At 50.0% G+C, this 66,861-nt stretch overlaps 1 protein-coding gene across 1 annotated transcript; it reads right to left on the bottom strand.

Annotated features, from left to right (window-relative positions):
* Positions 1-33,669: 33,669 nt before the first annotated feature.
* LOC144146749 (uncharacterized) lies at positions 33,670-59,186 on the bottom strand. Its single transcript, XM_077678673.1, has 3 exons — positions 58,273-59,186; positions 36,221-36,291; positions 33,670-36,155 (listed from the first exon to the last, which is right to left on the bottom strand). Exons 1-3 carry the CDS (start codon positions 59,184-59,186, stop codon positions 33,670-33,672), a joined length of 3,471 nt encoding a protein of 1,156 aa, XP_077534799.1.
* Between the last annotated feature and the right edge of the window lie 7,675 nt (positions 59,187-66,861).

Below are 66,861 nucleotides of genomic sequence, written 5' to 3' on the forward strand. Positions count from 1 at the left end.
TCTAGCAAAAATTCTCGAATGGTGCACAGCATGGTCGATGCCCGTGAATTCCGAGAAAACTGTGCTGCTTCGCATAACCAATAAACCACAAGCATTCTTATTTACATATAAAATTATTAACGAGAGCGTAACAGACGACACAGAATACAAGTATTTGGGATTGACAATCACGAACAACTTACGTAGTCCTCGCACATGGAAAATATTTCTATATTTGTACAGCAGCAACCCAGAGACTCAGCTTACTTAGACACAAATTAAAAAAAAAACAAACGTGCCATCCGATCCAGTTTCTCGGTTAAAAAACATTTGTTCTGCGTAAAATTGAATATGCAAGCGTAGTTTGGGATCCGTACTATCAAAAAGATAAGCATAGGCTCGAGATGGTACAGAGGCGGGCAGTTCGTTTCACATTTAACAAACCTAACAGGAAAGATTCGCCGTAATCCATAATACTCGTAAAAAGATTACAACGCTGGAGCAGTGCAGAAAACTAGTGAGACTCACATTTTTATTGTTGCTGTATCAAAACAAACTAAAGGTAAATGTGCGCGCATATATACAACCATTTTGGTCACTCTCATTAAGAAATCGGCATGCATTTAATCTGCTTCCTTACCTAACGCGTTTTAATCTTTTCAAGAACTCAGTTTTTCCGCAAAGCATTACTGATTGGAATTCACTGTCTGAAAAAGTTGTTTCATCGCCATCTGCCAGCGATATTGCAAATGCCCTGCTCATTGATTTGGGAATGCTCCACCAGCTCTTGCCGCATTTTTTGTTTGTTCGTATTGACATTTCGACTTCATTTTCCAAATTAAAAGCCATTGATTTGTGCACCTGGGGCATTTTGCGAGTAGAGTTACTTTCCGTTTGTCTACTACATCTGCCTGCTTTTTATGTAATTGAAATTTATTATATGTTTTGCTTTATGTACTGCTGCATCCGACCTGCACGGTCCTTTGTCACCGCAGTATACTGTACACAAATAAATAAATAAATGAATTGGTACATCAATCACTCAATCAATCAATCAATCAATCCTTTGAGCATTCGTAATTTGTCGAGCAGCGTCGACATCGCGGCCGCCATTGGGACAACTGAGCCAAGAAGGGGCACAGCGGTCGGTGAAAGAAAGTGAACTGGGAGCGTGACTGAGAACCAATCAAGGTGATTCCGAAGAGTGCGCAGCAAGAAACGGGGAAGGTACCGCATACGTATGCCAAAAAAGAAAGGAGAGTATGGTGAATGAGTGAGGGAGAAAGAGTACTGGCGCACGAGGCTGCGCTATGCTAAAAATATTCGCAGGGTGGAGCGGCGTAGTCCGCACGCCGATAACTTCATTGGTGAGGAATTCGGGAAGGCTTCCACCGTTACCATGTTGTAAGCATGGCTACCTCAGCAGAAGTCTCTGCAACAGCTCACAAATGCTCTCTTAGCGCGGTGACGCCGTCCGCTCGACGAGAGATTTATCGGTAAGGTACAGTGGCAGATCGTGGGACCATACCATAATTATGAAGAAAGTGCTTAAAGAATGGATCCCTGTGCCGAAAACCACTATGAAGTGCGCACAAGCACCACACACCACACACACGCTCAATTCCCTGATCTTCCGGTTAGCAAGGTATACGCAGCCCTATTCTACCCCACGGCATATATTCCATGGCAGTGTCGATATTAACAGCGTGCTCTCAGTCCGATTCATAAAGCATGAAGAGCTGCTCTCAAATTTCGCTTTCCTGAGTATCGTAATTGTTGCCAATTTAATTACTTAAAACCAGCTGTGGCTTTCTAGAGCCTCGGTCGCATTGGGCCGCTTAAGTTGTGTCAATGCGTGGTATATCTGCGCTAAAGCGATCAATCATATTCAAACATTTTTTGCAATATGTTTTGCTGCAACGTCGGTATGCCTTTCACCTCATCAGGAACTAAAATGTATACGTTTGACTTTCGCTCTTCGTCGTTCATTCGCCGTCCGCACATACGCACGCGTCATGCCATTCATGTACCCAGGACGCGGAATGTCAATGGCGGGCAGGGTCATAACAGTCTTTATATTTGTGTATTTTATACATCAAAATATTTGAGAATTGGTGAGTGAAGAAAAACGTTTGTCACGTTTTTTTTTTTTTTTTTGCGAACAGCTTTCGCCATTCCAATGAGCGGTGATAGTAAAGAGCTCCAACATTTTGCGACCGCTGGTTTATTCTTGCAACTCCTCCCAGTTTTTGAACGGGAAATTGGTGCACATCGAGTTATTTCCAGTGGATGCAGGTTTTTGGGTATATAACCCGGCTCATCAGGAGTCCGCGGGAAAAGGTAACCCCCAACCCGAAACGACGCTACAGCAGCCAGCAAACGTCGGCCTGAATGTGGAATCGGGCATCGGGCGCAGCGACTGTGAAGAGTGGGAAGGAGGAGGCCCGTCGGTGAGCTCGCCACAGTGTTAACGCGACAAAAACACGAAAGGATGCGTGATGGCCTTGGCTGCATGCTGACGTTTGCTCTCTCTCGCGGGTCCTCAAACATGGCGCGACCGAAACGGTCGCCAGCCGTGGCCGGGAAAAACTCCGTTATATCAAAGTGCTTCTCCGACAAAAGTGATACTGGCATGAGCACTGAATTGCGTATATAAAAAAAGTGGCAACATAAAAACTAGTGGCAGGTCTATATTATGAACAGAAAAGAATAAAATGTGTCTCAATTAGAAAGTATACCCGGTAATAGTGTTAACCCTTTCATCCGTGATTTATCATTTAAAAAGAACATTTTTTCGCGTGTTTAGTTAAAATGTAGGTCCTCATAAGCCCCCAAACAAGAAATATTACTGGTGGTGCAAGCTCATTATAAAGCAATCTGCAAGCTGATTTATAGAGGCCATTATTTAGAACATCTGGCAATTAAAAGCTTTATATTGAGCAAGAACGCTTCGGTTGCGGGTTTTCGTAAATGTTACGACCACATGCGCCTACAAACAGAAACGGAGCTCCTTAATGCACATTATTTTAGATTTACAAGCTTAGGAATAAAACTAGGACCTTCGTTTATTCGAGTGTGAACGGCGGAATTTCGTCTTCACCGGTGCTGCTGCTTCTTTGTAGCGTCCTGCTCCGCCAAAACGCAACAACGGTGACATAAATCGCAATAAGCATCATTGAATAACAATTCCCCAGTAAACCAGCAGCTTTAGTTTCGTTACGTTTGCGCTATAGAAACTTTTAAGGGATGGCGTCAATTGGCACCACCAGGGCCGAAAGTGTTAATGTCACGGACTCGGCTACCCAACGCAGCCTGCATGCTCTCGCAACTTCATCTTCATCCACACAAGCGTAGTAGCTTTCCTCTCTTCTTTTCCTATTTACTCAGATGGCACCTACTCCTGTGCCCAGACGTCGAACTCCCTTATATAATTGGCGTCGTCCTGCTGGGTTACCGATTGGACGAGAACTTAGTCACAGGTCTAACCATCACGTAAACGAAAAGCAAGGTGCTTTAAATATAAGAAGCATACCAGCCCCACTCCGTTCACGGTGTTTCGTTTCCTGGGCGAAAGTGTAAAACCGGAGAGAGCAATGAGCCGGGTAGCGCAGAAAGCGGAACGAAAAGAACGGACGTTACACGAGAGACCAAGGCGGGGCTCCAGCAATTCACGCAAGGCACTGTACAAAAACAGCGAACACTGGTGCGTAAAGGATTATTCGTCCAGGATTTCTCTGGAACATCAACGGGGAAGCAGATATTGGGGCAATTTCTCGAAATAAGGGCCGCCATTGTGTTCCCTTTCTTGCTGCCTTTTAAAGGTGAAAGTCTTAAAGGTGGCGTCGCCCTAAAATCTGGTGTTGTTGGCGTTGGTTTTGATTTCGCGTGCTCAATGGCTGCCGCTGGAAATACTAAATATAAACGGATTTGAATTCACATGAGAACTGAACCAAGATATCTCGAGTAGCAGTCCAGTGCCTTTCCACGGCGCCATCTCAGCACGTAAAGAGCGGCTGAAGAGCAGTTACCACCCTATTACGCATATAACTAACACCATATCTTTTGGTAAGCGTCGCAAAACGACATGAATAACAGCAGGCCAGCGCAAGTTTCACGAACCGTTTTTATGCCGACCTTATAAAATACACCATTTTCAGAGCAAGTTAGGCACCTGGAAACGGGGCAGTTGACCAACGCGCACCCTTGCAACAATAGGGAAAGGCATTCGTGTGGAAGCGGTTTTAGAGCGCAGAGATCATCCAGTTTCGTTGAAGACCGGTCCTTATAAAAAATAAGGCTTAACATCGCAGTCGATGCTTCACAGATGGAGATCCCTGGCCCAACTATTTTTCCGCTCCGACACGTCTTTTCTCGCATTTGAAGCTTTCTTTCGCGCAGTTAGTTGCATTCTGCAGAGTGGCACCAAACTGTCGCTGCACATGGCAGCGTTGATTCCGCCGCCTCCGCTCTGTGCCTTGCGCCGCTTGGGCTGGTGGGCGGTTCCGTTACCGCTGCGAGCCCGGTAATACAGCAAACGTCCAAGTAGTTGCTGCAGGCATAAGAATCAGCATTTGGCAAAGTTAAAACTGGTTGAATACCTTGGGATGCTGTGCAAGTGAAGAGTATGCAAGGACGTTGACATTGGGGCGCTGAACACTTTTTTCAATACTGTGACCAGCATCAACGCCATCTCGCGCCGACGCGTCATACTTAACGTGAATTATCATCAGTATCATGCAGGTATTTGTCACGAGCGACCGCCAAAGAGGAGGCCTCGGTGCCACAGAAGAAGAATCCATAGAAGCAGTAAGGACCAGTTCCAAAGAATTGGTATGTGAAGGCTCGTGGGAAGGAGAAGAAGACAAGGAGAAAAAGTGGGACAAGGCTACGGTCCTGGAACGGCGCCAGCTTCATCGGCAGCTGGGCGGAGTCTCACCACGTCTCCGGCATCAAGACATGAGTTCTAGGCTACGATCCTTGAGTGAGGCTACGATCCATGCCAGCGCACCGGCGGGCAGACTTTGAAAGAAACTAAAAGCCAAAAATTTAGGGCCCTCACTAGAGGCTTGGTTTAGCTGATGTACTTCTCTCCGGTGCGCATGGCCTTCGTGCTACAGCCTGCGCGGAGGAATACTTGCCGCTTCTCTGTCTCCGTATATCTCGGTTTAGAAGTTACCATTTCTTTCTATCTATCGTTATTTATTGTGTTTGCCGATTGCTTGCTTTTTTTTTCTATCGCTATTCTTGTCGGGATTGCTGTACATTTGTCTTTTTCTATGGACGTGGGAGCTCCCGCCTGAGGTTTTTGCTTTGCGAGCTACAACAGCTTTCTGTCCCGGCCGTGTCTGGAGTGCCGTCCGACGGTATTATAGGCACTCCACTATATCGATGTCCACCGGCATTTTGTAACAAACTTACCGCGTCTAGCACTACATGGCTCCAGATAACGTAAAGCTAGGCAACCTAACCTAAACATAACATAACATAACCTAACGCACACAAAGAAATCACTTAAAGCCCCAAAATTAACCTGAGCCATAAAAATTATAGTTCAATTAGAAAATAAAAAAATGCGAAGCGTTCGTGTGTGCGTGCCTCGCGGCGACCCCCCAGCATCATCGCTGCACGTTTCCTAGTCAGGCATACCCACTTGGGAAACTGGCCAAGATTAGCTAAAAAAAAAAAAAAAAAACTCATGTGTTCGCCATTATCGTAGAAACACTTCTTCGGAAAATTAAGTCATGTTATATCGTACGCCTCCCAAAGGAGATGTCTGATAACTATCACTTCCAAATAAAAGAAGCAAGCTTACACTCAGCAATGGCAACAATGATGGAGGAAGGGTCGTTGCGGCAGCAGCGAAGAAGCAAAACGGCTGCAAGCGTGAACTTATACCGTTCTGATGGTTGCGAAGGTTGCGTACAGATTCGTTACCTTCAGGTTTTACGCGTTAGCGAGAGTTTCCTTCATTGTATACCGTCACATCACCATTGTCCCCGAGGACTGTTAACCCGTACAGTACAGTTAAACGTCGATATAACGAAGGTGACTAAAATTCGCAAGTTTTTGTTACATGCAGGTTTTCGTCAAATGCAGGTTTCGAGTTAAGGGTCGCAGAAATAAAGCAGAAAAGAAACCTAAGTGCTAGGCATCAGTGACGGTGAACTCCCACTTTAATGATTTGTTTCACACTAATTAAAAACTTCGTGATATGCGTCTGCTGCTTTGCCGCGGGATTCTTCACTACACGGCACTCCAAAGAAGCAAGGTCACTTACCACCTTATTCACAAACGTAAATTAGGTATGAATTTTGCCTTTGGGCGCTTTTTCGCTGCTTAACGCTTTTTAAGAAAAACTTATGCTGAATCGGCGGCTTTCCGCGAAATGAATGCGATTTTCCCCACTCAAAATTGTTGATTGGTTGATCGTGGGGATATTGTACCGGGAGGAGCAATTCTTCTCTCTCGCCGGTGGAGACGGAATTTAACATTGGGAGCGAGAACGTTTCGCTTTCTTGCTACAGCACTCATCATGGACCAACTAAAACTTACAAATAGCAGTGACGGGGTGCGGCTACATGCCGACATGCAGAGCTAGCACCTAATTGATACCTGACTCACGCGTGGAAATGCACGCTAGTTTGTGGTGCGGGTGAAATTCGATGGCTCTATGCATTTCTCCAGCCTAAGTTTTAAAAAAGTGCAAAAGCAATGACTTATCAGCGTAAAATATTCGTTACACCAAGGTTAGCCGCCGCAACGCCTTCCTTACTTAGAGGTCGCAAACACAAGGCCTTCAGAAGGGGCGGTATTGGGGAATTGAAAAACCTCGTTAAATGCCGGAATTTGTCATACACAGGTTCGTTATATCCAGGTTCAACTGTATTACTAGATAAGCGCGCTACACCGGCTGCGACTGAACTCTGCCTACACCCGAGAGAGAGAGAGAAAAACACTTTATTGGTGAGACACCGGGTTCAGGTTGCGGCGGTGGCCTCAGCCCAGATGACCGAAGCGACCTGCAGCGCCCGTTGCGTCAGGGTCCGTTGATCCACGAGGCAAGAGCTACCCAAGGCCTGCTCCCAGTGGGTGGGGGTGGGGAAGGGGGGGGTAAGGGTCCGCGGGGCACTCGCACAAAGAGTGGTATAGCGTGTCGAGGCTGCGGCATCTCGGACACTCTGCGGAGAGGAAGAGGTGTGGGTGGGAGTGCTGTAACTGCGTGCGATGTGGGAAGGAATGGGTTTGTAGAGTGCGCCACATCTGTGCTTCCTCTATCGTAAGTTTGGCGTTGGGCGGGGGTAGTGTTCGGCGGCTGAGGCGGTAGTGCTGTGTGATGTCTCGGTATGTGGTGAGGGCGTACGCAGTGAACTCGAGTGCGGATCCATGCGTAGAACCAAGAGAAGTGCTCGCCCGGGGTATTATTGCTCGGGCCTGTTCGTTAGCTACCTCGTTGGTTTCCACGCCAGTGTGAGCCGGGGTCCACAGCAGTATCACGGGCTGGTCGGGAGGTCTTTTTACGAGAATTTTTAGGGCTCAGGATGAGATGTTGCCCTTCTCCTAATTGCGTAGCGCCTGCTGTGAGTCTGACAGGACGACGGTCGGTGTTGGCGTCTTGGTTATGGCGAGAGCCAGGGCCGTTTCTTCTGCAGTGGTGGGGTTTGCCGTACAGATGGAGGCTTTGATTGTTGGTTGCGTTTCTGTGGCGGAGGCGATGCCTGCGATTGCGAAGGCTGCTCTGCCGGGGTACCGTGCCGCATCCACATACACGGTGTGTTTGTCTGGTGGGTAGTGCTGCGAATGGTACTGCGCGCGTGCCTCTCTTCTTCCCGCGTGGAAGGTCGGGTGCATGTTTCTGGGGATAGGTTTGACTTTGATTAGGGCTCGGATGTTTCTTGGTATCCTGGCAGGAGTGGAGTCGGTGTTGGGCGGTTGAATTTGGATCCGCTGCAGTATGGACCTGCCCGTCGTGGTCTGCGCCAGCCTGTGTATCTGTGCTGTCCGATGGGCATCGATTATCTCTCCTACGGTATTGTGAATGCCCAGGTTCGCAAGTCTGGTTGTTGAAGCAGAGTGGGGAATGTGCAGGGCCATGCGGTAGGCTCTCCGAAGTAGAGCGTCGAGCGAATCTTTGTTCGATTGGGTTAAGTTCACATAAGGCAGGTGATAACTGAATCTGCTGACTACGAAGCCTTGTACGATCCTTAGTCTCTCTTCCTCTGTGAGGCCACGTTGCCTTGAGGTTATTCCTCTTAGCATGGAAATTGTTTGTATCGTGTGTGATCGTAGGACGCGTACTGTCTCGGTTGTCCCTCTGTTGGCCTGTATCCGTAGTCCTAGTATTTTTATGCTTGAGACCGTGGATATGTTTTGTCCTCCGATGTCGACTTTGATGGGCGGTTGGGTGGCCGGTTTCGTCCTGGGGGGATGAAGGATCATCAGTTCGGATTTTGTCGTTGAGTAAGTGAGGCCCGCCTTGGTTGCGAGTTTCGTGATTATTTCGGCGCCTGTCCTTAGTGTCGGTTCGATGCCGGCGTCGCTGCCCCGGTTAACCCAAAGGGTGATATAATCTGCGTATATAGTTGATCTTAGTCCTGGGATGCTGTATAATGCTTTGGCCATCGGTCGGATTGCGAGGTTGAAGAGCAAAGGCGAAATTACGGCTCCCTGGGGGGTTCCCTTGTCTGGCATCTTGAAGATCTGTGTTTGGGACGTTCCTAGCTTCATCCTGGCCGTCCGGCCTGTGAGGAAGGATTTGACATAAGCGAATGTTCTTTCTCCTAGCCCGGGTGTGGAGATTTCTGTGATTATTGCCTTGTTCGAGACGTTATCAAAGGCTTTGTGGAGGTCAATGGCTAAAATGTCCGCGTTGTCTTTTTTCGGTGGGTGGTCCAATAAGTCGTGTTGAATCTGTAGAAGTGCGTCCTGAGTGGAGAGCCTTGGTCTGAAACCGAGTTGGTTGTGTGGTAGCATGTCGTTCGTCTCGAGGTAATCTACTATGCGAGAGTTCACGACCTGTTCCATGAGTTTCCCCACGCACGACGTAAGCGATATTGGTCTGAGATTTTCTATTTTTATTGGCTTGCTTGGCTTTGGAATGAGTGTTATGTTAGCGTGCTTCCAGTCAGGGGGCACTTCCCCCTCCCGCCACACCTTGTTAAGTAGTCTGTTAGAGTCTGAATCGCTGTCTCCTCTAGATGTCGTAGTATCTTGTTGGATATCTTGTCTTCTCCAGGTGAGGTCGCTCTTCTGAGTTCTCTAATGGCGGCGTGCACCTCTTCGAATGTGAATTCGGCGTCTAGCATTTCGTTGCTCGCGCCCATATAATGCAGAGGGGGAGAGCGCGCACTATCATTTTGCGTTGCGTATAGTTTAATAAGCTCCCCATGCATTTGTAATTCCGAGCCCTGGTAATCTTGTATAAGTTTCGTGATCTTCTTGGCCGATTCTGTCTTGTTGTTACTGGGGTCGATTAGTTTCCGTAGGATCGCCCACGTGCGCTTCATCGATAGTGTGCCGCGAATTTCGTCGCACGCTTAAAGCCACTGCATTCGCGTCAGGTAGTCTGCGTGTTTGGCTATTGCTATCTTAAGGTTCTGTAGCTTTCTTCTCAGTGCTTTCCTGTGCCGATGTTTTTTCCATCTCGCTTCGATGCTGCGATACGCGTCCCACATGTGCTGTAGCTTAGAATCGACGTACAGGGCCGGGATCATGGGGTCTATTGGTGCGTCGCTGCCTTCTTTGCATTTTAAAATGTTCTGCGTCCATTCTCTGATGTTGCTTTCTGTAAGTTCTTTGGGTGGTTCCACTTGCGCACATTTCTGTCTGAATAGATCCCAGTTGGTGAGGGGTTTCCTTGGTGGCTCATGTGCCAGCCGCGTCGTGTAGTTGACTTTTAATTTTATTATGTGGTGGTCGCACCCCAAGTTTTGAGAGGTGACCCTCCATTTTCCCGCTACTATTTTGTGCGTTAGGGTTAGGTCCGGTGTTGTGTCCCTTTGTACGCTGTTGCCGATGCGGGTTGGGGTTCCTGGCGTATTGTGTATAGTGAGGCCCAAAGTCTGCATTAATTCCTCTAGTTTCCTGCCCTTGATTGTTGTCTAATGGTATCCCCATGCCTCGTGTGGAGCATTAAAGTCTCCTACTATTATCAGGGGTTGCTGTCCGGCTATTCTCAGGGCTTCGAGCAGGAGGGGCTTGAAGTTGTGGGTCGTCTGTTTTGGAGGGCTGTAAACGTTGAGCACGTGGAGCGGCTGTTGTCCTTTCTTGACTGGCAATAGAGTGGTGAATATGTGCGGTATATTTGTGTTGGTGATTTCGCTAGTGGACGTGCATATGTTTCTGTTTACGAGTGTAGCTAGTTGCGGGTGATCGGGGTGTGTGTGTGCTGTGTAGTTGAGAAGTTTGGTGTTGGGTCCTGTCTCCTGTAATGCTATGACGTCGGGTTGTTCATTTAGCGTGCACAAGTGGGCTTGCAGCTGGCTTCTCTTAGCTCTGTAGCCCCTGCAGTTCCACTGCCATATGGTGATTTGTCTAGAAGTCGGCATCTTGCTCGATATCTATTGGTAGATGGGTCATGCTTGCCTGGTCGGTTGGGTTTCTTGCCGGTGCCTCCGCGCTTGCCAGACCAAGTAGTTCCGCGCGCAGGGCCGTTATGGATTCTTTTAGGGTGGCGTTAAGTGATCGAAGCATTTCTTGTTTGAGTTCTTCCATGTCTACTCTGACCTTGTTGTCGTCGGATTTCGGGATAGTCGCCGGCTGTCTCATGTTTTTGCGCTTAAGTGGTGGCGGGGTGGGTTCTGTCTCCGCGGCGTTGCTGGTTGTCAGCTTCGCTATCTGCGCTTTAAGGTTACTGTTCTCTGCCCTCAGTTGGGCGTTCTCGCTTCTAAGTAGGGCTATGTCGGCTCGCATATTTTGCATCTCTTTTAGAATAAGATCAAGTTTGCTATCCTGAGCTGTGGGGGGTATATATGTAGGGGAGGAGGGGTGAAGTTGGGAGCGAAAAGGCCCTGGGTACTCGCCTGTGCTGGTGTAACCATTGTTGCGGTGCTGGTCGCTCCTTTGAGAACTTGTATGTAACTCCGCTTTTGCCCCAGTGGTGGCAGTTGTTTCACCTGCGTCGTCTTCTCGGGGGGTTTGGTAGTCTTGTGGTTGCGGTTCCCCTCTGTCTGGACACGGCCGCTGGATGAGAGCGCACGCAAGGTGCGGCCTGCCGCGTCGCCCGGATTTCAACGGGCGAGGGCGTGAGTGGCGGTGTTTACGTTTGCCGCCGCTTCACTTCCTCATGGAAATGGAAATAAGCGAAAATATAAGAAGAGAAAAAATCCGCCGTTTTCAAGTCGAGAAAAAACCCGCTCCCGGAAAAACGGCGGATTTTTTCTGGACTTATATTTTCGCTTATTTATCAATGAATCAAAGAAACGTGACAAGCACACGTCATTCGGCCCTATTATATATTTCGAAAAAAGCCGAATAGCACTGGCAATGACGACTGCAACCTTGATATATATATATATATATATATATTGTAGTGCGGAAGAGGTACAAGTACCTCCTACCCTTTCAAGGAGATTGGCCATGGTAACACAGCTTCAAGGAAGATGAAGAACCAGTGAACCGGGCAGGGATCATCATCAGCCTGGACCGCGAGAAGAGCGCGTGAGAGCCAGCCGTCAGCCCCGCTTGCTTCGGACTGCCTTCGCTGAGCGTCCTGCTGCCTTGCCTTCGCGAATAAACCCATCTTACATTTTGGTGGAGTGTGCGGGTTCTCCGCCTCAGCTCACCCCGTCTACCCTCGAGACTGGAGCTCCGCAGTCGTACCCTACCATCTCCCACTGAGTCAACCATGCCTGGTGATGACCAACACATCGCGCCACCTTCCCCGCCGGCTGTCATCTGCTCCGGCGCGATCCGCCAGCGTGACCCGCCGCAGTTCAGTGGCGCCGACGACCAGGACGTCGAGGACTGGCTTTCTTCTTTTGAGCGAGTAAGCGCTTACAATCGGTGGGACGAGGTCACGAAGCTCAGTAACGCGGGTTTCTCCTTGAGGGGCGTGGCTGAACAATGGTTTCTGAACCACCCAGCTGATAGGTCAACGTGGACCGCATTTACGACGAACATTACTCGTGTATTCGGCCGCCCAGCTGTGCGCAAGCTTCTCGCGGAGCAGCGCTTAAGAGAGCGGGCTCAACAGGCCGGTGAGACCTTTACCTGTTACATTGAGGATGTGGTAGATCTCTGCCGACGCGCGAATCCATCGATGCCTGAGCAAGACACCGTCAAGCACATCCTTAAAGGCATCGACGAGGACGCGTTCCAGATGCTGCTTGCGAAAAATCCCCAAAACGTAAGCGAAGTCGTCAGCCTGTGCCAAAGTTACGAAGAGTTGCGCAGGCAGCGCACCTTGACTCGTCGCCGACTGTCGCAGCGTGACGACCCACTCTGTGCGCTGGAAGTCGACGGAAACCCGTCCCTGCTGCGGCGCATCAAAGAGCTGATTCGTGAGGAGGTCGCCCGGCAGATCTCTCTCTTGCCTTGTTTACCGCAGCAGTCGTCGCCGACACAAGATCCTGCCCAGTCGTCGCCACTCCATCAAATAATTCGGGAGCAAGCCGCTGACGCCATTTCAGCTGCTCCCGAGCCCTTGCCTGTTGCACCACCACTTTGCTACGCTGAAGTTGCGGCACGGACCCCGGCTCACGCTTATGTGCCTCGACGCCGCCCACAGCCGCCGCCACATCTTACTCAGGTTCGCCCGTCGCCGCTCCACAGCAACCCCTGGAGAACGCCTGATAACCGGCCAATATGTTTCTCTTGTCGAATTCCTGGCCACGTCGCACGTTATTGCCGCCGTGGGATTCCGCCGCCAGGAGACGCTTACCGACGGCCAGCCTACGCTGATAACGCGTATGTTCCTTACCGCCCTTACAACGACGCCCATGCTGAGCCGCCCTATTCTCCGCCTTCTCGTGACGAACTCTCTTCTGGTGCCCGTCGGTCCGTCTCTCCTCGACGCCGTTCCATCTCGCCGATGCGGCGTCGTCCGACTGCCCCGGAGGAAAACTAATCGCCGCAGTTCCGGAGGCAAGAACTGCGGCGCCGTCGAAATACCGAAGCCCTTGTCTGTCCCCTGCGAACACGATCGAAGTAGACTTGGAAGGAATCCCCACTTGCGCCTTGGTTGACACAGGAGCTGCTGTATCAGTTATGGACGAAGAGATTTGCCGCCAATTAAGAAAAGTGAGGACGCCAATTTCCGGTTTTCATCTTCGTACTGCCACAGCGCACCACGTTGAGCCCCTCGCAGTTTGCACCGCCCGGATTTTAGTACAAAATGAGCTCTACATTATCGAGTTCCTCGTCCTGCCCTCTTGTTCCCATCGCATCATCTTAGGGTGGGACTTCTTGTCACGTCATAGCGCCATTATTGACTGTGCCCGTGCCGAGCTTGCTTTACTTCCTCTGTTTGACGCCGAAAAGGACAGTATTCCACTTTCTTCTAAGCTATGCGCCGCCAACGATTGCACGATTCCGCCAGCTTCTGCTGTTCTGATACCAGTGACCTGTGACACAATTTCCGAGGCAACAGTCGTGTTCACGCCCTCTAATCTTTTTTCCCACCGCAAAGGTACCTCTCTCCCCTATGCCGTCCTTACTATCGAGAATGGGGCTGGCACTATGGCTGTCTGCAATGCATCCCCTTCCCCATTAACTGTGCTTCGTGGTGAGTCCCTTGGGCGTGTGGAAGCTGTTGATAGCCACGTCGTCGACTTCCCGGATGTGTTAGCCCCTCTGTCGATCAATTCAATGAGCCGACCTCTACCTTTTGACACTGCCGCCTTCGTTACCGCCGTAGACGACAGTCTCGATCCTGTTCAGCGCGACCAGCTTCTGACCCTTCTTCAGCGTTTTCAATCTACCTTCGACTGTCAGAAGACTTCTTTGGGTCGCACATCAACCGTCTCTCATCGAATCGACACTGGCTCTCATCGTCCTTTGCGCCAGCGACCGTATCGCGTTTCGGCCAAAGAACGTTCCGTCATCGATAGCCACGTTGATGAGATGCTCCAGCGTGGCGTAATTCGACCATCTAATAGCCCCTGGGCTTCTCCAGTCGTGCTTGTTGCGAAGAAGGATGGATCCATCCGATTTTGTGTGGATTACCGCCGACTTAACAAGATCACTCGGAAAGACGTTTACCCTCTGCCCCGGATCGACGATGCCTTAGACTATCTTCAAGGAGCTGAGTTCTTTTCATCGCTGGACCTACGCTCCGGTTATTGGCAGGTGCCGATGGCAGACGATGACCGTGAAAAAACCGCCTTTGTGACCCCCGACGGATTATACGAATTTAACGTAATGCCGTTCGGGTTGTGTAATGCGCCCGCCACTTTTGAGCGCATGATGGACGACATTTTGCGTGGCCTCAAGTGGAAAACTTGTTTATGTTACTTGGATGATATCGTTATATTTTCCCCTGATTTCGACACCCATCTTACTCGTCTAGAGCAAGTTTTGCATTGCCTAACGGATGCTGGTCTACAGCTAAACTTAAAGAAGTGCCATTTCGCGGCCCGAAAACTGACAATTCTAGGTCATGTGGTCTCCAAGGACGGTGTTCTCCCTGACCCTGCTAAGCTACAAGCTGTGGCCGACTTCCCGAAACCGACCACTCTAAAAGCCCTGCGCAGTTTCATTGGCCTTTGTTCTTATTTCCGGCGATTCGTTCCAAATTTTGCATCGGTTATTGCACCTCTGACCAAGCTCCTGGGCGGAAGCCATGACTTGTCCACCTGGTCTCCTGCATGCGAGGCAGCCTTTTTGACGTTACGTCGGTTGCTCACCTCACCCCCTATACTGCGCCACTTCGATCCTCGTGCGCCCACTGAGATCCATACTGACGCCAGTGGCGTCGGGTTGGGAGCTGTACTTGCCCAAAGGAAGCCAGGATTTGACGAGTACGTTGTTGCCTATGCGAGCCGTACGCTTACAAAAGCCGAATCCAATTACTCCGTCACGGAGAAAGAGTGTTTGGCCATCGTGTGGGCTATTGCCAAATTCCGCCCCTACCTTTATGGCCGTGCCTTCGATGTCGTGACAGACCATCACGCCCTTTGCTGGCTGTCATCACTAAAGGATCCCTCTGGTCGCCTTGCCCGCTGGGCTCTCCGCCTCCAGGAATATGACATCCGCGTGATATATCGGTCTGGTCGAAAACACAATGATGCGGACGCACTCTCTCGTTCACCTCTGGGCACGGATACGGCAGAGCTCATGGCCATTGACTCTACCCCGACATTCCAACCATTTGAGGACATGGCGGGGCAACAGCGGAAGGATCCCTGGATATCCTCACTCTGCGACCTCCTTTCTAATCCTACGCTGTGTACCGCTCCCCGAGCGCTGCGACGTCAGGCTGCGCACTTCGCCATCCGTGATGAACTGCTCTATCGCCGCAATTATCGCCCAGAAGGACGCAAATGGTTGCTCGTGATCCCTCGTCACCTGCGGACTGCCATTTGTGAAAGCTTCCATGCGGATGTGCATTGTGCCCATGCAGGCGTGCTGAAGACGTACGAACGACTGCGACAGCGCTATTTTTGGAGAGGCATGTACACCTTCGTGATGAAGTTTATTCGGGCATGCGAAGACTGCCAGCGTCGGAAGTCTCCGCCTGAGCAACAAACCGGTCCATTGCAGCCTTTACCCTGTCCAGCGCGACCTTTCGATCGGGTCGGTATTGACTTATACGGGCCGCTGCCAGCTACTTCTGCCAGAAACCGTTGGGCCGTGGTTGCTATCGACCACCTTACGCGCTACGCTGAGACCGCTGCGCTACCGGCTGCCACGGCGAGCGAAGTTGCTACTTTCCTTCTACAGCGTTTCATCCTCCGTCACGGAGCCCCACGTGAACTTCTAAGTGATAGAGGGCGTGTCTTCTTGTCGGAAGTGATAGCAGCTCTCCTGGAAAAATGCAACGTGACTCACCGCACCACTACTGCCTACCACCCGCAGACGAATGGGATGACGGAGAGGTTTAACCGCACACTTGGCGATATGCTCGCGAAGTACATTTCTTCCGACCACTCCAACTGGGACACGATTCTTCCCTTTGTGACGTATGCCTATAACACCGCGATGCAGTCTACCACGGGATTCTCCCCTTTTTTCCTTCTTTACGGTCGTGAACCATCCTGCACTCTCGACACCATTCTCCCCTATCGACCTGATGTTTCTGAGCACACGACCATTTCTCGACTCTGCAGCTACGCCGAAGAATGCCGCCAGATTGCCCGCGATTTAACTTCTGAAGACCAGTCGCACCAAAAACATCGTCGTGATGGTGACCGCCCAGAAGCGACTTTTTCTCCCGGCTCCCTGGTATGGCTTTGGATACCGAGTACTACTCCCGGTCTCTCCAGCAAGCTGCTATCCAAGTACCACGGCCCATACCGCGTTGTCGAACGCGCGTCACCTGTTAATTACGTCGTGGAGCCGCTAACCCCGTCCTCAGACCTTCGTCGCCGAGGCCGCGAGACAGTCCACGTGCAACGCCTCAAGCGTTATTACGATCCTGTTGTCGTAGCGTGCCCCTAAGTCGCCAGGGTGGCTCCCTTCGCCGCGGGGGGATGATTGTAGTGCGGAAGAGGTACAAGTACCTCCTACCCTTTCAAGGAGATTGGCCATGGTAACACAGCTTCAAGGAAGATGAAGAACCAGTGAACCGGGCAGGGATCATCATCAGCCTGGACCGCGAGAAGAGCGCGTGAGAGCCAGCCGTCAGCCCCGCTTGCTTCGGACTGCCTTCGCTGAGCGTCCTGCTGCCTTGCCTTCGCGAATAAACCCATCTTACAATATATATATATATTTTTTTCAAAATAAAAAAGGGTCGACATAGCTGTGATAGTAGTGTTACTTCATAACTAAACAACGTGTAATCAAGTCATATGTGCCGTGAGATTAATACGAATTGTGGTGTCTTATTTAGTGCACGAGGAAAACCCTACATAAAAGTTGGTTATGTCTTAAACATTCAGAAGTGTTGGCACTCATAAATAACAAGCGCCGTCACAAAAACATTGTTTCTGTTTGTCCGAAATATTGATATATTCTCTGCAGTCGCAGCTTGCAGACAAAACGTAAATTTCTGCCGGGCGTGAGGTCACAAAGAGCATGCCGGGCGATAATGACACAGCAATCGACGCGTAATGTTGCTGCGGCGAACAGAATTTAACTTCCATCTTGACCAAATGAAGCTCGGCAGCCGCTAATCGTGTGTGCCTTTTAACAGGCGTAACATTAGTGCTTGTAAATGCCTTAAGTGGAGCGTGGAACGCCGATGATAAGCCCACACTTCGAAATCATCACCAGCCTGTCTACGCCCACTGCAGGGCAAAGGCCTCTCCCATTATTCTCCAATTACCTCGGTCCTGTGCAAACTGTGACCAATTTATCCCCGCAAACTTCTTGATCTCATCTGCCCATCTAACTTTCTGCCGCCGCCTGCAGCGCTTGCCTTCTCTAGGGATCCACTCGGTTACCCTTAATGACCAGCGGTTATCTTGCCTTCGCATTACATGCCCTGCCCAAGTCCATTTCTTCTTCTTAATTTCTACTAATATGTCTTTAACACCAGTTTGCTCCCTGGCCCACTCCGCTCTCTTCTTGTCCCTTAATGTTACACCTATCATTTTCCGCTCCATTGCCCGCTGAGTCGTTCTCAATTTAAGTTGAACCCTCTTAGTGAGCCTCCAAGTTTCTGCCCCGTAGGTGAGTACCGGTAAGATGCAGCTGTCATACACTTTCTTCTTCAACGCCAATGGTAGGCTGCTATTCATTATCTGATAATGTCTGCCATATGCACCCCACCCCATTCTGATCCTTCTAATTATCTCTGCCTCATGGTTGGGATCTGGGGTCACAACTTGGCCTAAGTATATATATTCGCTTACCACTTCCACTGCCTCGCCATCTATCTCAAACTGCTGTGCTATCCCGAGGTTATTGATCATTACTTTAGTTTTCTGCATATTATTTTCAGGCCCACGGTTCTACTCTGTTCGCCCAGTGCGGAAAGCATGCTTTGCAATTCGTCCCCCGAGTTACTTAGCAAGGCCACGTCATCAGCAAATCTGAGGTTACTGAGGTATTCCCCATTAACCCTTACTCCCACCTGTTCCCAATCCAACGTTCTGAATACTTCTTGTAAGCATGCTGTGAATAACATTGGAGAGATTGTGTCTCCTTGTCTGACACCCTTCCTTATAGGTATTTTACTGCTCTCCTTATGGAGGATGATGGTAGCTGTAGACCCATTATAGATATCCTCTAGTATTCTTACATAATGCTCATGTACCCCCTGGTTCCGTAATGCCTGAATGACTGCTAGGGTTTCAATCGAGTCACTTCGAAATAAGCGGCCCGAAAGCCGGCGTCCCGCCGGCCGCGCTCGCCGCAACCAGTCCCGAAATGGTGGCGCCGCGGTGGCAGTATTTGGCTCTAGGCGCACTCACGCCGCTTTGGAGGCACGCGACAGGCCGCACGTCAGTGCGCCTTTCATCCAGCGGCCGTGGTCTGGAGTGGTTTGCCTTGGTTAGTGCTGCTCTGTTGATTGTTGGTTAATACCTTCGGCGTCTCGTTCTTGATGTGTGGTGGTCTACGCCTTGGTTGGAAGCGGCGGGGGCAACCGCGGCCCCCGTTGGGTGCGCCTCTCCGCACAGGATACAGTTCGGTTTGCACGGGTGCTGTTCCGGGGCTTGGGCTAGGCCGCACGCGGGGCATCTTTGGGTTGGTGGTTGGTTGGGGCAGACGTATTTTCGATGGCCCGGCTGCCAACAGTTGAAGCAGGCCTCTGATTTCCGCTTGAACGGGTGGCAGCGGAGGGTGGCCGCCCTGTAGCGGACCCAGAATGGCACGTGAGGTCCCTGGAACAGCACTTGGACCAGGGTGGAGTTCCTCAGCCGCTTGGCGTCTAGTATGTGGAGGTCGTGGTTGTAGGCTACCAGGCTGTGCATAATTTCTTCCTGAGTGTCGTTTTCTGGCACGGTGAATATTACTCCAACCGCGGTATCGGATGGCGGGGGGATGTGGTTGCACAGGGTGTACGTGCCGTTGGGCAGTTGAAGATGGTTCATGCCGATGTACTTGTGCGCTCTCTCCTCAGAGGGAGTGCTGACAATGATGAAGTTTGCTTTGTGATGGATTCTGACTTGGTCCTCGTTGGGTAGTGGTCCGCCGGCCTGCGTCAAAACGTAGTCCGCTAGCGTGGCGGCCGGGATCATGTGGAGGTCCAGTCCACCTTGAGGGAGGAGGATTATCTTTACATCGTCGTCGGGCAGTGGACTCTCTGGAGGCGGGGGTCTTGGTCTTCTCCGCTGTTGAGGGGGTCGGCGTCCTTTGAGTGGCTCATTACGCGTCGCCGGTTGTCGGGAGAGGTTCTTGATCTTGTGGCGGATCTGCTGCCATTCTGGCTTCAGCAGCTCCGCGGGGTCTATTGCTGATCCCTCGACGGAGACTTCCATTCTGGGAGGCAGTAGGCTCGCGCCCGCTGGGCCTGGTGGCGCAGCGTGGCACGTGCTCATGCGGCGCGAGGCGCGCCGGGCGTGCAACGAGCCTGGCAGGAGTAAGAGAGCACGAGCGCTCCTTGGTGGAACAGTTGTTAGGGTTAGCGCAGCGGCGTGGCAGGGTCTTGCACTTCATCGCTATTGGCGTGAGGAATATTCGTCAACACTCACTCAAAGAGGTCTTCGTATGCGGGCTGACTGTTGACCGCTCCTCTGGTAGCATCTGTTGGTGGCTGGGTCCGTTTTTTCGGGTTTGTGATCCTTCAAAGACGGAGCCGACGTGATGAGGGTCTGTCCATCACGGCCACCTGGTGGCGAATACCCCTACACCCGAAGTTTCTTGTTTAAGCTGTGTTGCGGAGAGTCACCATTGTGTGCGGTATACTCTATTACTGAGTACATTACGCAACTCTTATGCCGCCGCCCGTGATATGCTTCTAAGCGGATAACAGCATCGAAGGCACTTGTGCGACTCCGACCAACCTGGAAGTGCACTAGAACTTCCCCACTTCCGCGGGGCCTGGTGAAATCATGGTGGGGCACTGCTGGGTAGAAAAAAACGTGGCTGATGCCTCTTTCATAGGAATCGGTAAAACACGAAAGTGAAATGTGCCTTCACAGGAGCATTTAAACATTCATTGTGCGTTCATACGAACTTGTACATCGATATTTGTATTTCGTAGGTGTGGCACGGTTAGACGCATCAACGTTAGACACTTGATTGCACTCACGGTAACATTGCGTAAATGCGACTGAAACCACAGCCCATTGAAAACCCTGCAAACTAACCCGAACCGAAACCGAAACCGAAATTAGTAGGTGGCCGAGGGTGCCTCGATTCACCCGCGTACCGGGTACACGAAAACGCCGGCACCGAAGTACCAACTGCCGGCGCTCATCAGTGTCATGATGAAGAACTTCGCTTCGCCTCTTCTAGACGGGAGCACCATCTGAATGAAGAAGGTAGTGGGAAAGATGTAGGGCGCGTTCGTAGACCTTCCTGCGGTTGAGTTTATTGCGCAGTTGGCAGAGCGCTGTGTACCTCACGTTGCGGCGAGAGTTCGTGGCTCGAATGTGGGCGCAGCCACGTCAATGAAACTTTTTCGGGCGATGTGATTTCCGTGACGCATATGACGCCGGTGAGAGCTTGGTGTACCTGGGCAAAAAACACTTTCGTGTTAAAACTCTGTTTACTTTCCTTGCGTAATCAGGGCTCGAAGCGGTCATCTCAGAACATATACATCCTACATATGGGTACATGTCGTCATCCTCGACTAAAACACTGACAAATCATCGTGTGTATTGCCATGTTTTACTCTCGCTCTCACCCCCCCTCTTCTTTTTCTTTTTTCTTATTTTCTCTGTTATTTTTCAATCTTTCACGTCAAATATGTGCCCTAATGTGAAATAGCAAGCCTTACCGTTAGTGGAGATGACCTCTTGATCATTCATTAATGGTTTTGTCTCTCTCTGCCTCTCTCTCTGCCTCTCTCTCTCTCTCTCTCTCTCTCTCTCTCTCCCTCTTCATCTTTCTATCTAGATTGCACTTGTTAAATCTCCCGCTGGCTATGCGCCAGTCATGTTCATCATCGTGTAGGTTATCCCGTGTTAGTATAGTTATCGTCCCCGCTGAGGGCAGCCATGGCCCAGGTCTAGATTGTGTCGTTCTTCCGCTATATTTTCTGGTGCCACTAAACCCGGGAGGATGACCTCACGCGATGAAGGAGACCATCGACGTCCCCTCCGGCTTGAGGTACCCAGAACCCCGTTCCGTTGACTGCTGTTTCTGCTGATCACCCCGCCCTCAGCCGGATGTCGGCATGGCTGGCCCAGACCGTATAGTGACGACGGACAGTAAGTGTCGAATAGATAAGCTGCGCCGGCAGCAACGCATCTTTCGCGTAGCTACTGAAAGACTGCGCAAAGCAGCGAATGAGCTTCTAGAAGCCCCGTCTCCATCTCCGCACGACTTGCAAGTGACCATTGATCTGCTTGAGAGCAAAGATGCCACAATTTACGAGATATACAGGACAATTATCGATATTCTTGACCATGAGGAAGTCGAGCGCGAATACTTCGAGGCCTTGGCGTACCGAGGAAGTATATGCCGCGCCCTCAACCGGCTCCGCAATGCCTTGAAGGTCTCAAAGGCATCCGGCATGATAGGCACCACCAACGCCACTCCTAACAGGCCAAATTTTCCTCGACCACTGACCATTGTGGCCAACAGCGTTCTCCTGACAACCCATCGAGGTGATTCTCTCGTCCGCTCACCGGCAGCGACCTTGCCAATTGTAGTGCAAAAGGTCAAGTATGCAACATTTACCGCTGAGACACGTGAATGGCAAGGGTCTGGGAACCATTTCGAGTCGGCAACCTGTGAACAAAGGGGTTTTTCTGACATCGACAGCGTGAGGCCAGGGGGTCCGTCGAAGGATAACATCTTCTCCATGAAGGTGGTGCAAGAAGACAATGCGACTCGCGACGCGGGGAAGCGATTCTTGTTCTTACCAGAGAAGGAGAAGACTATCAACAACAATTTTCCCGGTAACGTCTCGCAAGTCTCCGTACAGGAACAAGCCGTCGTCGCAGCGCAGGATGCTCCATACCAAAAGGCTGAACACACAAACTTGCAGGTGCGACCTAACACCGAGGCAGCGTCGAGTGCCTCAATTAAAGGCAAGGGTGAAGACCGCGAGGAAACGCGTGCAACAGACAAGGACGACTCGGCTGCCTCCGTGCAAATGGAAGACGAAAAACACGCGTTTAAGGACAGGAAAGGAAGGCTAGATACTCCGCAGTTTGGGTTTAAGAACATCTTTGTTCCCGAATTCGTGAAGTGTGAACCGTTACCGGACATTTGTGAAGGCAGGCTAGCACCAATCGTAGACGTAGACCGGGAGGTTGCATACAAACGCACATATGTGTCCTTCGGGGTACCCGAAGACACGAAGGCTGAGCAAGCTTTGCTGACCACTTCTCGTCCTTGTGCCAGGCCTGGTAGAGAAGCAGAAGAACCTGATTGGGAGCTGATGCTTATCAGGAAAATGCGCTGGTCAGGAACAGAGTCAGACAAGAAAACCCAGGGGAGGCTCAAAACCGAACTAAGAACAGCGTTCGATGCCAAGACATTCCATGTTACACGCCGTCATCTTCAGGACAATCGCAGCAAAACACAAGGACATGATGTCTTTCGGGAATCAGGGCGCATAATTCAGTTGTCGTCCGGGTCACCTTTTCGGCGCTTGGCTGTTCTGAAAGCGGCAAGACGGCGCAAGCACCGCTGGAAGAGCAAGAGGAGACAGGGTTTGCCTACAGCTTTGCAAGGATTGACCCCCTGGAACGAAAGGAAACTTTACGGTTGTGGACCTATTTTTATCCACTAGGAACTATCTTGCGGGCCGGGGAAATGTTAGATCCCCCGCCAGGTATACGCTGCCCCGCAGGGCAAAGGTTGCAGCGTTCCAAATCCACAAAGAACTGAATCAGTGCGTTCAAGTTGTACCGCAGGGCTGAGGTGTTCAAGACGCGAAGAATCAGCGCGTAGTGATCAGAGCCCACTTGAATCAAGCTTTCAGATTAATTGCGAGACTCCCTGCGCGTACATCATCCTAAGAGACACGTACTAGAGGGCCATGTTGGAATTTGGCCGATACGCGGTCGTAGTGCCAGCTGGAAAAGCCGACGACTGGCCAGCAAGTAGGGTGTGCTGTAGCGCGCTTCTGCAGCGGCAGACACGCACGTTGCGCGCTCGGGAGGATGTTAAATCTCCCGCTGGCTATGCGCCAGTCATGATCATCATCGTGTAGATTATCCCGTGTTAATAAAGGTATCGTCCGCGCTGAGGGCAGCCATGGCCCAGGTCTCGATTGTGTCGTTCTTCCGCTATAGTACCTCTAACGACGTAATGTTGCCCGTGGGCGTAAAGATGGCCTCTTCTGTGTATTTGTTTCTGCCATTTCATGTTAAGTTTCCCATCAAACTGTGCATCAAACAGCCACCTTTTTGTGAAATCGACCGAATACAATAGGCCTGGAGCTACAGGTCGCCTTACCTGATGGAAACATTGTTCTTTATACAATACGCGTGCGAACGGTGGTGACGTGCTTTGAGCGCAGACCAAATTACAGAGGTTATTCGTACGTTTTCGTAATGTTGAGTGCGACATAATCACGCATACCTACTTATACAACTACAGATAACAACAAAAGGGCGCAAACACAGCAACTGCAACTACCGGCCAAGTCACCGAGCAAAATTGTCAGTTTCTGCTCTTCTATACATTACTGCATGCGGTCCCTTGGTAGCTTTCGCCAGAACAGTTCGCATTGAGTTCGTGGGATCTGACAAGGCTAAAAAAGCATTAGGGGATCCTTAAGGGGCCACAAAATCAAAATACGAGTTTCGTTGATTAGAGAGAGTGACTGCTGTGTCCACATAACAATGGCACCAATTTACCTCACACTTGAAACAAATAATCGAGATATTAAGGAAACCAAATGAAGCAGTGGCTGCCACCCAGCCGACGTTGAAGAACGGTTTTGGCGATTTGCGGCCCCCTACCTAAGCTTCCATCAAGCAACAAGGCTTCAGCAGGCTTTCATCATGTCACTTGAATGGTAACGTCGAGTTAACAGTTAAAGGGACACTGAAGTGATTTGTAAACATTGCGGGATTACTAGCGCAAATTGTAGTTCGGAGTCCGTAGGCCTTGTTTCGACCACTCTGGCCGCGTTTACGCGAATTTATTTAGTAAAAAAATCAATTCGAAAATGCTGTCCTCCTCTCTTTACGCTCGCCCATTTTCTGTGGCGTTTTCGTGTGACGTCAGCAGGAGATGAGCTTGAAAATGGCTGCGCTACTGCACGGTTCGCCGACCAGCCGACCTACCGATCGAGTCAGTCGGCCCAGCGTTTCGTCCGCCGGCCGCCGACGGGTCGTCGCTATTCGCTCGCTCAATTTAAACTAAGCCACAACACCTTTGTGAATGAAAGAATGTGCCTTTCTTTACTTTGTTAGTTGGTACACTGTGTCAAACTCAGTGTCCGGGTCGCTCCACACAAGCGCTGCACAAGTGCACATGCGACGCTTCGCTGACTTTACGCTAGTACGAAAATCTAAGGCCAATTGAAGGCGGGAGAAGAGTCAGCGAAGTCAATATAGGTACTATGAAAATAAAATCAACTGAAACTTTTACCGTACAGCGCAAAACTAGGGAGCAGGAAGCATTTTTTGCGCTGGGTAAACAAGCACAGCGGTCAGCAGCACGACCGCACATCTGCGAACGCTTTTCCGTCAAAGAAATGCAATTGCTAGACGTGAGATATTGTGGAAGTTTGGGGGACGCTTACTACAGGAGCGCTATACAACAAATAGTCACATAAAGTACTTGAAATGCTTAAAACAAATAAAAGTGTAAACTGGTTATACATAATAAACCTTATATATCCATCCCGGTCAGTGCCGACTCGTGGCCTAGTGGTTTGAGGCGCTGGGATTACTGTTTTGAAAGTCGCAGGTTCAAATCCCCGAGAGTACATGTTTTTTTTTTAAGTTGATTTTGTCATATGCGGCCGATGTTTTCTGGACTGAGTTCACCCTTTTTGTGCCGTAACGTTCACTGCTCCACGAGCGAGATCGCAGAACGCGCGCATACTGGCAATGACGCGCTAGCGAGTTCTCGTTGGCGTGCTGTTGCCACAAGCATCGACTGCTTGCGGGCAGTGGGCCCAGGCCTCAATCAGCACACCCTTGGCCTGGTGCGAACTAGCTTTTTACGAACAGACATGAGTGAGGCAAGCTCCGAATATGCGGGAAAAGCGCATGGCATTTGAGAGTCTGCGGTGACGCGGAGGGCGTTCATCCACTGCGTAGGCCTCGTCTAGTGATTTCTACGATTCCAAGCCGCCCTGGGAGGTTTATCTTAGACATTTGACAGCCGACAACATGGCAGAAGCGCGGTACGGCGATTACTGAGATATCGAGAATGGCCATCCAACAACGCCATCGGATGTCAAGCATGTTGTTTTAAAGAACCGAAACCGAAACCGAAACTTGTTTGATTGCTAACCTTGGGCATCGTCCAATCACGGTGCCCCCCCCTCCTGACGTCACAGCCTTTAGTTGGTGCGGCCGCCGCAAACCGCGCATGGTAGTTTTTCTTCTTTCGCGCTTTGTAAAATAATTACAGATTTGTCAACCGGATAAACGATGAATAGTGTGTTAATTTGAGCAAGTCTACACAGTGCAAGCAAAAACGGGAGCTTGACAAATTCACTTCAGTGTCCCTTTAAGACATCGTAACCATGTTGTCAGTGCGAGCATTATACGTCACTGTAGCACCAATTTTAACGTTTTTGCGAAATGTTGCAGTTTTTTCCGTCTTTTGTTCGAACGCCGTCTTTTTTGGCTGTAGTGGAGCTGATCGAGTTACCAAAGACAATTTCTTTCAAACGGGACAAAGTTGTACTTTGTCTTCCTGGGTGTGGACGGGTAAATACTTGGTTTGGTATGCCAGGGTGTGGTGTCCTAGGGGAAACCCTTGTGTCGTCCGGGACTAGTCGGGGGGAGGGGGGCCGAGAGAGGGCGTACATGTTGCGATAATTTTGTTTGGCGGAAGAGCTCCTACGGTGAGCAGCGCCCCTGGCGGCCCCTGCAAACCAGTCGGCTCCGCAATTATTGTTTCTTTTATGTATCTTTATATTTGGCAATAAATAGCCTTCTGTCGTCATTTAATGGTATAAAGTTTTGTGAAACAACCTAATGAGCTCCAGCATTTCAAACCCAGCGTTGTTGGTGTTGGAAAACGTTTATTCAGAAAAAGGGAGAGGGTGGCGGAGAGAGAGAGTTAGGAGCGGTGGGTGGCTATCCTATTCCGGTAGGCCGCGCAGTGTCGCCGCCGCCTTCACCCGAGAGATCAAGGCTTCCAGGTGCTCGAGCTGAAACCCAGCGTATGAAAATATTTTAAGTGGCGCTGGCTCCATCAGGTAAGCTTTTTACCATTCCCAGTCCTGGGAGACGCCTGCGGTCCCGCACATGCCATTGCACAGAACAGACGTGTCTGTACGAGTCCTGTGATTTGTTTACAAGTGGACGGTGAGTCTCATTTTTCGGCAGTTGAAACAAGAGGAACGTTTTTGCGAAGCTAGCATGATCACGCAGAACCAACTCTCAAGCTCGTGAGTTCATTTCTTGCAACGATTTGGCAATTCGAAGTGGACGCAACCGCGCTAACCCTAACCCCGGTTTTCGGCGCCTGCCACGGGTATGGAGCGCGGGGCGGGCCCGAGCGCGGCAGCCGAAGCTGTGTGCGCTGTACCCGGCACGGGGCACGAGACGACGAGATGGAGATGCAAGATCGCTGCAACGAAGGAGAACATTTTAATGTCGACGACAAGTGGGACAAGTGGAGAGAAGTAATGAGCAAGTCGGCGAAACGAAGAAACAAGGCCAATGCTTCCACTACTATTCAACAACAGGACTCTACTCAAACGAAGCCAGCCTTAAAACCACGGTGAGAAACGTCTAGCCCTAAACCGCCGCCCTTACCACACGAAGACTACAAGCTTGTGATGCGCACACAGAACGGGCTCGACCTCGGCTCGGTCAGCCTGGCACATCTGGCAGAGAGCATTCTCAACGCAGCCAACCTGTCATGGAGGGAAGCTGAAATCCGCGTCCACATCGACGAGAAGCAGAACATTCTAACTATTAGCACGCCACACCAACAAGCAGTAAAAGCCCTAAGCCAGGTTACTCAGCTCACCGCCCAAGGAAGGGTCCACCCGGTGAATCTCTATGGTCTCTCACCTTACGATTCGGTATGGAATGGTCATCTATAAGAAGATCATTCCATACCGCACCGCACCAACTGTCACTGTACAGGACATAGAGCAGACGTGCGTCTCAACGTCGGAATCCGCACCTCTGAGAGGTGCGGCGTGAGACCCAGAGCACCCATGCCATCTGAAATGCGACCTCTGCAATGGTGACCACATCACAGGGTGTAGAAAATGCCCAAAACGTTTTCGCGAACCATACATTCTCCGGTGCAAGGCTTGGGAGAAGAGTAAAGAGCACTCAAGTGGCAGAAGAGAAGCATCCAAGGACAGATCTGAACACTTGGTCTCGTGGGACGACGGGTCAAGACTGAGATCATCATCTCGCTCCAGTCCTCGCAGCCAATGGCCATTGCTGGAAAGGTTCACGACCCCAGCTGAGAGGCGATCGAGGTCCCGCTCAAAACACAGACCTGAAGACTCCGGGCACAAGACCCGGGACGGTTCCAGATCCCGCTCTCGAGATCCAGGTCCCGACCAGCCGCGGATGCTGAGCGCGACAGAGGACACATGAGGGTCCAAGCTTACGGGACTTCACAGGTGAGCTGGTCTCAAGTTGTCCTTCCCACAGCTCAACCCCCTAAACCCCAATGTGAGGAATGCAATAAACTGCAGTCGCATATAGAAGCCCTTAAAAAAGAAATGGATTACTCCGGGCACAAGACCCGGGACGGTTCCAAATCCCGCTCTCGAGATCCAGGTCCCGACCAGCCGCGGATGCTGAGCGCGACAGAGGACACATGAGGGCCCAAGCTTACGGGACTTCACAGGTGAGCTGGTCCCAAGTTGTCCTTCCCACAGCTCAACCCCCTATACCCCAATGTGAGGAATGCAATAAACTGCAGTCGCATATAGAAGCCCTTAAAAAAGAAATGGCAATCCTCAGAGCTACAATCGCTCAGGTTGCCTCACAGGCTAAACCAACCCCACCCCCCCCCGAAAACACGTGCAAGAGCGGAGAAGCGGCGCAAGATAGACGACAATAACAAGCAGAATAATACGCCAAGACGTAGTGAGACGCCAGAGATGCAGACAACAGGCGGAGAGGAGGAGCTGGCCGACAAGCTAAATGAAGTGGCGAAAACCATGATGGATGGCATAGCCAAACTCCAACAGTCCATCGGCCTTATGTTAAGCAGACTAGATGCACTGGAAAGCCAAAGCGCATCAGCGGCGCGAACTTCACGTAGAGAGAAGCCATATTTTCGTTCGTCCTCGCAAGATACCCATGACCAGGCAAACTTCACTCGACCTATTCATGGATAGCTGCAAGGGGAGGGAAGAGCAAAAACTTTTAGTGTGGCACTGGAACGCGAGAACCATGAAAGGAAAACTTGGGACACTCTCACAATACATGGAGTCGTGCACAGACAAACCGGACGTTATCGCACTGCAAGAAGTCAATTCGTATGCGATACTCCCTGGCTACGTCACACACGGTGACCCGGAACAGAGTGACACTAATACGCTTGTCAGCAAGAGAGTAACTGCAGTGCAAAGCATGCTAAGGCAATCCGGAACGGAGGGAACTCTCACAGAGCTTATGCCTCGTAAACGTGGGAAAGGAAACAGCATTTTTATTTTTAACCTGTACTGCAGGCTAACGAGGAAGCTGTCAGAGCTCCGCAGTCTGATACAGCAAGCAGTAGAGATGACTGACGCAAGTCCCTTGCTAATTTTAAGCGACTTCAATGCAGCTCACCCGGTATGGGGATACAACTACTCAAATAGGCGAGGAAACAAACTCATGGCTTGCATTGAAGAGCACGAGCTCACGCTCCTCAGCGACTGGACTGCTCCTGCCAGACTGGGCAATAGTGTGTCCAGAGACACTTGCCCGGATCTCACGTTTGGGCGAAAAGTATCTCAAGTCACGTGGGAAAACACCGGGGAAAACCCAGGTAGTTATAGCTACCGTCGTCGAAGGGGAGGAATACCGAGTACATACTGGTGTACTCCGAATCGTAGACTGGATGAAGTTCCGGAAGCATCGGGCGATCCAATCTACCTCAGAAATCAAGAACATTAATGATTGGGGTTCGTCAATTCGAAAACATATTAAATCGGTAACGCAAGAAATCAAGACTATGGTTGAGACTCGAAGTATTGACCCCAAGTTGTTACACAAGTTGGAGGCCCACCGCAGCCTCATCAGGAGGTGGATGCGGCAATGCCACAACATGAAACTTAAAACGATAATAGCCGCACTCTCTGAGCAGGCCTCAAAATATGCAGCGAAGCTCTGCAATAAAAATTGGCTCCAGCTCTGCGAGGGGCTGCGGCGGACCCTCAGCACATCCATAACCTGGAAACTGTGGAGATACCTCATTGATCCTGCAAAAGGCAAAAGCGTGACTTACAAGATAATTCAGACCATTAAGCACAAGTTCAAGGGATCGCAAGAGGATCTGCTCGGCAAACGGCAGCAGAAAGTCCTGCCCACGCACCCCCCTTACGCGGCCCCTGACTACACGGGACAACCAAACCCGCAATTGGATGCGCCCATTAATACGGCTAAGGTGAAAGCAGCGCTTCATAAAAACCGCCGAAATACACGCCAGGTCAAGACCAAATCACAAACAAAGCTTTGGCCAACTTCGATGAAGCCCTTATTGCATCCCTTACGCGCTACTACAATGGCTGCTGGGAGCGCGGAACTATACCACTCGAATGGAAATCCGCTGAGGTCCGCTTAATACCTAGACCAAACAAGGACCCCGGCATCGAAAACCTACGGCCGATATCGCTGACGTCGTGTATAGGGCAGCTGCTCGAACACGTCGTGCACAACCGGTTGCAAAACTTCCTCGAAGACACGAAGCAATTGCCACAAACCATGTACGGGTTCCGACAGCATCTGTCGACGCAGGATGTATCGCTGCAACTGAAGGAGGACATTATAGATTGCGCCAACAGACACACACCTAAAGCCATCCTAGCGCTTGATTTAAAAGGGGCCTTTGACAACGTCACTCACGAATCCATACTGACTATTCTCAATGAACTCGGATGTGGAACCCGCACGTACACTTACGTCAGGGACTTTCTCTCTGGACGCCTAGCCACCCTCAAGATTGGAGACTTTCAAACAAAACCCATTCGCACCAGCGGACGCGGCACGCCTCAAGGAGCGGTCTTGTCGCTCCTCCTATTCAATATTGCCCTCATCGGCCTGCCTGCACAACCGGCGTCAATCCCTGACTTACACCATGGTCTTTACGCCGACGATATCACGGTGTTGACCGGTGTAGGCTCGGTCGGGGAGATGCAGGACCGCATCCAAATGGCGGATGATACGGTGAACAAGTATGCCAAGAATTGTGGACTCTCGTGCGCCCCAGAAAAATTGGAACTGCTCCTAGTGCGCCGTAAAGGCGGTAGGCGAGCCGATGCACCTTCAATGCCCATCATGCTGGACGGTGCCACCATCACCCCGTCTTCACAAATAAAAATTCTAGGCATGATTTTCCAAGCAGATTGCGCAAACACCACGATGATAAGGAATTTGGAAAGCACGAGTAGACAGATTGCTCACATGCTTCGTCGGATCACACTCAAAGGAAGAGGCATGAAGGAGGATAACAAACTTCGACTTTTCCAGGCATTTGTCGTCTCAAGGTTCACCTAGCGACGCCCTATGATTTACTACCGAAGACTGAGAAGAACAAGTTGGATACGCTCTTGCGAAAGGTGTACAAACAAGCGCTGGGTTTGCCATCCTACACCTCCAACGAGTGTCTCCTCAAGCTTGGGCTTCACAACACTGTGAACGAGCTGATTGAGGGTCACCTGCTCAGTCACCGCTACCGGCTATCAAGGACGGATGCGGGAAGGGCCCTTCTACTGAGACTGGGCATGAACATCCCTGATCGCCGTCTAGAATCGACGGACAACATCCCTGGATTACGCCGTAACATCACAGTGGCCCCCTTGCCAAGAAACATGCACCCGCAGTTCTACGAGGGACGGAGAGAGGCGCGAGTTAGAGCCCCGGAGAAAAAATATGGCTCCAAGGAAAACATTTTTTACACGGACGCCGCAGACTATGCAAGACGCGGAGTCATGGTGGCGACCGTAACAAATAAAGACAGCCACGTCACAAGCCTCACTCTCACGAAAGTAACAACGCTACAGGCCGAAAAGGTAGCTATAGCACTGGCGATAACGCAAACACCTGCGGAAGTAGTCATCACAGATTCTCAGCGTGTAGGAGCTACCTCCAAGGCCGCATCTCACACACCTCAATGAAGATCTTGAATCTGAACCCTCCAAAGGAAAGGGTATCGGTGGTCTGGACACCGGCTTACACTTCTCTCTGTGGCAATGTCTTTGCCCACGAGACTGCTCGAGGTCTAACCAGCCGAGCGCCGCGAGAGAGTTGGCTAGAGATGGCCATCCCCTTGACATCATTCCAGGAGGTGACGCAATACTACAGGCTAGCCCGGCTTACGCTTCCCCCTGCACATCCCTCCCTCAGCATGAAAGAGGAGCGCTACTGGCGTCTCCTGCCAACGAACACCTTTCCCCATCCTACCAAGCTGCACTTTATCTGGCCTACGCAATACGACCCGCAGTGTCGATTCAGCAAAGCCCCCTGCACTCTATACCACATGGTATGGGAATGCCAGCTCAACCCCTCAGTTTCCGCGATTTCTAACCCCTCGGTTGAGCAGTGGAAGGAGAACTGGCCAGCTCGAGCGCCGAAGACCAGCTTCGGCTGATTCACCGGGCTGAGACGGCTGAACGCTCCAACGGGGTCCTGAACTGAGGAAACCGACCACTTGCCTCTTTTTTCTTTAATAAAGTTTACTCTCTCTCTCTCTCTCTCTCTCTGTCTCGCTCTTGTCATCGCATTATGGACCCCACTCTCTGTTGGTTCGTCCACCCCCAAAACACTTCTATATTATAGTGCACAGTACCCACGGTGGCGCGAAATTCCAAAATTGCTGCCCAAACTACCTATTACCTATCAAGGAGACTGGCCAGTGACTATGACAACCACATGAGGGTGCGGACGACCGCTTCACTCACTTCCATTTGGCCGCAACGTTGATATTACAGAGGCATTGCTTCATGCAGTGTCATTTTAGTCATCACCGTCAACGTAGTGCATGTTCGAACCAGCCATTTGAAATTCCTGATTTAAATTCCTGGCCACCTAGACGCCCCCCCCCCCTCTCTCGGGGCGCCATATACTGGTTTGCTTGGAACACACTTTCTATTCTCTTGATCAACTTCTAAACAGGCGTCGCTGTTCGTCCCTAGGGACCTAGGGGTAGAGTCGTGGGTTTTCACGCTGCCGTCTTGGGTTCGAGTCACAGTGGTGTACGACTTTTTTACCTTTTGGGTCAATTGTACACATTATTGTTCGAAATAAGGACATTTTGGCATACTTAGGTCGGTATACATACGAACACGGTTTTTGGTTTGATTTGTGTAACACGATACGCAACAGGCGAATGTTGGGCTCGTCTAAGCGGCCAGGTTTGCCAAATACATGAACCGGCAAGCGTCTAAGATGGCATTTACGAGTAGTGGAGGAGGAGGGGGAATCACTTTAATGAGAGGTTGGTTGGTTTACGGAAGCGGTGTGGCCGCCGGTTTGAGGCCGGCAGCGACGTTGGCAGCACGGGTGACCAGAAGTATTTGGACCTCTGGGTCCGAGCGAGATAACACAACAGTGCCGCACAACAAGCGAAAGGAGCGGCTCTCGCCACACCTGAACCCAAAACTACCACCACTAGCATGAGGCAAAAGGAACGCCCTGTAACCTTAGGGCGTAAACGGTGACAGTCGGACGAACAACTAACACAACGCGAGGCTGGCGCCAAACGCCGCAAGCGTGAAACGGTTGTAGAGCTAAAACAACGCGACCCTGACGCCAAACTGCGTGTGGCGGAGCAAACGTAGGCGTTCGCTTATTATACGTACTGTATTTTTTTTTTCATTTTAGCGGTCTTTATAATATGCGGTCATATGGCATTCCATATCGGCGGGTATATTCTGCGCGTTTCTTTTCCTTCCGCATGAATCATACCGGAAAATATTTCTAAAACACAAAAGGGGAACTAGACCTTGTTTACGAAGACCCGTCTTTAATGTTACATGGTTTCGCAATGCCTAATGTACGAGTAAATGACTGGTCTCATTAATTGTTATCAAAAATTTATTCAACTCTAGGACAATTTTTGGGTTTCCCAAAGGAGCGGAGCCTTCGATATAAATAAACTCGTGAAAATTCGTATCGTGCAACCATATCCTTAAAAGCTGTCCTGGCGAATTGAAACGCCGGTTCAAGCCCGTGTAGACGGCGCTGGTAGTGAAATCTTCGCTTTCACAGACGGCTCTGGCCCATTAATATCGGTCGTGGTATAGTCAAGAAGCCTGTAGTATGCTGGCCCCTTAATTCGAAGGGGCGACATTGGAACGATGGTGACGCTGATCTCGTTGCCACCTTTGCACAAAGCCGCTTTAACGGCGGTCTGGTCCATGTTTTCAACCGAGGCACCATTAATCATGAGCAGCAAGTCTCCGGGAAACAGGGACTTATTCAGCGTGACGACCTGGGCATCAGCCACCTCCTGGATCACGTGACAATTGACGAATGCCTGTTTCGCTTCGTTCCACGTTTTCGCCTGGAATGTCTTGAACCCATAGTAGCCAGCACCCCCGCAAGACGTCTTCACGGCCCTCAGCTGGATCGTGTCTTCGCCAGCAGCCCTGATTAACTGGTTCACGTCGCGACGAGCCATTAGCAGCCGAACGGCAGTTGACGACAGTACAGTTAGGGCCATTTGATCACCTGAAGCTTCTATTGTGCGCTTCACATCTGCCATGGTCAGCCCCGCAATATCTTTCCCATTCACCGCGACGACGATGTCGCCCACCAAGACGCGAGACGCATCGGCGGGACTACCGCTTCTCACGGTATCAACCATGAAGAACCGCTTCTTGGCCTCTCCGACGACTTCAGCGAGGCTAAATCCAAAGTTCCAGTATTTCCCGAACCTCTTCGTTCGGAAGAGGAGTAGCTCCGTTACTTCCCTCAAACCTACTGGGCTCCCAGCTGCACCACTGTATGCACTTGCGCCAGATCGTACGCCCCACTCAGATGGCCGTCCGTAGTCTAGTTCTTCAGAGGCGGTTTCACTGGAGTCGAATACAACGTCTTTAAGGTAGGAAGGGCTCCCATACATCTGTGCATAGTTAATCATCTTCCGGAACTTACGGGAGGAGAAGGTGTAGAGTGGCCTCTGCGTTGAGGCCTCGATATCCGCCATTTCTTCCAGCTTGAGCAGCTTCCTTTTCTTAGTATTGCTTGTCGCTTCCACAGTTAGGCGGGGCCTCTCCCCCGGCCTCACTGGTTGGCCAGCTCCCATGATCTCGGCAATAGCTGGGATGTTGCAAAGGTTCCTCTCAGAGGCAAGCCTCTTCCAGTTGAAGTTCGCGTAAAAAGGGTGGCTTCGGATTTGGCCGTACGTAACGGATCCCAGTCTATGGAGTGCGTTCTTTTGCAGCATCTTGGTGACCATGTCTTTCGCCTCTGGGGTGGCGGAATGCGGGTGCGTTTGTTCCTTGGGCCACTTGAGCGGCTGGTTTAGGATCCGCTCCTTCAGCTGCTCCTTGCTCTCTCCCCTGAAGGGCACACGTCCGGTCATGATCTTGTAGAACGTAACGCCCGCAGACCACCAGTCGCAGGCGCGGCCGTACGGGCGGCGCTTTACAATCTCAGGAGCCATGTAGGGCACCGTTCCAGCGGACTCACCGTCGAAGAATTCGAACGCAGTCTTTGTAAAGTACCCTTTATAAACTCGCTTCGAGAAATGGCCGATGCAGACTTTGTTCGTGTCGAAGTCAATGACCTTCACCCGTCCGCCGGGAATAATAAGCATGTTTGACACCTTTATGTCTCGATGCAGGAGTCCCCTCAGGTGCATGTGTTCAAGAGCCAGGATTAGTTGTGCCATGACTATGCGGCATTGTTCGGTAGGCAAATAGACAGCCTTGTCAACCACTCTCTGGAGGTCTACTCCGCTGATGTACTCCATGACGGTAACTTGCGCTTCCTTCGTGCAATAGCAGGAGTCATATTTGACCAAGAAAGGGCTTTTGATCACAGAAGCGACCACTTTGTCAATAACAGCTTGCTTGTGTCGCTGAAACAGAGCGCACGATACAAGCTTCACAGTGCAGATGTAATTAGTCGGCTCGAACCGTGCCTTGTACACCGCGCCGAACCCGCCAGCACCAAGCAACTTGATTACGGAAAAATCGCTCATCTTTGGAATATATGTCCAGAAGGGCGCTACTTGAGCCATGTTCACTTGCGCGGTTTTTCTAAGTACCGTGTTACCAACGCCTACCCAGTCAGTCGGCGTAACCTCAGAGATATTCTCGAGGGCGGTAGCTAACTCTGCTATGATTATCATCATTTTGCGGATACTTTCACCCAGGTGATGTGCAGTGTCTTGCGCTCTCTTGTAGCAGAAATTGTGAAGGTTGATTAGATTTTCCGCCGAGTCACGGATGTCCTGATACGTGATCACTTGCCGGTTAGTCTTCTCCAGTATGTCTTGTGCGGCCAACATGACTTGTTCCAGGCAGAAGTGGTCCAGGGGCTCCCGGTTCACGTCAAGCACGCCTTCGCGGCGAACATAGAAGTCCAGCAGCACCGTCGTCACCTTCGGAATACGCGGACACAGCGTCGTGACCACTTTGACTGCAGTGCGCTTTTTGTTCTCCACCACCACGGCTCTGATGGTAGGGCTGGTAATAGGCGCTGGAGTCGCCATTTGGGAGAACGCTGGTACTCGGCAGGGTTATGGCCCGCGGTTCGGAACAGACCGGCAGCCACGGGCGAGATAACAATGCCGATGGCGATGTCGCTCTCCGTGTACTTCATGGGAGCGCAACGCCTGCACTCAAGTGCCATTCAGAGCCAGGTGTCTGTGAAACGTAACATGACAAAAATGGGTGCATTCGTTATCAGCAAAAAACAAACTATTGTTTAGTGAAACCTCGAAATTTATCAGATCTGAAGAATGCACGATTTAAGGCAGATTCGCATGTTTTTGGCATTCAGACCATAACCACACTGCTTTGTACGCGATGTGCTGGCAGCAGTGCTCAATGGAATCCATTTTTCTTACTGTGAAGTATAGTTTTACAGAGTACCTGTATTCATGATAACAAGCTGAGCGCGAAAGGGCTATTAGCTGACCTCTCGCCATTCCAAGCGAAACTCGTGACGCCTGTGTCATGATGATGGTGAATATCATGATGATATCTATACTTCGCTGAACACTGAGCTTTTCTTTGTGGGATATTTAGCCGCCTCCTTCATAAACACTCATTCTTGAAGCTTCCCGTTTTTCCCTGTATATTACAGGCTTGCAAAAACGTTGATGCCCAGCAGGAGGACGGGCGGTGCGGGTGTGAAACAGCGCAGGTTACGCCTGAGCTCATGCCTTCACGTTTAAAATGAGTCGGTCCGCAGAGCTTGACGTACAGTAAGTGTGGCATTGCTTGGCTTGTAGTGATGCCCAACGTTAAGTTAATCTAATGTTCGGCTTAAATGTAAAATTTTAGTCCTGCCGTCAGGATTTGAGACCTCTGTCGTCAACCGCTACGTGTTCGATTAGGTAGACCTTGTACCCCTTGCCCTGAGAACCAGTTGACAACTTAAAATATCAAGGCGCTATTTTAGGCCTAAACGTCTGGCCTCTGCAGCATACCCGACACTTGCCGTTCGTCTTCCTCAGTAAGACATATTCACATGGGAGCACATACCCGCAGTGTATTGAACAACAATTTATTTGTACGGTATGTCTGCTGTTCTGTTTAACATCATTATATATGCACTTCACACTTCATTAAAGTGACGTGCGGTAGCATTACGCTGCGTAACGCCGCCTCTGGCGACACTTCACACTCGCGAATGCATTTAGATTAGCCTGATGTCCACTGATCCGTCGTTCCCTACCCTAATGTAACTTCATCTGACCAACATAAGCGATCATAAAAAATGCCTGAAATCTAAATGCCAACATAAAAAAATAAAGCATTTATAAAAAAAAAAACAAATAACCAAAAACCATACCCTGTTGAAAATTCCATAAACCAACCATCAAGATTCATTGCTGGAAAGGTTGATTGCGTTTGATGGTCGCCTCGGAAAGCTTGATGTACGTAAGAAACTGTAATGGAAGCTGCTGGAAGGGGACGCTGGAAGGTGCCTGCAGGCATGCCACCATGCCTGCCAGCACTTTCCATCGTCTTCCACCACCTTCCTCCACGCTGGCAGGCTTGCGGCGCAATAGCGGCAGATGTTGGCGTGACGGCAAGCTTGACTGCTGAATTGATGATGGAAATGCATTTTCTGAATAAGTGCTGGCAGCAAGCCAAAATTCATTCGGCAGCGAAGGACTGTTATAATAACAGAAACATAGTAATGGCATTGGGAATTTCGAGAGAGAAAAAAAAACAATAACTGCCTTTTTGTTAAGGTGCTGCTAAAAACTTGGCATATTAGAGAAAAAGCTACTTTGATTAGCGCTTCTTGTTTTTAAGCCAGAAATTGAAGGGCTGGTATGAAACTGTATGCCCTTTATTCGCCGTTTTTGGTGTAAGGGGGGCATTGCCGACCCTTACGTTGAAAACATGGGCAGCTTTTTTTCGCTGCGCAGGGTCAAACCGTACGTGTTCATTTTCGCTGTTCTGAGCCCGCGGAAAGAACCGTCCATGGCATGGCTTAAATTGTACGCGGCAGACTACGGGTCTAGCGCTTCGCCGATCCGCCTTAGCTGCTTTGAGCTAATCCAAGCTGCCTTCATCTGCCTTGAGCTAATGAGCTGCCTTGAGACAGATCCAACCACGGTATTATTACACAACATAATTTTCATTCCGGGCGCGCACGCCATTTCACTCATAGCTACGTTGGCAATCGTCGGGGAGAACGGGGATGTGCGATATCTCTTTTAGGTTGAGATTGCTGGCTACACGGCTCAAGGTGAGCCTCGTGTTGGAGACCGGTGCGTGCCCAAGAAGCGGTATGACTGCCGGAATGGGTTATATACGAGAAACAGTAAACATAACTCACAATATTTGTGCATTCATTGGTGATTCAGTTTGAGAAACCAAATAAATTCCGCTTGTTGGGGCGCCCTTTCCGTACGTGGTTTTTCGTTAGCGTCATGTGAAGTTAAAGTTCTTGCGTATGCTGATGACATTGCCTATTTTTGTGTTGACAAGCGTAGTGTTCACGAAGCCCTTGCATTGACTAAGGAGTTTTGTGACGTGTCTGGAGCGGTCATGAATATGGAGAAAACTAAGGGGTTTTGGCTTGGCCTGTGGGGAACCCAACCTTCCAAATTTGCAGGTATTACGTGGGACGGCACACCGCTTGAGTACCTTGGCGTGCCTTTGCACCAAATAAGGAACTCAGGGCCACACTGGTCTTCAGTACTCACGCATGTCAAGCGTGCCTCGCAGGCATGGATGGGGCGAGAACTTTCTGTTTTTGCCCGTGCGCAAGTCTGCAATGTCTTCTTGGTAGCAAAGCTTGTTTATGTGCTTCAGGTACTGCACTGTGCGCGGGCGAAAGTCCAGGCTCTACACAGAGTGTTTGCTACCTTCTTTTGGGGATCTGAATGGGAGCCAATGCGCAGAGATAATTTGTTTCTTCCTTTACCGTCTGGTGGTGTTGGGTTAATGCATTTGTTTGTGCACCAACTTGTGTCTCGGTTTTTCTTCTACAAGTCGGCGGAGCATCCATTTTTACGTACTGTAATTCAAGAGCGCATAAGTTACCATTTGCCGTTTCTCCTTGTTTCTACGGGTGAGGTGAACCAAAAGCCGCCATGGGGTTTTCTAAAAGAAGTTGTAGATACTTTTCATTTCCTTACTGCGCGGTTTTCTCTGGAGTACCTGTTTAGTCTTTCAAGGACGGCTATGACTAACACTTTAATTCATAATCTATTCCCCGTGCCTCTTCATCGCCAGCCATACTTGCGGGACCATACGAATAATGTTTTAGACCGTGTCAAGCGTATGTGCGTGCCGCCAAATGCCAAAACGTTTTTCTTTAAGCTTCATTCGCAAACGCTTCCAGTTAAAACATGGCTGCGAGACAAAGGAATGTCGATTCCTTGGTCAGACAATTGCCGCTTGTGCAACCAACCAGAAACTATTGACCACTGTTTTGTGCTGTGCCGTGACGCGGTGTTTTTCTGGGACGTTTTGCAACGGACACTAAAAAAGGACATTGATATCACCCCATACACCATTCGCTTCTTGCCATTTGAGGACGTTAATCGGGTGCCGTATGACGTTTTTGTGCTCCTAGGTTTGTTTAGCTTGTGGAAGTGCCGCATGACTGATCGGCATGCTGAACCACCTAGGCCGACCAAGGTCATTTTTCGGGAACAGTCGGCGTTGGTACGGAGCGTTTACGTTGCGCAGAGTGATCCACCAGAGTGGCTGCATCTTTTGGATGCGTGCGTTTGCTTGCCTGAGTTTTGAATTGGTGCCGACCTTTGTTAGACTGACGTGCTTACCCTTTGCTGTCTGTTAGTGTTTTTATTGTGTGTCAATTGTCTTGGCTGACTTCTCTCTAAAATTTCCATGTATTAAAGAAAAAAAAATTGTGGCGGTGGTGCAGTGGTAACGCGCTCGCTTTTTGCTGCAAAGGTTGGTGGTTCGATCCTCCGTTGGTCTGCTTTTTTTTTCTCGGCGACAGCACGATGTGCTTTTCTTTAAACGGAAAATGTGCCTATTCTTGTTAGTTTTTAACCAAAAGTGATTTACCCCCAAGTGATGTCGGAGGTTTATTCCACAACTTGCTTATATACAGGATAGCCCAACAAACTCAACTTTTTGCTGGGTATGGCAACCTGATCTTTCTATTTAAATTGCTTGATGTGTCTATGTTCAAGCCAGAATTTGTTTCGACGCATTTTGTTCACTTCGCGACTTGTATGAACTGCGTTACGAAAAAACAAAGGCCGAAACCGAGCCCGAAACCCCAGCCTCAGTCCTCTACTGCTCCATCCAGCAACATCGCCACGCCATCACGCAATAGTCTCAATCGTCTTTCCCATCCGAGTTGGTCAGGCCTCTCAAGCTTGGACGTTCCTTGGTTTCCCTATAGGCGGCGTAAAAATCGACACCAACCTACAGCGGCAGTTTTCAAAATCAAGTCCACCAGACGGCGCAACCGAGAGGTTACTTTTGGTAGAGAATACAAAACATTCATTCCGTGACTCAGAGAGCCAACAAAGTTCGCTTACAATGTGTTGTTTAAAAAGATTATTAACAAGTTCCGCATCAAACATCTGTTGAGCAAAATGTACGCAACTTTTTACGAACAGCCGACTGGTGCACCACCTCGCTTGTGAATTCGCAACCACAAAGCCAAGCTAAGCCAAGCTGGATTGCGGTTAACTTATTCTCTGTGGTTGCTGTAGTCTTGTCAAATCTAGTTCTCTTGAGTATTTCTGCGCTGTGAACATGCAGTAAGTGTGATACGTGCCACCGGGAAGGCTCAGCGACCCGCGTGAGCCAGTTGGAGCCCGTGTTAGCGGGGCCGCTGTACCGCCGCATCGACTTGTTGTGATGGCGCATCTAGGCCTAAAGCCAGGCTGCGACTCCTCTTGCTATTGGCATCACTCTTCGTTTTACGGACTCACCTCGGTCCAGACGTCGCCAAACGTACGTGTTGCTCTTCACGACGGATGCGCCCGTCTGAGCGTGCTCGCCACTACAAGTCTGTCTCGCGCGCTGTGCACGGAGTTGGTTCCCACCACCTCGCTGAAGCATCGCCCCAAGGTATGCCGCCACATGTGCGCATCCCTTCCTGGCCGCCCAACAGTCACGTTGTGCCTCTTGCTCGCTGGAGACATTGCGATCAATCCCGGCCCCAAGCGCACGTCGTCACGTCCTACTTGCAGCCGCTGCGAAAAGGTTGTGTATGACAACGTCGCCGCTCTCCAATGTGATGGATGCGGAAGGTGGCCACATCGCACGTGGGAACTGATGACGCTCGCTGTATACCGCCGCCTTTCATCGTCGACTGAGTGCTGGTTGTGTGCCCTTCGTTCGAAATCTTAGCGCAAATGAACGAGTTGTTATGGCAAAAAAAAATGTCACGAAAGCGACGTACAATTGCAGCGATCGAAATGAAATGATGTCCTGGCCCCTGTAAACTTGCGGATGTCAATAAACGATTTGTTCTCACTTGCTGCTCACTGTGGTCTGTGCCAGTCGAGGTCATCTGGTCACCTGGCGTAACATCACTTCACTAGCGCGGCGCAAGTAAACACGCGGCCAGGCAGCAACCAGCAGGAGCAGCGAGCCGGCGGCTGCCGTGCGAGAGCAGCCATGTTATTAAGGAGCTCAAGCGGCCTGTGCAAAAAGCATCCACCATGTTTACAAAGCCTTGTTTCAGCGGCACCAAGCGGGCTCCCTCCGTAGTTCACGACGCCGCCGCTACGATTTTTCTGGCACTACAGGCAAAGCTAGACCTTTGCTTCTCTAAAATCCTCCCTGTTCTGTGAGTTGGTGGAGTTGTACACGCTTGTCGAGTGCTTTGTTGTGGTTGTTTCGAAGGCATTGGATTATTCTTTCGGCGAAGATATGCCGCCTGTGATTTAAGGTAAGTGACAAGTCTACTTTTCGCACTTTACTTGGGTATTTAACAGGGCAGGGCTGTTCCCTCATTCACACAGCCGTCACCTTCTCCGTCACAGCACCGTCACGTCAACAAAAAGCGACGTTGACGAAACGGAGACTTGTTCAGATTGGATCTACACGGGAGCTTTTCGTCAGATTACAGGGTCGTCTGCCTAGCGATCAGTTTAGCCTAGCATTAAGCGCTTTTAATCCGAAACGTAAAGAAAATGGTTTGTGCTCACTTTTCGCGAAATTTAGCCGTAAAAATGTGTTTCCTGTTTAGCTGGTTTAGCGCGGGGCATGGTCCCGTCACGTTGACGTGACGAAAACGTAGAGCTCGGCCTCCCGTCACCGTCGCACCGTTTTCGGCGAGAAATCGGTCGAAAAACGGCACCCATGACGGAAGATGGTGACGTGACGGTGACGTGACGGGGTGAAAAACGGCTGTGGGAATGAGGGCTTAGACGTTTGCGTCGCCGCTTAGCCCTATGTTTTTTGACAGCGACTGATTTTGAGGGTTACGTAGATCAGCCTTTCGACAGGGGGAATAGCAACAGTAGGGCTGTTCGATTAACAGTCCCGTACTCACCGCAGATTCCCTGAAAGCAGTCAGTCATTCCATTTTCCTTGTGTATCCTTATGGCTTCAGGGAATCCTAGGACTCCCGCGGAATATCCGGGGTGAATTCGAGTCTGCAAATCGAAGAGCCCTAGTGTTTGGGCTGTTTGTAGGCTTTTGGTTGAGCGAAGTAGGATCATACTGCTACGTTGGCTAAACGGTTTGTTGCTCGCAACAACCGATCGCCAATACGCGCGGTCGATCGCTCCAGGTTGAGTTCGCAACAGTTATGTTTTTTGTGTGTGTGTGTGGGTAGTTTCTAAGGAATTGCGATATTGCACTTATTCGCATCATTTGTCGTACCTGGACTGGAGTGGTACGCTTTAGGTAACTTGTAGCCGAAGCACATAACAGTTTACACTACACTGCAGGAATTGTCATTTTTCAAAGCGGTCACTCAGTAATGTGCACTGGTACAAACAAGGCTCTCTGCGTTCAGATTGAGGGTACGATGGCTGAAATTGGCGTCACTCGCAAGCCCCGCATGTGCATTGAATGTTTGAGTGTTCCAATCGTTCGATAATCACATATATGTTTGTGCATGTGTATCAGTAGCACCAAAAACGTACATTCAACCCGAATTTGCTACCACGTCGAAACTACATGCGTATCGTGCGTCTGGTGCAGAGGCATAAGCAATGCTGGCCGCGCATGGGGAGCGTTTAAGCACTGCAACATTCACTACCGTCTCCAAATAATTCGCGGCCACGCGTGTTGCTCAGTTAAATTTTGTATTTCTGTGGATGAGTGCACCCCGCACAAGAACAAATGCTTCAACGGCGGACGCTTTTCTGATGGAGGAGAAAAGCAAAAACGCCCGTGTGTACGAGATTTCGGCGCACGATAAAGATCCCCAGGTGGTCAAAATTAATCCGGAGCCCTCCACTACGGCGCGCCTCATCGTCTGCGTTGCGTCGGCGCGTTAAACCCTACAATCAAATCAATCAAAGCAAATGCTTAAAAAAAAAGTGGGTCTCCTCTGGACTGGTTAAGGCCGAAGGTCTCTTTTTAGTAGCTTGTGTACATCATTACACAGCAAAGAATACACTCTTTGTAAAAACACATGACTTGATGTAAATAAATATAGTTCTAGAAAATGTACCGCTAGAGAATAGATGGGAGAACAGCTTTTTCTAGATAGTTATATCACACTGCAAGTTTTTTTTTTAATTTTTCAGAAGAGGATAACCTCTTTCTCATCGCAATAATTTTTTTAGGCACTGGCTATTGTCATTATTGGCAGTAATGCGTTATTTTCATGTTTCAAATTTTGCGGCCTGTACCGATGTGTGTCATTTTTGAACATTGTTTGAATGGGTTTGATGTCAATGTGAGCACAACCTTAAATCTGGTTCACTATGCTACCCTAAGACATCGCGGCCATTATTAAGGCCTAATTAGATGCATGTTTTGAAGGAAAAAATTGTTGCCGTGATATTGACGGTACCAGTTGAAAACATGCACCGACACATCATGTGGGCTTCAAGCACTGCGTGGGAAGGTGAATTGAACCTGGTTTAAGCTGCAATCACCTAGAAGAGACTTCAGAAACAAAATAATTGCTTCACTTGTATTTTTTTTTAGGAGTTCATTACATAGACTTTCCAGCCTCCTTCAGCATAATTGTTAATCTGTGTCTAGCGTTCCGTCGAGACGGAACGGCAACTGTCACTAAAGTTCCGTCCAGAGGAAACACAACTCACGTTGAGAGCAGGCTCTCTTGATTTTTACCTAACAGGCCAAACCGCTACTGCTCACTGACTAGCCAGAATCGATGATAGTTATTAATCATTATTAATAATTACAGATGATCGGACTAACTCTAGATCAATCCAGACGGATCTCCAAGCTGCTACCCGACGCCCAATTCACAATATTTTAGCGAGAGCAGTCGGTCTTGATTTTTACCTAACCGGCCAAACCGCTTCCGCTCACTGACTAGCCAGTGTCACTGTTAATTATTAAACACTGGTAACAATTAGAGGAGATCGGGCGTAACTGGCGATGGCTACGTCGGCATTGGCTCCAGCGAGCGGGAGCGGTTCGGCCGCTTGAGTAAAAAACCCAAGACCGACTGCTCTCATCGCGTGAAATTGTAAAGCGGGTGTGAATTTTTGCTATTACAAAACGCTAACCACGGCCACACAGAAGATAAACGGTGCAAGAATCGAACCAGGGACTACAACGTCCTTAGTCAGCCGCGGAACCACTTCACCAAATCCCAGAACTAGAAATGGTGGCTAATCGGCTGGTTTTGATTTGGCGTTCAGTCTGGACGGAACTTTAGCAGTTTTTAGCGTTCCGTCTGGACGGAACGCTAGACACTCCATAATTGTTAAGGCAACGTTATCATCATTTAAGTCTGCGCTTTGTCACAGAATCGTAGAGGCAATTTGCCGTAGTAGCAATAAGAGAGCTCATCTCGGCACCTTTTTACGCATACATAAACTGGTCATAATGAACGGCATCTACTTGCAAAGAGAGAATTGAGTTAGAAACTTGATCGTTGTCATTGTCACTATGCTGTGATATTACTTCGGCCATCTTTACATCCAGGTAATGTGGTATTTTAACGTTCTCATATTCTCACTTGGAGTGTGAAGGACACCTTGCTCGACACCTTAATATCGCATTTAGAACTTTGAAGGATTAAGTCTAATGCAACTTGCTTGCTGTTTGCCACTCACTCCCGTCTTGCAGGCTGCTGACTGTTAAACCTTGCTGTGGAGATCAGCTGGCATGCACTACTTTGATGATCTAGATGGACCTCTCATCAGATGTCACTGGCTGTTTATCAGGTTGGTTATAATATGTGAGCACCTAGTTATATACAATTATAGTGCAATGCTACGACGTGCACTGGGAAATTCAGTTAAGGCCAATCCACACGGCAGAACAAAACGATTATTTGGACCGCGGTCCGCGCATCACGTGATAGAGCGTCACCAGTTCGCGCGGACCGCCGTTGGACCACGTAGGACCGCAGCCTTCGCGGTCCAAATATTCGCCGAGGGTTTTCGGTCCGCAGTCTTGACGGCGGACCGCGACATCGATTACAGCGGCCTCGTCGCGTGGGCGGTGCCGGGTCCAGTTGCGCCAATAGAGAATGTCGCGGGCGCGCGGCTGTTTCGAAGCGCTCGAAGGGGCCTGTCAATCACCCCCGGTGGGATAGGCAGCGGGCTAGGCTTACAATCGCAGCGCATACTTAATGCGCGCTTTCACTAGATACCCCTATGTCTCTTACTAGTGCGATGCTAGCCATCATTATCACATTGTTTCACACATGTGGACCTCAATATAAGGGAAGAATTTGGTTCCAGCGAGCGGCGACGAGCCATATGCACCCCGGGTCGCGCCGCCGTCGCCGCTCGTCGTGTCGCCTTCATGCAAACGACGCCGGCTGCGTGAGCGCGCCCGCCCCGCATGCATGTGGCTGGCTGTTATTGTGGGGATGAAATGGTTCGTGCAGGCTTGTGCGTTACATGTTATCGCGGCCAAACAGCGCCTGTGTTAAACCTTCTAGCTTGCGAGTTCAGACGGTCGGCTATTCGTGGCTCGCTCAGCCGGCCCGCCGTGTGGATGCGCCTTGCTCTGGGTCGGACCACAGCGGACCTTGACGTTGCGTCACGGGACCGCTTGGACCGTGGACTTGGTCCGTCTTGTATATCGGCCTTTACCAGCAGTTTCCAAATTTGACCGAGAGTGAGGTGCTTTGGTCTTCCAATAGCACTGTATATATATGCATGTCGGCTTCGTCATTTCAGCAATTCATTGCTCTCCGAATTTGGAATCAGTGAATTTTGATGTATTGTATTTAACGTCTTTATGTAATGTTTAACCTGAACCTTTGCTGCCATTGTTCATTGCACTGCTGAAACAAAATAACGAAGGTGGGAGTTCTTAGTAAAAAACAGAGAACTAGTATGCTCAAGATGTGACATTTAGAAGTGACACGGCCACTTTATGTCCCTCTTTTGGTGCAGCCCGCCGAATGCTCCTCTCCACCTGTGAGAACAATAGTTCTCTTTCCCTCGGCCGCGTCGCCTGTGGCGCGTGCTATCAGTGATGCGGCGGCGTCAATTCGGAAAGTGGCCACACAATCAGCCATCCGCACTAGCAGTTTTGGGTTCGGAAGTATTACTGCGCTTTGTCATGCTTCACTTGAGACACCTTGCTGAACAAGTTGCAGTCACATATTTACGTCGAGTAGATGCATGGTCCTTAATATGGAATTGCACTATTCAGCTTATTTTACTGGAATTTGGATTCTGAAGACTGTTCGTGAGCTTTGGGCTTTTTCTGAAGGAGCTTCGGGCTGCTGATGACGACAGGCGAAAATATCAAGGTGGCGCGGGACAGCTTCATTTTTTTTTCCACGTTCGGCTCAATGTGCGATCAGCTTAAGAGTCGAACTGGGTTCACAATTCACAACTTTTGTTGGATCTTAAAGGGGGCCTTGAGAACAAAACATTCCCTAACTTTCGGCATTCCATTAAACATCCCTCTCTCTCTCTCACCCCCCTGTGGGGTCTTTAAGAAAATAAAGTGAAGTGAAGTGAAGTGAAGGTGGTTCGGTCAAATAACAGGAACGATGGGTCGTTTTCCTGCACTGGATGTAGCACAACATGCTGTAGTGTGTTGTCAACTCACATGCCTAGAAACATGGCGTTGTTTGTCTGGTGGCTGTCTGTGGCAATACGGATAATGAGGAACCCCGCCTCTTCCACAGAGTTGAGCACACTAAAATTCAGGTTACGGAGCCGGTCATGCTTGAGGTTCCCGGTAAAAACATACCCTAAGGGGATAACATCAGCCGTGGAAAGCCCCCGCAGGACAAACTAAATGAGCCTGCAGGCTATTTCAGTGGCATTGCCGGTTCGAGGTTCACAGCCGATTCAAGGCCGAAAATTTTGTCGACTTGACAGCCATTAATTACTTTTTGCTGCATTGACATTTCGTCAGTAATCAGGCTGCAGTATGGGTCTTTTAGCGACCGCAAGCTTTGTCCCTCCACTTGAAGCCGTTCCTTTATTAGGTTTGTTACTTGAGCCTCCTGCAGAAGGTCCGACGAGATTTTTAGTGCGCTTTGACAGGGCAGCTCTAGCAGTTTTCTGCCCCTCATATGCTCATAACCTTTGCAAGAAGTCGCCTTCCACAGCATTTTCCCGCAACGTGGGTTCCTGCCTAGTCAGCACGCCTTATCACTATTGATAATCTGTTCCATGACAAATTTGGCACACCTGTCTCCTTTTTGTGTGGCTTCCGAAAGGGTCTTTAGTGCTTGCACAGCTCGGTTGTCCTCATAGTGTTGAACTTTCTCTAAATTCATCACAGGTTTGCTGAAGTTTTTGCAAGCGTTTGTTTAGTCAGCACTTTCACCTCAAGACGGTGTGCTTTTTTTTTCGTCGCTTCAATGCATCCAACCAGGTTAAATGTCATCTGGCATTCTTCACCTTTCAATTTACTGTGTTCCTAACCTTCAACACACTCGCCTGAAGCTACATTTTCTTGCGTCTGGTATTCACTGGCTGCGCTTTGAGCGTAGAATTCTTCTAGACGAGGGTGTTTTGCTTTTTTCCCTACCTTCTGCTAACGCATGTTCTCTTGAAATTCTTGCTTGCATGCATGTGCGCTTGCGTCTTACTAAACTCCTTTCCCGGGAAAAGCATTGCACCATGCGATGCCTTTTAGAGCAGTGCAGGTCAAGAGCACCCTTCCATGACCTGAAGGGAGTCCTAGCAGGATGGTTTCCACTTAATTTGGTAAAAATGTTCTTTTTCTGCAGATTTTCGATTTTTATGGCGAAGAGGAATGGCAGAAGCAAGGGACCACATCGGAGTGACCATCTCAGAATGTTTACGGAGGCATGTGAAATGTGCGTATACATTTGTTTTGAGTTGATCTGGATTGTATAAGCTTTAGTGTGTAACTCAGTTTTTTTTCTGTTCAGCTGCCCACCTGTTCGAAGATAGTCACCATATTTGATATTTAATGATAATATATTCAACGTTAAAACCAAGTTCATTTTGTGTAGTATTTTTAAGCGCCCCATCACACACCTCTAAGCTCTCATAAAATGCTTGATAAGTTTCCAGAGCATTGTAGCAGGATAGCAGAAAAATGATGATGACATGAATGGACTGTAACGCAAGTCACGCAAGCTTACTTATTTGCTGCAAATCTTGTTTTATGAATTTATTTGCAAGAAGCGAAAACAGTTTTTAATTAGCATTGCATAGCACCTTTTTTTTTCATGTCATCATTTTTGTGCAATTTCACGTATCTGCCGTCATACCGTCATCCAACCTGCCAGCATCGACGCTACCATTGCCGTCAGCTACTGGCATGCCGTCAGCTGCGGACGTCTACCATCATGTCGACATCCATCACCCTGCCAGCATGCAGTCATCTGCCGTCATGCCATCAATAATGGCATTACCATAATCCACCATGTTGATGTTTGATGGATTCCATCAACTCCACATTTTCAATGGGGATAGAAGCTCCGGACAATTGAATCATGAAGGAAAAATAAAACCGCTACACCATTATGCTTGAAATTCCACACAGCGTCAGCCCAGCCTAACATATATAAATGCCTTCGGGTGACACTTTGGACATTGCCGTAGAAACTCGTTGAAAGCCAATACTTAAACGACGTTCTCTGGACGTGTAGGTACAAGCGCGCTATTTCTGTCCCGATGCAAAACGGAAAATAAACGGGCGGACACTTTGCGTCCCCCGTCTAAATCGACCTAAAAGTTCTCAAATCGCCCAAATTAACAATAACGACGCAGTGAATTGATCTCAGAAAATATTTAAAAAACTACACCATCTTCCCGTACGGGTACCCTGAGTAGTATGCGAAGCAGCCATAGGGTCGACTCAAGTTCCTATTAGTTTTCAGTTCGTCGTTTACGTTAAGTTGAGGTTCGTAGCTATATTTACTGTTTGGTTTCCAGCACGCGTGCGCGTAATTTATACCGCGGAGCTACAGTGGCGCCCCCAGCGGAGTATGCAGCGGCTACCGTCGTACCTCTAACCCTAAGCTGCGTCGCATTATCGTGCGCGAAGCCGCAGGTGTTGCCATTCGTTGTGCAATCCCGGATAGGAGAGGAGCTTCGGAGATGAGAGGAGCGTCGGTGAGGGGAGAAGGAATGCCGGTGAGCAGAGCAGATGAGGCAAGGGGAGTAGAGGAGAGGACGGAGGATGGGCACACGCAGTGGGGGTGTGGACGCCGCACAACGGCGACCGCACAACGGCGGAGGGAACAGGCGCGGCATAAGCTGCTTCGCATCTAAAATGCAAAAAATGTAATAATGGCTGGAGCTCGGCATGACGCCGCTAGTATCAGAACCAGCTATCACGACGACCTCGTTTTAGTACTTTCTCCGCCGAATAGCGGGACTGTTCAAACGGAAGCGGCAGATGGCACTAGATTATACGGGAAGTGCCTGCCTCGAACCCGCCAGGGACAGGAATGTCGCCTGTAACGAAATGCTGCCGCTATTCGGAATACTGCGGGGCGACATTCCTTTTCCATTTGAGTACAAGCCAGGCAATTCCTGTATAACTTGGTGTGACGGCGCAGAGCAGCCCTTGGGGAAAAACTGATCGGCCAGGGCCGCATACACGACTCAACGCTTCCACAGTCCGACAAGAACTGTTTATTCCTCGTTCCAAGAATACGAGGGGCGAGCACCCCGCGGTCGCAGGCACGGCGTCTGGTGTCGGAGCGTCGGGGTGAGAACTAGAAGAGGGAGAGAGCCACAGTCACGCGTAATTGCGCCGAAAAGAACGTACGTTACATAAACACAGTGCGCCACGCCACGCTTGGTGTCATCTACTGTTCGCTTTTAAGTGCGAATGCACTTTATAAGCGACCCCAAACCATCCACCGCCGGCGGCGGCGGCGGCGGCGGCGTCCGCAGTGCTCCTCTATATTTAAAAAAGAAACAGCATCCGGCGCCAGGTTTCGATCCGAGGACTTTGCGGCCGCAGCGCGACGCTCTACCGACCAAGCCACGGACGCGACGCTGATGTCAGTGTTAGTGACGCGCCTTATATCTTTAACGCATTCAAACTACGTCGTCAGCGGCGTGCGTTGGCGACTCCGCGGCGTTATAGCGGCTTGATAACTGCGTGGTGTACACGTGATACTACAAACCCGATGGAAGAGATGGAAGAGAAGGCGACGAAGCGGTGGGCTGCGGGGGCCGAGCGCAAGCGCCGCAAGCGGACCGACAACCGTGCATTCGCACTTTCACATTCTCCCCCTCGGGGAAATGCGGGGGAACTTTTTACACTCTCGCCAGTCTTTTTACCAACTGATAGATCAGTCAGATCAGGTCTGGTGAAATTCATTGCTATTTTCTCTGGAAAAAGGGTTGATTCTTGGGAAAGTGGTATTAACACTTCCACGACAGACGGCAGCCTCCTTTGTTGCTGAGCAAAAGGCCTCCCATTGCTCATCTCTGGTGATGGCGGTGTGGGCGAATAATGTGGTGGGTTTTTAGGACAAGCCCACAGAATCTTCTGTTTAGCAACCTTTTCTCCTGTCCCGCTTGCCAACAGTCCGCTGTTACCCTAACCCTTCTCGTTCCACCTGGCCAGTGTGGTTGGCGTCAGCGTCCCTCGTTTAGCAGCTGGCCATGGTTCATCTGACGGAAGAATACCAATAGGTGTTAGTATGACCGCAAATAAAGTCTCTCTCTCTCTCTCTCTCTCTCTCTCTCTTGAGGTAATGATCAAAGTAATGATCAATAAACTCGGGACAGCACAGCGGTTTGAGATAGGTGGCGAGGCAGTGGAAGTGGTAAGTGAATATATCCACTTAGGTCAAGTTGTGACTGCGGATCCCAACCACGAGGCAGAGATAATTGGAAGGATAAGAATGGGGTGGAGTGCATACGGCAGACATTTTCAGATAATTAATGGCAGCCTACCATTGTCCCTGAAGAAGAGTGTATGACAGCTGCCTGTTACGGGTACTCAACTACGGGGCAGAAACTTGGAGGCTCAGTAAGAGCGTTCAACTTAAATTTGGAACCACTCAGCCGGCAATAGAGCCGAAAATGATAGGTGCAACATTAAGGGAACAGAAGAGAGCAGAGTTGGTCAGGGAACAAATGCGTGTTGAGGACATATTAGTAGAAATTAAGAAGAAATGGACGTGAGCAGGGCATGTAATTGCAAGGCAAGATAACCGTTGGTCATTAAGGGTAACAGAGTGGATCACTAGAAAAGGCAAGCGTTGCAGGAGGGGGGAACAGATGTTAGATGGGCAGATGAGATCAAGAAGTTTGCGGGGATAAATTTGTCGCATTAGTACAGGACCTGGGTAATTGGAGATTAATCGGAGAGGCCTTTGCCCTGCAGTGGGCGTAGATAGGCTGGTGATGATGATAATGGTAGGATGATGATGATGATGATGAATTAAGCCTTCAGTGTCTCTTTAGGAGATTCGATACCAAAGAGACATATAACTCGTAGCTGCGCCAGCTGCAGCAATGAGAAAGCATGTGAAGTCGCGAGAAAACATGTGCGCAAAGTTTCTAGCTATTACGGTGGCCGGCACCTCAGAAAGTGCGCTTCAACGTGTTCGGGGGTGCCCGGACAAGTAGGGGCACTCGCATTTGCTGCTTGGTGAATGAGAAGACGCTCGCGCGGAATAGTGGAATCACATAACCATAAAGTAAAAACAGCGGGCAAAACTTTATTTACCGAGGAAAGCAATAAAAGAAAGGACGTGTAATTGAGAACATTTTATACAATGGATTTCCTTTATTATCGTCGCTTTGTATTTAGCCTATGTCGAAGGTTTTCTCCGGGAGGACCGTGTGTAATATGCTAGGACGATAGCAGCCATTAGCAATTCTTTTAAATTCGCAATAGGCCACAATATCATGGTTTGTTAAAGACAATAGTCTTTCTTGGGCAACGTGAACGCAGAAATTTTTGTCTCTCTGTCTGTCTGAAGGTTGTTGCGACCGAGTGGGGGCACCCGATCCGTTCTCCGTGGCCTCCGACATACGAGTGGTAGCGTGTATGATGCGAGCGGCCAGCCGCTGTTGCAGCCGTGAAGAAGTCCAGAAGCCGTAGGCTAACGTAACTGTTTACTTCATAGCGAGAGGTGAGCCGAAGCCAAAGAACAATGCCCCGACGGGCGAGGTTACAATACAGGACTCGAGCAGAGCGACAACATCGATTCGCTGCTCTAACCGGAATGGTTTACAACGCTTGGGCAGCTCTATTTATACCCAAAAGCGATAACGGTCAAAACGCCAACAGGCTGGAACACGCACAAACGTCACAGACACACGCAACGCTCTTTCCAGTGTTCGTTAGTCGTCGGTAGCCTCCGCGCACGTTGAGTCCGAGAGAGGGGAGAGAGGAGGACTCCGTTGCGATCGACGGGGCCTCTGTGTCCTTGAAGAGCGTGGAGACGAGCCACGCAGGCAGCCGACGAAGTTCAGCCGCCGGCAGCCGCCGAATGCGCAGAGAGCGAAGCGTCTGACGCGGCTTGTCGCTACTTGCCACCGACATGATTGCGCCTGTTTTCGAAGGCGCACGAGTGGCTTCGCCGCACAGCCGAGGAGTGATGCGGGGAAGTACTGCGGCGCTGGCCGATTCGTAACAAGGTCTAAACACCAAAGCCTGAACGTTTAAATCGGATGTCAATGTTCACTCTTTACAACATTGTTGAACAAGAACAAAGCTTTACTCAAATATGAGGCAGAAAATCAATACATAAGTGATATTTGCAGTGTTCCTTTACTGAAACATTCATGGATGCTTGTTTCTTTGCGATACCAGATATAATGTCATATCCACTGCAGAAAAAAAACTTCACTGCGTCACCTGCTGTCGCCCGCGTCACTATAGCTCCTGACAAAATTTTAAGAAATCAAATGGCAACAGTAAAAAAAAGGTTCAACTAGATAGGTCTCATGTTACCCTTGGAACGCGCGTGGAGTAGGGCAGCGGGGTTCTATAAACGTTGGTGTAGTGCCCTCGATTCCGCAGCACGGCAGCGTCTCCGCAGCAGGGCAGCGTTGGCATCTAGGCACCCCACCTGGAGCAGTGGAACGCGGTAAATTTAAATTTAACTTAGCAAACCTCTAGCGTGTTTATCTCGGCGAGAAGCGAGACGGGAGAAGAACAGCATAGGAGGTGAGCTGAAAAGAAAAGGGGGGCCTTCACTTAGCAGGGGCGCCAGACGACCGTGATCTTTCGTTAGTATTAGCAGCAAAAGGAGCAGTACGTGGCCATTGTTATTTCACTGTCATTTTGAAGAAATAAACTATCATGACAGTTCGGATAAGAACAAGGAGCCATCATTAAAAGACAAAGAACTGCGCCGCGAGTGTTAACACTCCCGAATTTTTGTTGTGCTGTGTTACTCTTACGAATTGATTTTATAAATTGTTTAAAAAATTCAGAGTACATTTGAGATATTCTCATTTCTTTTTGTAGTGCGGAAACGTAAATTTCCAACTGCACATTCCAGAGTACTTCATCGGGAATTTCACTGCAAGTAATAAGCTAAAGTTTTGTTGCAGAGTATCTAAGCTGCGCTCGGTTGAATGTCTGCAGTTCGCAATTGCATAAGAGATATTTGTACACCCTGTATATGCTTCAAACTTGGTATGGTACTGTACATACACAGTGGTACGGTACGCACTGTATTTAGGAGGGCGCTAGTGAATGCATCGCAACTTATGGGAGGTTAACGAGTCATTCTGCTGCTACAGACGGTGGAGGTCGGCTTCTGCGCAAAATGGGCAGTGTAAAGCTTTCATCAATGATGGGCCAGTGCAACTCTGCAGGTATATGTTATGTGCCGCCGATATGGCACGTTTAGGAACCCTTTTGCTGCTACACAGACACTGGAAGCCGGCTTTTTCGCTCATTTGACTTTTTTATAGCTGCAAACTATTGATGGGCAAACGACTGAAATGTTCTGTGGCAGCGTGTATTAAGAAGGTTATTGTAACGCCCGGCTTGGTACCTCAGAATGGAAGAGAATTCTCAGCCAAAAAAGGTATATTTTCATCATCTGCAAATAAAATCTCCCAAAAAGAAAGAAAGTACTAGTCCTAGCAAGAAAGGAAGAAAAAAAAAAGAAAGTACTAAAAATGAAGCATTCCGCTTTGTGCACCGTTCTCTTTTCATGTCATTTTTCTGCGAGAAGAAACTGTTTTCAGGCATTCTGGGCAAATATTACATGGTTCCGCACTCACCGTATCGTTTACACTACTAATGCAAACTGTGACCCTTCCCATTATTTCAACGGTTACCCTGCCGAGGCGGTGCACAATGAGACACGGGGGATTCTGTCTCTCCCTTTTAACGTTTAATTGCTGCTCAGATCAATCCCATCTTCCTGTGGCAAAAATACTTCAGGGGACGGACCTGACTATGTTTTAGCATTGATGATATCTGTAGCGGAAAGCGTGGCAATATATGATTAGTTTTTTTCTGAATTTCTCCGCTAATATATGGTAATATAACATTCTTAAAGGAGCCATGAAGAGAAAACACAAGTTTGGTTCATTCGAAAGATTGCCTCGTTAGAACCATAACGACACCACTTATAACGCAAACTTCGCTCAAATAAGCTACATAATTAGGAAAAAAGGAAATGACCATGCGACCCACCAGCTCATTTTCCGCAACAGAACCTGTGATGTCACTTGGGAATGATCTGCGATTGGCGGAGGCCGGCAAAAGCAAACGCATGTTAGGCAGGGCTTACAGTTTGCATAGCGAGCTAAATGCCCGTGAAACATACTGCACATTCTTTTTATGACAAAGAACGGTGAGTAAACGGTTGAAGGTCTGAACGAACTCGCAAGCGTGTGCGCCAATGCTTACGAAACTAGCGCCGGCCGAGCTCCACATCTCGCCGTCGCGCAGACGAATTTTCGGGTTCGAGGCTCTTCGGGGCCAACGAACCGTTCCAGCACGCACAGCCGCGACCTTGCTTCGTATCGTAATCCCTTCACAGGAGGTTGGCCGTCATATCGCCAACCAGCAAAGGTAAAAATAGAAACTAGGGGAGTAAGGAACAGCAAGAAGCGTCGAGATAGTGCCAGTCGTCGCGTAAGTTTCGAATGGTGTTGGCTTGCTGCTGTCGTTACGAGCTCGTTTCCAGTTTACAACCACTGAAAACTTCAGTTTGTTCGAGTACTTTACAATGAAATTTCGTTGCTGCGTTTTGAAATGCCCATGTAGTACGGGCAAATCGTCGAGGGAGTGCGACATCCCCGCCGGTGAGGAGATCTCCTTTCATGTGCTGCCCAACGACGAACCTAGGCGAAGCAAGTGTCTACGTTTTGTGAACTTTGCAAACGGAGGAAAAAGAGAGAGAGAGAGAGAGAGAATCAACTTTACTGAGCTCGAAAATTCGATGGTGCGCGCAGGCACCAGACGGGGTGGTTCCCTATTCACGGGACCCATATGTATCCAGCAACTCCTGGCCCCTGGCCGTCAGTGCTAGCTGAGTTGGCAGGGCGGGGCTGGACAACAAGGTCTCCCATCGCTCGGGGGGTTGGGGATTGGGGGTGTTGGGGGGAAAGGGCGGTGGGGGGTTCTTGAGGTCTTTGCACTCGGCTATGATGTGTGCCAGAGTGCCTCTTTCCGTTTTGCAGAAAGGGCAGAGTGTGTCGTGCTGCGCCGGGTACATTCGGTGTAACAGAACGGGATGCGCTAGCGATCCCGCCTGCATGCGCCGCAGGATCGTTTGCTGTTGCCTGATTAACTGTGGGTGCGGTTCAGGAAGTTTGCACCTCGCGTTTCTATACATCTGAGTAATCTCCTTAAAGCTGGTCACGGGATGCGGTAGCTCAGCCGGCTCGTCCTCGGCCCGGATGGACAGTTCTCGGGCGTGGTGGTCGGCGAGGGCGTTGCCTTCCACCTTCGAGTGAGCCGGTACCCACACGAGCTCGATGGCTCGTCCCGGAGGCTTGTGCTTGGAGAGAATGGCTCGCGCCGCGGTAGAGATCACTCCTCTTCGGAAGCTTCCGTAGGCTGACTTTGAATCTGTGACCACGGTGTCCACGCTCGGTTGCACGAGTGCGAGTGCCACGGCTGCTTCTTCCGCAACGGCTGGGTCTGTCGTCCTCAGCGACGCGCTGACGATCAGCTTGTCGATGGACGTGGCTACCGCCGTTGCTCGGTCGTCGTGTTTTCTGAGCGAGGCGTCCGCGTAGAGTACCCTAGGGTTCTCCTCCAGCTGTCGAGCCAGGGCCTTGGCTCGCGCGGTCCGCCTCCCTTCGTTCTTCCCCGGTTGCATGTTCCTGGGGAGTGGCTTGGTTTGAATGGCCTCTTTCCACTGCTCGGGAAGGGCTGCCTTGGTTGGCAGTGGTTCTATCTGCCATCCTATTTTCCGCAGGACGACCCGGCCATGCTCCGTTTGGCTTAGCCGTACCCTTTGGTTGGACAGGTGAGCCTCGATCAGCTCCTCCACCGTGTTGTGGGCCCCCATGTCCAGCAGTTTCTGCGTGGACGAGTAGATCGGCAGGCCCATTGCCTGCTTGGTTGCTTTACGCAGCATCGTGTTCAGGGTGTCTCTGTTTGCCTTCGTTAGCTGGAGGTACGGGGCAGAGTAGGTCACCCTCGACACGACGAATGCCCGCACTAGGCGCATTGCGTCGTCTTCCTTCAGGCCTCTGTTACGGTTAGAGACCCTTCGGATCATGCTTAATATCTGTTCCGAGGTGTTCTTGATCTTCGTGACGGCTGCGGACGCTCGTCCGTCGCTTTGCAGCAGCAGACCCAGGATTCTGATCTGTTGCGCCGGTTTAATGGCTGTGCCGTCAATGGTGATGGTCACGTTCGGCGGCAGTTCCTTCTTGGGTCGTCCCGGCTGAACCATGAGCAGCTCAGATTTCTGGGGAGCGCAGCTCAGCCCGCAGGTCTTTGCATATTCGTGCACGGTAGTTGCCACCCTCTGCAAGGCTTCCTCCGCCCAGGCATCGGACCCGGCTCGGTTCGTCCACACCGTAATATCGTCGGCGTACAGCGCGTGGTCCACGCCTTCGATTTGTCTGAGTAGACTGGGCAGGGGCAGGAGGGCCAGATTAAAGAGCAGGGGCGACAAGACTGACCCCTGAGGGGTGCCTCTCTCGCCGAGCTCGACGGGTTCCGACTTCTCTTCCCCTATCCTGATGGTCGCGGTTCTTCTCGTTAAGAAGTCATTGATGTAGCCGAAGGTCTTCCGACCGCATCCCGTTTTGTTTAGATTTTGGAGTACGCTCGCGTGAGACACGTTGTCGAAGGCCCCTTTTAGGTCTAGGGCGAGTATCCCCCGCGCCGCGTTCCCCGTCGCCTTCTTGACGACGAGTTCTTGCAGTTGGATCAGGACGTCCTGGGTGCCAAGGTGTTGTCTGAACCCATACATGGTCTCGGGCATTTGGTTTGTTTCTTCCAAGTGTTTTTGAAGTCTGCGAAGGACCATACGTTCCATCACCTTCCCCACACACGACGTAAGGGAGATGGGCCGCATGTTGTCAATCGTCAGCGCTTTTCCGGGTTTCGGGATGAATCGAACCTCTGCCTCTTTCCATTCTTTCGGCAGCTGCGAGCTCTGCCAGGTTTCGTTGATGTGCCCCAGGAGGCCGCGGGCCGCCGCTTCACTCATGTTTCCAAGCAACTTGTACGTGATCGCGTCCCTGCCGGGGGCGCTCTTTCTGTTGCTGTCGTCAATGGCCGACCAGAGTTCCGTCATGGTGAACGGTCTGTCCATCTCTTCGTTTTCAGGGCCTCCGTACCTCTCGGGCGTCGGGTACTGGCCTCGCTCGGTCTTGAGGTATTTTGCCTTCAGGTCTTCCAGTAGCCTGCGGCCGTCTCCCTTGTACGTGTTGAGGATCTTGGTGAGGTTGCGGTTCGTTGCGGTCTTGCTGCTCATCGGGTCGATTAGGTGCCTGAGTAAGCACCACGTCTTCCGTGCCGATAGCTTACCCTGCAAGCCATCGCAAGTGCTCAGCCAGTTCTCTTGGCATAGCTTGGCTGCGTATTCGGCGATCTGTTTGTTAAGGACCGCGATACGTTTGACCAGCTTCTTGTTGTGACGCTGGCGCTTCCACCTTCGCGTTAGCGAGTGCCGGGCAGCCCACATGTGAGCCAGCCTGGCGTCCACGAAAGGTGTCTGCGCCGTCGTCGTTATTTCTTGCGTGAATTTCTCGAGGGCCCTTTTCTGATCCCTCGCCCATTCGGCGTACGTTTGCTTTCGGTCGGCTTTTTTATCGTTCTCCGAAGCCTCTTCGATTTCGTGCGTGTATTTCCGCATCTTGTCCCAGTCCGTTACGCGTGCCGTCCCCAGCATGGCGCGGTATTGGGGTCCCTTGATGGTAATGCCGATTACGCTGTGGTCGGAGCCCAGGTCCACGTCCTCGTTTCTCCAGGACACGTCCAGTGCCCCCGATAGCCATGATAGATCCGGAGTTGTGTCCCTATTGGCACTGTTGCCCCTTCTGGTGGCCACGTCTGGCTCGTTTAACAGGGTCATCTCATGGTCCTCCATGGTGTTGGCTAGAGCTTTTCCCCTCTTCGATTGGTACTTGTACCCCCACGTTGTGTGAGGGGCGTTGAAGTCGCCGAGGATCAGGAGCGGCCTGCTCCCCGCCAACCTTTTCGCCTGGCTCGATCAAAGTCGTACTGCCTCTGTGACGGGCGGCAGTACGCGCTCATGACGTATAGATTTCCCGTGTTGCCAATTGTTCTTGCGTGAATCTCGACGAGCGTGTGCTCGCATCCGCCCTGCGCCGTGACGTGTTGAGTAGCCGCCACGTTGCTGCGGACGAGCACCGCTGTCCCTTCCTCCGTCGGGTCCGTGTACGTCACGTATCCCGGGAGTCTGGGCTTGCTGTTCGTTTCTTGTAGTGCTATTACATCGGGCTTGTGTTCGAGCCCGTCAATGTGGAGTAACAGTTCCGCCTCCTTGTTGCGGATCCCCCGGCAGTTCCATTGATAAATTACTGTAACGTCCCCCCCGTTGGTCTTCTTTTTCTTATTTGGTCCCTGCTTCATCTTCTTCGGATGTTTCTAGGCGGCCGCGCCTACACGCGATCGATGCCTTGATTTTTTCCGCCCGTTCTTTCTTCAGGGACGCGAAGCGGTTCCTTGCGGTAAGGGTTGCTACTTTGGTCGCTAGCCGTTCGTGTTTGATCGACAGCATTCGCACTTGGCCTTCGAGGGCCTCGAATCTGGCGTCTATCGCGCTCAGTTTCTCGTTGATTTGGGTGATGGCCGTTAGGATCGCTGTAAGCTCTCCTCCCTTTGGAATCTGCGCCGCCGCTGTCGCCGTCTCGCGGTTGACGGTGCTTTCTTCGGAGTCCATTGCTTCTTGGTTGCTCGGCGCTTGTTGCGCCGGCCGTGCCACCCCCGCATCCCGCCCTAAGCGGGGCGACGGGGGGTCCCTCCGCGGCACCTTGCGCATTCCTCCGGCGTTCTCCACCGTGTTGTTATCGCCTTGGGGTCTCGTGTTTGCTGAGCTGCCGCTAGCTAGCGCATCGATTTTGCTCATTAAGGCCCTAATTTGGGCGTTCTGCTCTTGTATCTGAGCGTTCTGCCGCTCTATGACTTTCTTGAGCTCTTTTACTTCATTGCAATCCCGTTGCGGGCTAGCTCTTAGGTTAAGGGGTTGGGAGGGGGTGAGGGGCGGGAATTCGGTTTCGCTAACCCGAGCGACAGAAGACCTGCCGGTCCAGCCCACCTTTTTCTCGGCGGTTGTCCCTCGTCGTCCGGTAGACTCGGCCCGGAGTCTCGATCCGGCCCTGGATCTCGAACCGGCCCTGGATCTCGAACGGGACTTGGTCCGGGACCTGGATCTTCCGCTCGAACCTCGACCCGCCGTTTCCCGGCGGCGGTTGCCGCCGTCGCCGCCGCCGCCCCCGGATCGTGACTTCGATCGAGAGCGGCTCTGGCGGCCGCCGCCGTTGCTGTTGCGGACCGGCGTCTGGGACCGGCCCCATTGCGAAGAGGCGCTACGTTGGGGTCGCCCTGTAGGACCTCTTTTGCCTTGCTTTTTGTCCTCGTTGTCTTCTTCCGCCCGGAGCCGTTCCCAGCGCCGTCGACGGACGACGTAAGGCGTTTTGAATCTTGCCTTGCAAGCCTTGTCGGCGGTGAGATGTTTCCCCCCGCACAGGCCACACTTGGGTACGCACTTGTGGTCTTCTCCGGGCTTGGCGACACCGCAGCCCCGGCAAATCTTGTCTTGAGGATTTGGGCACACGTCCATCCTGTGCCCCACTCGGCCGCATGCGTAGCACACGTCAATCTGCTTCCTGTGCAGGGTGCACTCAACTAGCAGGTTCCCATACCGGACGTAGTTGGGCACTTTGTGTCCCTCGAAGGCGATCACCACCGACCTGGTCTTGCCGATGCGGTTCGCCTGCAAGGCCGTGGGATTGTGCTTGTGCACGACTAAATCTTGTATTTCTTGGGCGGTGTCCTCCAGTGGGATGCCCCGTATTACTCCTTTCACTGTTCCGTAAGGGGCCGACTCGTACGCGCTGACTTCGTGGGACGTTCCCCGAATGTCGATTCGCTCCACCATGGCGTATCTGTCGGCGTGCTCCCTCTTCGAGGTACTCACGACTATGATGTTCTGTTGGTGGTTTAGGCATATCACATCTTCTCTAGCAGCAATTGCGTCGACTTGCGCCGCCGCCGTTACAGCTCGGCTTATTTCCACGCGGGCCACCTCGCTTACGCGGAGCCCGCCTCGTGGCCGCATGACAATCTTCATATCTGCGCGCGGCAGGTCTGGCATGCGCGCGCCCTTCAGCAGCTTGCCCTTGTTTATTCGTTTCTTCGTCCTCTGCTGACGTAGATCGTTGCCGGTGGCGCCACCGAGGTCGTTGCCCCGACCGTTGACGTCAGTCGGGGCCTTGGCGCCATCTTGGCTCACTTGGAGTACGGGCGTTAGGCTTAGCAATCCTACGCCGCCTTGCTTCACTTTTTCGCCAGCGGTTTTCCACCCCTGCGCTCTAGTGAACTGATCCGGCGAAATTTCTACGCCATCCACTTCTACTCGCATAGCGGTAGACATCTTGGGTCGTTGCGCGCTTGCGTAGCAACCGATGAATCGGTGATCGGCTTTCGGCGTCGCCGGGGCTCGGCCTAGGCCTACCGCTTCCCTCGGCCGAGGCCGAAGTTGTCGTTAGGCCTAGCGGCTCGCGGGCACAAAAAAGTCCTCAAATTTCCGAAAAAATGGTCCCCCTACCTCGGAATTCGGGTTTCCGGTGCTCCATGCAACTTCATACATCTAATCGATGCCCTTTCATAAAGCTGCGGGTCAATTAACCAGTGAAATCAGTGAAAAATCGAGGAGAAAGAGAGCTAAAGGAAGTACGAGTGTGCTCGCTTCATTTCCGAGGAAGTGATTACGGCGGGGACCCTTACGTTAGCTCACTCCTGGGACATGCTGGCGCTCGTCGCCGACTTCGTCAAATCGCCCTGACCTTGGGGAAAAAAATGCCGTAAACGCCGCGCATTGACGCTAGTATCTTTCTGGTCGAAGCAGAGAGCTCGCGCGAATGGTTTTCCATACACGACACCGGCCAACTGGCATAAGTGATACTACTACTGAAATTGAACTATTATTAACCGTAATCAAAATACGGCACATACGTACCAGTCTATATTCGTCCGTCGCGACGGGGCTGACGAGGCAGCGGTGGCGACGGCTGGGCGTTCGTCTGTTGTGGCTATCGCGGAATGGTCGCTTTCCCGTCCACCGCGTATCCCACAACTCTTGCCGCTCGTGCACTCAGAAGCATTGAGCGTTTTTGTGGTGGGAGGTTGTTAAATGCAAGCCCGAGCTCCTCGGCGAGAGTTTTGTTCTCCGGATCAGGCGATTCCATGACTAGGGCTGCGGGTGCACTAGGTTTTACTAGTATTTTTAAAATGGCCGCCGTCTCGATCGACTCCCGCGTGTGGGTGCTATATGGAGTCGACATACTAAGTATCTGTTTCATGGACCGGCTCTATGACGCCATTGTACACGTCACGGAATGTTCAATTTTAGCGGGAGATTTAAAATTTTGGCTTAAATTGCCTTATTTCTCAGTGAATAAAGCATCATTTGCTTCCGGGAAAGCGCTTGGGGTACTATGAAACACCTAATCTTTCGAATAAAATAAACTTTTGTTTTCTCTTAATGGCTCCTTTAAAGACCATTAACACAAGACTGCACGTCACCGTTAGTCCGTTGTCGTCTTGCTGTTGTGCCGAGAACACTAGCGCTGACAAAGACCAGGAGGAAGAAAGCGGACACGCACGGTAGCACGCGGATGTTTTTCACATCATTCATTGTTTTGTTGCCGAAACAGCTAGTTTACATGGTTAGTAAAACGCATCACCTACATCATTTTCCCTGTAGGTTAGGTATATATTGCTACATAAGAATTTTATTTATTTCTTTATTTTTTCAAAATTCTTAGCTACACAATCCCCTCAATTCTCTCGCGTTGGTTTTCCCATGACGGCCATTCTTAACCTTCGTACACAATGAGATCTCAGTCCGACTCTAGTTAAGGACAGTGCAACAGAAAATACAGATGGAAAACATTTTGCACTCGGGTTATTCTTGGACCTACAAAAAGTACTTCACTCTATCAATCACGAAATATTTCTCACAAAACTAAAAAAAAGTAGCAATGCGCGGAGTAGCGGCTCACCTATTGCTCACATAATGAGGAGCAATTTGTTGAATGTAATGTTGTTTCATCGGAGTTATTCCAAACAGAACAAAGTTTCCCGCAATGCTCACAGCTTGGACCGCTGTTATTCTTAATCTATGGGAATGATATGAAAAACATACCTTGCACACCCAAATAGCCATGTATGCAGATGACATGAACATATTTTTCCACGGTAGCACTATAAGCGAATTACAGTACGAAGTAAATAGATATTTAGAAATGTTGTCAAAGTGATTACACGAAAATAACTTCCAGCTAAACGCATGGAACACTACCTATATCATTTTTAAACCAATAATAAAAAGATAGATAAAGGTTTTCATATTGAATATCGGGGCAATATTATTTGCCAAGTCAAAGAACAGAAGTTCTCAGGAGCATGGTTTCATGAAGAATTATCTTGGCATCCTCATATAGAACACTTAGGCAGTGAAATTTAAAAAAAATTATAATTTGAGGTTTTCTACAGATTAAGAGGTGTAATACCAATTTAGCTCAATACACAGCTTTATAACACTCTTGCATATTCTAGTCTTTGATGCGGAATATTCGCGTGAGGAACAAAAAAACAAAACAAATTACAAATGGCTGATCGTCTTAAAAAATGAGTCCTCCGTCTATTTGCAGTTTCATGGACACTATGCCGACTTGAGAAGGGGTCCGCAATTAATTCAGTACAGTATGCTTAAGGCTGACCAAACTTATTATATGAATCTTTTACAAGTGATCCGCAAAGAAAATATTCATGGCAAATATAACTACACTAGCAGTATATACTCTTTCAGGTGTGCCAAAACACAATCAACAAACTTGCAAACAAACTACGGCATGCAGTCTTTTCTGTTTCAACGCACCGACATACTCAACGAAGTTGGAGACAACATTGGTTTCAAATTCAGCAGAAACATAATTAAAACACAAGCTTAAGAAGGCCTCTCAAGTCATATTATCTGCTTCAATGGCTAGAGCTGTGGGTGTTGTTTAGACTTAATTGCTTAGTGCGCAGGTCTGGGCCCTTGGCCAAACGCACAGCGTTCCCACAGGACATTTAAAGCGAAGCTGACATTTCTGCACAGCAGCGGCCTCTCAGCGACATTGTAGTTGAGGCCCGTGCGGCTGAACTTTAACATATGTACATTATAAGTGTAGGCATGTTCTGTACAGCCACTTATTCATTTTTTCGCCATCTTCACATCTCTCGCCCTCTATCCATGCTCTTTCCTCCCCTTTCCCTTCCCACGCACAGAATAGCTGGCCAGATATACTACCATCAGGCCGACCTTTCTGTGTCTTTCCATTTCAATAAAATTCCCCCCCCCTCTCTCTCTCTCTCTCTCTCTCTCTGTCTGTCTCTCTCTCTCTCTCTCTCTCTCTCTCTCTCTCTCTCTCTCGCTCTCTTTCTTTGGTTGTGTCTATTTTTAAAACGCAATCATTGTTCTACCCTGAGTGTCCACTTGTACTTTGTTTTACTTTACTCTTTTGTGCTCTAATGTACTTTACTGTACCTTTATATTTTTCTTTAATATCTTGGGCTCTACATGTAGCTGGCATGTTTATAACTGAAACATTGTAATTTCCAGCTTGATTGATTTTGCTTCTTTATTGTACTGTACCAGAGCGGGCTGATGCCTCTGTCAGGCCTTTTAGCCTTTAGACCCAGCCTGCCTCGTCTTACTTCTGAGGACATAAAATCTTTGAAATTTTTGAATCTTTGTCTTGGCCGATCCCTGAGAGGGGGTACGCACTTGTGTCGGGTTGGCTTTAACCAACCAACTAACCATGACGCCCTCGTTTTGTTCTTGTCTTATTCGTGGCTGCTTTTTGCTTTGTCCAACCAACAAGCCCACACCAGTCGTCTCACGATGTAGCTTGTTCAGACATGGGATCAGGAAGAGGAACTGGCAGCGCATATATGCGTTGGGGAAGCTCGCTTAGCGGTGTCAAACAAGAGCAATGGCAGTTACGATCGGCGCTTATTGAGTAAACCCATTTGATTAAAATTTACCTCTCTTTGGTGCAATGCCAGCGTATTTACTGTTTTTTTATATTTTATTGTGTACAGTCAGAGTGACCAATGTAAAAACTAGGGTTGTTCGGCGAAGCCCATCCAGAGGCCCTGAGAGGCCCAAGGGGATTGTGAATAAATATTGTTCCTACAGACACGGTATGGGTGATGTACTAATACTTCTATAAGAAAGGTTTAGCAGAGACCGAGCGACATTTACTCGTAATGCCCACAAGAATATGATCTCAGAGCCAGCTGAAAAATGGAGGCGCCAACGTTTCTTCATAGTTTCCATGCATTTATTTAACATCAGTGCATCTGTTTCGTCTTCCTGCCAGACCTGTTCATCTTCAGCACATTACCCTTTAGGCGCGCAGGGCTTCATGCCTGTCACCGTTATTTGAAGACTTCTCGGGGTCGAGCCGCTGCTGCATGAATATAAGACTTGCTCGACTGCAAGCACACCTTCTGACCCGAGTGCCTCAAGATTAAAATGTTTAACTCGGGTATTAAATATACTAAAAGCGGGGAGTACTAGCAGAAATCTCTTGCGTAGCTCATACCCGATCATCAAACTCCATTTGGAAGCCGTTGTTCTAATTATGCGTAAACGTGTACCGGGCTTCACGCACTATATGCTTGGAGGTGCCGGTTACTCCACCAGTTGGTCTCAAACAGGGGTATTAAAAAGCGCTCAGAGTCCACGTGGTACGTATCAGAAACTAAATAACATTAGTATGTGTCTACGCGGCCTGTCTTGAGATAGAGAAGTAATTCGGATCCGGAGTGTCGGACTAAACAGCAGTCTTGTCGCCATTTCGGCGAGAGCACCGGGAACCCCGCAACTTTTACTACGGACACCGTAGTACCATTATTGAGTGATGTTATCGTGTAATAACGTACCTAATACGAAGTATTAGCCCAGGTTGCGAGCTTCCAACCGGATAAGTTGATATGATGCGCTGCAACTCCAATGAAAATCTCCGTGTGTTAAAATATATAGACCGGAGGGGAATGGTGAAAGCGTTGCTGTCGTACACGCAATGAGTTTAATTGGTTCATCACTGAGTAAACACCAAACCCTGAAAGCACTAATTCAAGTTTATTGCTTTTGGTCGGCTACAAACTAGCATTATACTAAGATTTGAACCAGGTTGTTGTTTCGTGCTGTAGCTGCAGTCGTTTGACGATGCCTTCCCAAACGGTGTCGCTAATATCGGTTGCAAGGTTGGCAAAATAGCCGGTAATAGGCCCCAGCTGGCCGTCGACAGTCGCTCCATATGCAGCTGTAAATTAAACCAGGAGAAACGTTAAAGCACTCAAGTACTATTTTATCAGAGTATCTACGGTGAATAATTTAATCAAAAACTCTTTTCTCTTGGGTTACTGATATAAAAAGATGAAGAACACATAAATATTGCGTTGGTTTGTTGCCAACTCGAGTAACGCCGGGCATGACTACAACCAATGAATAATCTACGCTGAAG

The sequence above is a fragment of the Haemaphysalis longicornis genome, unplaced genomic scaffold (genome assembly GCF_048455015.1).
Source record: "Haemaphysalis longicornis isolate Haplotype H1 unplaced genomic scaffold, Haemaphysalis longicornis Haplotype H1 scaffold_7, whole genome shotgun sequence".
In the NCBI taxonomy this organism is placed as follows: domain Eukaryota; kingdom Metazoa; phylum Arthropoda; class Arachnida; order Ixodida; family Ixodidae; genus Haemaphysalis; species Haemaphysalis longicornis.

Bases quoted from the DNA above. Each gene is read 5' to 3' on its own strand.
- LOC144146749 (XM_077678673.1), bottom strand. From the start codon at position 59,186: ATGGAGGACCATGAGATGACCCTGTTAAACGAGCCAGACGTGGCCACC. The intron at 36,292-58,272 runs GCACATCAACGA...ACTTGAGTGCAG, and splicing joins GCGGCCCGCGGCCTCCTGGG to GCGTTGCGCTCCCATGAAGT. The intron at 36,156-36,220 runs GTCTGTTCCGAA...TGGCGACTCCAG, and splicing joins TATCTCGCCCGTGGCTGCCG to CGCCTATTACCAGCCCTACC.